This window comes from Suillus fuscotomentosus (genome assembly GCF_016647785.1).
Source record: "Suillus fuscotomentosus strain FC203 chromosome Unknown F5891scaffold_39, whole genome shotgun sequence".
NCBI classification, from domain to species: Eukaryota; Fungi; Basidiomycota; class Agaricomycetes; order Boletales; family Suillaceae; genus Suillus; species Suillus fuscotomentosus.
In genome coordinates this window covers 57,622-128,148 of record NW_024539551.1, presented here as the reverse complement: position 1 = coordinate 128,148, position 70,527 = coordinate 57,622, and the positions used below count along the sequence as shown (strand labels likewise).

The 70,527-nt window shown below is 45.4% G+C and overlaps 11 protein-coding genes across 11 annotated transcripts; 6 read left to right on the top strand and 5 right to left on the bottom strand.

Annotated features, from left to right (window-relative positions):
- Positions 1-17,369: 17,369 nt before the first annotated feature.
- On the bottom strand, positions 17,370-17,836 carry F5891DRAFT_906295 (uncharacterized protein; the record flags this gene model as incomplete). The annotated part of the gene is made up of 3 exons (XM_041373551.1): positions 17,370-17,553; positions 17,614-17,673; positions 17,712-17,836. Coding segments are annotated over 3 exons (369 nt in total), but the record flags the coding sequence as incomplete, so codon positions are not given.
- A 4,353-nt stretch (positions 17,837-22,189) lies between these two features.
- F5891DRAFT_1190792 (uncharacterized protein) lies at positions 22,190-22,728 on the bottom strand (the record flags this gene model as incomplete). The annotated part of the gene is made up of 2 exons (XM_041367361.1): positions 22,190-22,356; positions 22,407-22,728. The coding sequence occupies 2 exons, from the start codon at positions 22,726-22,728 to the stop codon at positions 22,190-22,192; spliced, it is 489 nt and encodes a 162-aa protein (XP_041223987.1).
- A 686-nt stretch (positions 22,729-23,414) lies between these two features.
- F5891DRAFT_1190791 (uncharacterized protein) lies at positions 23,415-24,677 on the top strand (the record flags this gene model as incomplete). Its single annotated transcript, XM_041367360.1, has 7 exons — positions 23,415-23,426; positions 23,498-23,679; positions 23,737-23,768; positions 23,820-23,848; positions 23,894-23,951; positions 24,007-24,056; positions 24,093-24,677. The coding sequence occupies 7 exons, from the start codon at positions 23,415-23,417 to the stop codon at positions 24,675-24,677; spliced, it is 948 nt and encodes a 315-aa protein (XP_041223986.1).
- Positions 24,678-25,317: 640 nt separating this feature from the next.
- F5891DRAFT_1129448 (uncharacterized protein) lies at positions 25,318-28,688 on the top strand (the record flags this gene model as incomplete). Its single annotated transcript, XM_041364398.1, is given in 12 exon segments — positions 25,318-25,502; positions 25,662-25,861; positions 25,911-26,015; positions 26,035-26,119; positions 26,290-26,397; positions 26,449-26,744; positions 26,769-27,001; positions 27,037-27,147; positions 27,198-27,411; positions 27,461-27,832; positions 27,892-28,290; positions 28,339-28,688. 12 exon segments carry the CDS (start codon positions 25,318-25,320, stop codon positions 28,686-28,688), a joined length of 2,658 nt encoding a protein of 885 aa, XP_041223985.1.
- Positions 28,689-37,516: 8,828 nt separating this feature from the next.
- Positions 37,517-39,170, top strand: F5891DRAFT_1190786 (uncharacterized protein; the record flags this gene model as incomplete). The annotated part of the gene is made up of 4 exons (XM_041367359.1): positions 37,517-37,961; positions 38,014-38,408; positions 38,464-38,839; positions 38,896-39,170. The coding sequence occupies 4 exons, from the start codon at positions 37,517-37,519 to the stop codon at positions 39,168-39,170; spliced, it is 1,491 nt and encodes a 496-aa protein (XP_041223984.1).
- Positions 39,171-39,342: 172 nt separating this feature from the next.
- Positions 39,343-40,157, top strand: F5891DRAFT_1190785 (uncharacterized protein; the record flags this gene model as incomplete). The annotated part of the gene is made up of 3 exons (XM_041367358.1): positions 39,343-39,558; positions 39,613-39,909; positions 39,957-40,157. The coding sequence occupies 3 exons, from the start codon at positions 39,343-39,345 to the stop codon at positions 40,155-40,157; spliced, it is 714 nt and encodes a 237-aa protein (XP_041223983.1).
- Positions 40,158-49,794: 9,637 nt separating this feature from the next.
- On the top strand, positions 49,795-50,790 carry F5891DRAFT_955576 (uncharacterized protein; the record flags this gene model as incomplete). The annotated part of the gene is made up of 2 exons (XM_041375339.1): positions 49,795-50,058; positions 50,353-50,790. 2 exons carry the CDS (start codon positions 49,795-49,797, stop codon positions 50,788-50,790), a joined length of 702 nt encoding a protein of 233 aa, XP_041223982.1.
- A 3,357-nt stretch (positions 50,791-54,147) lies between these two features.
- Positions 54,148-54,833, bottom strand: F5891DRAFT_955549 (uncharacterized protein; the record flags this gene model as incomplete). Its single annotated transcript, XM_041375337.1, has 2 exons — positions 54,148-54,474; positions 54,525-54,833. The coding sequence occupies 2 exons, from the start codon at positions 54,831-54,833 to the stop codon at positions 54,148-54,150; spliced, it is 636 nt and encodes a 211-aa protein (XP_041223981.1).
- A 3,490-nt stretch (positions 54,834-58,323) lies between these two features.
- On the top strand, positions 58,324-60,818 carry F5891DRAFT_1043328 (HCP-like protein). The gene is made up of 4 exons (XM_041362134.1): positions 58,324-58,569; positions 58,627-59,310; positions 59,360-59,920; positions 59,968-60,818. Exons 1-4 carry the CDS (start codon positions 58,417-58,419, stop codon positions 60,652-60,654), a joined length of 2,085 nt encoding a protein of 694 aa, XP_041223980.1. The 5' UTR covers positions 58,324-58,416; the 3' UTR covers positions 60,655-60,818.
- A 182-nt stretch (positions 60,819-61,000) lies between these two features.
- On the bottom strand, positions 61,001-64,907 carry F5891DRAFT_459220 (uncharacterized protein). Its single transcript, XM_041371900.1, has 4 exons — positions 64,622-64,907; positions 63,233-64,572; positions 62,985-63,183; positions 61,001-62,926 (listed from the first exon to the last, which is right to left on the bottom strand). The coding sequence occupies exons 1-4, from the start codon at positions 64,809-64,811 to the stop codon at positions 61,347-61,349; spliced, it is 3,309 nt and encodes a 1,102-aa protein (XP_041223979.1). The 5' UTR covers positions 64,812-64,907; the 3' UTR covers positions 61,001-61,346.
- An 86-nt stretch (positions 64,908-64,993) lies between these two features.
- On the bottom strand, positions 64,994-67,323 carry F5891DRAFT_1129444 (pre-mRNA processing factor 3-domain-containing protein; the record flags this gene model as incomplete). The annotated part of the gene is made up of 8 exons (XM_041364397.1): positions 64,994-65,492; positions 65,566-65,779; positions 65,863-65,932; positions 65,986-66,189; positions 66,238-66,534; positions 66,584-66,748; positions 66,799-67,035; positions 67,261-67,323. 8 exons carry the CDS (start codon positions 67,321-67,323, stop codon positions 64,994-64,996), a joined length of 1,749 nt encoding a protein of 582 aa, XP_041223978.1.
- Positions 67,324-70,527: the final 3,204 nt, after the last annotated feature.

Here is a 70,527-nt window from a genome sequence, read left to right as displayed (position 1 = left end):
TGTCACATCCGGCGGTTACCTGACAGGATCCATCCCAAGTTTATTGAGTCCATTGGCTGTGGGCAAAGGCACTATGGGATTGATGGAGGGAAGAAATAATATTGGTCAAATTGGAGATGGATTGGACATGTAACTTCTTTTTGTGGAAAGCAACCCAATGAGGCAACCAGATGCAGGAATCATTGGAGAAACACCTTCTGGGTCACGGATGCTACTCCAGAAGGCAATTCCAAATGTATTCATTGCTTGCACAGGATGCGCAGGCAGCTTTTCAAGACCTACAGAACATGTTGATAGAGGCTGGAGATGAATGAACACTGTTTTCTCATAAAGTCTCTTTTGCCACATACATAATTGAGTCCTGGGAATTGTCCGGGTCAGCCCATGTCGGAGTTTAAATTTTGTATCCATCTATCAGTGATTCTTATCTTCACATCTTCACCATCTTTCACTTGCATTGCCGGTGTCATAGTCCTATATTGGCCATGCCTGCAACTTCTGCATCCACTTCTGGCATTCTGAATCCCGGAAGCCATTACCAACCCCTGAAGCTGAGCCTTGCAACTATTTCCTGCACATTCCTGCACATTGGCAATGGCTGGATCACGTGTCCGCACATGCATCTCTCAATATCGGATGGAAGCTGCCAAGAATGTTCTATCTTCTGACTGGATCAAGTATTTTAAAGCTAGGCTGCAATGGGAGATGAATGTATGTTACCACTGCCCTGATGACTGTATTGGTCAATGCTAAGAATTTGAGCAGACTTTTGTCACACCACTCCTGCAGTACTCCACTTCACACAATATTGTGTTGGTTCTTCTGGTCCCGGTCGCTTATATCCTTAAGTTGTATCCCCGAGTCCCAAGTCCTGAATGTCAGGGTTCAGGGTTCGGCAACCCGGAGCTTGGCAATCATGTCAGGTGTCAGGGTATCTGGAACATTGGAGATCACATGTGTCAGTGTTTTGTGTTTCATGGTTTGTGTTTCATGATTCAGGAATCAGGCATCAGGGACTCGGTATTCAGAACAGTGTCAAGTCCCGAACCCCGAACCCTGAGCTCCAAGTCCTGAGTCCCAAATGTCGGGTTTCGGGACTCATGACTCAGGGTTTGGGGTTCAGGACTCGTGACTTGGGACTCGACACTGTTCTGAATACCAAGTCCCTGACGCCTGATATAGAAACAACAATACAGCGAGGTGTGAACAAGGCTCCAGACTGTATCTATAATTGTTGTAGGTCATGCATTGCCTAGTCTGCTATACTTGAGACAACAAGTGCGTTTGACCCTAAAGGGGAAGCGAGTGCAGCAAGGATCTAGAGGTATGCACTGAAAGCACTACTGGTTGGCCAATGCAAAGCGCAGGTGCGTGCAAGGCATGAAGGTGCAGTGAAGGTACAACAATTCAGATGGTGAGTCTGAACAATGTTGGGTCTTGCAGAACCTAGCTGCTATTCGACCCTAAAGGGTTTCTGGACCAGGCTCAAGGCTCAGAGGAGAGGAAATATCATGAAAACTTGCTGATCTCTCAGACTCATACTAGTAACTGGTGAAAAGATAACTTCATTATGTAAGCTACAAAAGTGCCAACATAAGGTAAGGTAAAAACAGTCTCTACCAGCCCAGCCAGAAATGAATCCCTACAGCGGGAATACACGTGCGTGTATGTGGAAACGAGAGAGTGTAAGAGTGAGTTTGCTTAAGTGATTATTAGATAGGAAGACAAGAGATGCGAGATGCGATGTGCCAAAGAATAGATTTCTACTGCAACTTTCTAGGTCATAAGTAGATGGAAAGTTAGGTCAACCAAAAGGTAAGGTAATAGTATGTACTGCTGGCACTTATATATGGTACCTAAGCGCTGTCATGTGGAGCCAAAGCACTACCGAGTAAGGTATGTAAAGACATATGTAAGTAAGGGTCCATGATAAAAATAAAGGTGGAACAATATGCAAATAAGGGAAATGGAAATATATGCACTAGAGAGCTTGGTGGACAGTGGATGGATGCTTCCAGATGGCTGGCGCTATAGGGTGCTCAAGCGCGGGAAAGCGCGTGCGCATATACAACATGAAGTGCGGGAAGTGTGCGAGCATGGTGCACATTGTGTAGGAAAGCTGTGCCTCATATAGGGATAGCTGCAGATAGCACACAGAGCGACACTACAAGTTTGTGCCATGTACTCCCTAGGGAAAAGTGCCATATCAGACCATGAGAGGCATGAGTCTCTACATCTCCCAGGGACTTAAATTCTGAGTGTCCCCACTCAGTGCATGTGTGGTGAGGATCTCGCGTGATAGTATGCAAGTGCGATGCATGTATGATGCCCAGTAAGAACTGGTTGTGCTCGAAACAGCCGGGATATGCTGAGGACTGAATTTCCAGTTTCGTCCTGTGGCCATTTGTGCTGGTTTGTGCTCCTTTGTAATTTCATATCACTTTGCATCAATGTACATTGTGTTGTATACACCATCATCGCATACATTGCATTGCACAATTGCATATGTTGTGTCGCACATACAGCACAAACTCCATATCACAAAGTACAAGCTGCGGCATTACTGCGCATTGCAAACACAAACTTTGCATCACTACTCAGTGTAACCTTTTCCTCATGTGCATGAAGCCCATGATATCATTAATATTGCAAACTATGATGCCCCAAATTTAAAGCTAGATACACTGTTGGGGCGAGATTTCTGTTGCCCCACAAATTTATTCCTTTCGTCCTCCCACCATCTTCCCACCACCGCCGAGTCTGCGTCAAAAGTCTTGCCACTCTTCTCCATTGACCACGCGAGTTTAGAACAGTGGAATGATTATCATGGGGATCTATTGTATTGGGACAGTGTGATGCTGCGGTGTGTCATAATATCATTTTCACGCGCATATGTTCATGTCTGTTGATGCTGTTTTAACCATCGGCTCGTGACAGGTTGCCAGCAATTCTTGGATGTCCAAGACCTTGGGGGCAAAGCAGTTTGCGATGGCCAATTCTACTAGGGGATCTCACCGCAGACCAGCGCAAGGTAAGTCATTGTGTCATTATTCTATACATGCTATATTCATGGTCAATGTCAGGAATATGATAACAAGGCAGCAGAACTAGTGAGTAGTCTATGTTGCTACAGTTATGATTCTGAGAGGGCTACTACAGGTTGTCGACAGCGCTTCAATTAAGGGTGTTTGTGAAGGGCTGCTGCGCTAGTTCTCTCAAGCATCTCCCATCCTACCCATCGCCTTGCGGACACCCTTGACACTGTTTTGATTCCCACCCAGTGCACTTTCCAATGCTGCGTTCAACACATTTTCCCAGATTTTCGTCACTTTCTGTAGTGTTTTAGAGCTGTGTTAGTGCTACAGGCATGTTTTATATCCCAGCACAATCAATCAATATCCAAGCATAATCATATCACAGCCTATATGAGCACATTCACCCAGGGAATCAGAAGCGCGCACCAATATGTGCCAGTATGATTTTCGTGTGCTCGTGCGAAGAAAAACATAAGGCAGCATTAGAGGCTTTGCCCCGTCTTATTGTAAATGTGCTAAATCAACCATTTTATATCCAAGATGTGCTAATCTATACATTTTTCCTCAGCCACTATGATAAGCATATTCTGGCACACCCCGGCTGTTTCGAGCACAGCCAGTTCTTACTGGGTATGATGCTTGGGTTGTTGGGCGATGAATGTGCAAGTGCTGGAATTATCGTGCAATGGTATGCATGAAGCACAGGAAGTTGTGCAGGCGTGTGCGAGGTGCGAGGGTGCGGGAAAGTGCACGCGCACATGGTGCGAGCACACTTTGAGAGACAGAGAGAACGAAACAGAGAAACAGAGATGTTAGTTTCATAGTCACGAATCTCAGACACGTTTCCAGAGAGACAGAGAGAGAGAAACAATCACAGAGACAATCTCAGAGAAAGACACAGACACAGACACAGAGAGAGAAAGAAACAGAGAATAACAGAAAAACAATCAGAAGAAATGAAAGAAAAATAAAACTAGTCTTGCTAGTCGTCAGACACAGTGAGCTCAGATATGTTGTGCTGGTTGTTGAGCACAGTGAGCTCCCACCTTGAACTGCACTTGCTGAATGCTGATTCACACTTCACTCACAATTTTATTCTGAGAGGGTAAAAGTGGCACTTGGGCATGCATTTATTGGGCAAGAAACAGCTCCTTATATAGACAAATTGGTGGCTATACTACTAGTTTCTCGTACTTAAAGTTGTAACTTTACTGTGATAGTACCAAGTCACATGATATCTTTGAGTCAAAAAGTAAATATTCATAACTCTCATTGGTATAATGATGAGTCAGCAAGAGCTGTGTATAGCCCATGAGTCAGGTGACCTTCAATGACTCAGCTAGTCAAGAGTGAGAAATGATTACATAGTATGTGCATATGTTTGTGCAATCTGTGGCTGATGAATTGATTGGTAGTGTTAAGACCATGCACAAAGGGTAGGACTGATTCTGAGGGGCTTGGCTTCAGCTCATGCACTGCGCCCCTTACCCGAGTATGTGCCCTTAATTTCAGATTGGTGTCCGAAGAAAGTCCGAAGACGTCCGAAGGCGCGGGAAACTTCGGAAGGACTTTCCGGACGGGTACAAGTAACTTCCGGATGAGTGCAGGAAAGTTCTGGAGGAACTTCCACAAATTACAATGGGGTTTCGTCCTAATACAGATACATGTAATGGCTACTCAGGACTTGTCCTGAGTAGAAGCAAACAGAGGAAAGGCTGCAAGGACAAAGTCCAAAGCAGAATAGGTCCAGAGGACCACGGGAAAGTTCCGGACGAACTTCCAGAACTTCGGATGAGTGGAGGAGTGGAGGAGCGGAGCTCTGGCCTAGGGAGAAACTCCCTAGGCCTGAGATGGATATCAACTAAGCTGGAAGACTAGAACTGATATGAGGACTTAGAGTGAAGACTAGTGCGAGGACTAATATGATATTCAGACTGAGGTACTACAAGACATATACACGAGTTTATATACTAAGAGAAATAACGGAAGGATCAATAAGCAGAGTCTGAGGCTATGTATGAAGCATATGCAAAGGTTAACAAATGCGAGTCGGAAATGAACATAGGTTAATGGATCAGTAAGCATACCGGTAATAGATATAACCGAAACAGCAGAATAGAGGAAATACCGAATAGGCTGTGTATAACGTTATAAGAACAGGAAATGAATTAGGAAGCTTATCTATATCGGATCAGAAGCAGATCTATCCATCGGATCAGACCGGATCGGATATGGTCCAGATGGGATGCATGGATATATAGGATGTGGCATTAGGGCGATGGGACAAGGATGAATGATGCAGGCTAGCTGCGAAGGATAAGGGATCTGGACGTGGACATGCGGATGTGGATGTGCAGAGGTGCAGGGATCCGGATGGGTACTGGAGACATGGATAGCACATCCGAAGGTCCAGATGAGGCATGGGAATATTATCGGATGTAGGTCCGGAATACGGGATATGACAGGTAGCATAATGACATAAGATGTGTATTTAAGGATTTGTAAGCTTTCCCACAGGGTAACCTTATGCAAACATATTTTTCATAGTCACCTGATATGTGTGAGAATCTTTCTGAGTCATCCTCATGGCTGAATAAGCAAAACTCATCGCAGAATTAAATGTTCAAAAATATTCAGTCCACTTGCGTACAAACTTGAAAAATGAAGAAAAAGATGAAAAATATTTCCTACCCCCAGTATGACTTCGGTTCAAAGGGAAAAATGGTTTCATAGTAAATTCTGGGGTATAGGACTCATAGAAGAGTATTAGTCATCCATGCACCAAACCAGTTTGGTGCAGGTCAGCGACACAAGGTGCTGTTGCACAATGATCTTGGAGTCCAATATGCGTGCATGGGCATGATGCAAGGTGGTGCGGTCCAAGAGCGATCCAATCCATGTCCAAACCAAGTCCTGCTAGGCACGCTAAATATTAGATGCTAAAGGTTTGAACAGCATGAGTAAAACTATATGTGAAAATATGAAAGGAAAATGGTAAACTTTGCGGATGTCCTATCTGACTTGTCTTCTTTGTGCGGCTGTCAACATCTACACCTTCTTATGAGCAAGGCGTGGGAAGTAGACATGTGAGGTGCATGGGCATGGGAAGATTGCGCGCATATGTGCATGTTCTAAGGTAAAAGGAGCATGGTGCTGCGTCATGTGTGCAAAGAACAGATGTTTCTCTGCAAATGAGTTAGTGAGAGATGTATATAGTGTGGAATTAGGCACAAATTTTGCGCAAATGGGCTGTAAGGGTGGTATATCAAGGTGCAATAGGCGCATAGGCGAAAGAGAATAGTGCACGTCAGGGTGTGCAGGAACGAAATTGATGTGGTAAGCAAAAGTGCGAAGAATGCGAATAAATGTAGGAAGTGTGAAGTTCAAGGAGATGATAGGGGAGTTAGGCGCATATGTATGTGTCAAGCACATGCCTAAGTTGAGCCTGGATGGCTGATTGGAATATACTTTGTGATGAATGACAGAAATGAGATTTAAAAGGGGAGAAGCGATAGAAATGCGATAGTGTGGAAACTCTGCTAAAATGATGGATGTGCAAGGCGCAGGAATTATCACATGATGCGCACGATCATGGCACGTGAATAAGGTAGTGCGAAGATGAAAACAAAGTGTTTGGAAGCATCATATAGCTCCTTAAGAGCTTTAAACATGAAAAAGACAAAAAACACGAAATGAGACGAGGGTAAATATACAATGCCTCTAGGTGCACGCATTGCACGTCCTCAGGTGCACGCATTGCACATCCTCAGGTGCACGCATTGCACGTCCTCAGGTGCAATATGGTGTGCCTGAGTCACCCTAGTGTCGCCTGAGACATGCTCTGCTTGGTGATTGGGCAGTGTGATGCATGGATGCTTAACTGGCATGTGATAGTCACTAGATGAAAAAAGCGCAATGTGTGTGTGATCGTTAGTGACAGATGGAGTTTCCAGAGACAAACTCTGGTCAGTGCGAGGTGTGGCTTGAACCTCTGATGCAGTAGGAGGCTCCTCTATAGGCACGCTAAGGCGCAATAGATGTTTAGGGTCATCTCTGACCTCTAATGATGCAAGTGGTGATAGCGGTGATGGTGATGGTGTGATTGGCAAGATTTCTTCCTTAAGTGATGCGATAGGTGGGCACATTTCAAGCGATGGCATAATAACTTCCACAATGGGCGCGTTATTGTGCAATAGATTTTCAGGGTCATCCCTGACCTCTGGCGATGCAATAGCGATGGGTGAGTGTGTTTTGAGTGGTGTGTTAGTGTGCAATGGATGTTTAGAATCATCCCTGACTAACAATGTGATTGGTGATGATGATGCGGATGATGATGGAGATGGTGCTGATAATGAAAGTGAAGAGGCACCTGCAGTGCGCTTCTGGTTGCGCTTTGGGAGTGCGTGCTCAAGTTTGTGATCTAAAATGATGCTGTCTGGTATAGCTTTGCATGCTGGCATAGTTGATGCTTCAGGTGCGCATGAATCGTGCGAAGGCATGGGAAAAGTGCATGCATGAGGTGCAAGAATTGGAACTGGTGGCCTTTTGTCAAGTACAAATTCTGAGGGTGCACAATAGAAGAGTCCAGCTGTCACACTAGTGCTAGTGGTTGTATCCTGCATTGCGCAGCTTGTGTGATAGCAATATTTGCACTTAGCCACTATAGCTTGCACCGGTGCTTGCGCTGGCGTGGTCGCTGTGACTAAGTGTGCAATTGGCACTACCACAGGTGCGCTTGGTGCGGGAAAAGTGCACCCAGGTAATAGGAACTGCGCAGCTGCGAAGACATCCATAAATGGGTATGTGTTGTATGGATGGTGGTCAGGGAACTTGATCATAAGGCGCAAGCAAATTTGCACCTGAGTATCTCTAGGGATTCCTTCCATGAATAAGCAGTCACGTTCAGCCTTTCCAATATGGTCTTCATCCATGAGTGGCTGCATAATCTTGCTGAATGTGTGCAAGTAATTGCTTAGTTCTATGCAAGAGGGCATCGGCTTGTTAGCGTATTTGTGTGCGATGGCTTGTAGGTCTGCGAGCACATAGCACCTTTTACCATCCCATCCAGGATACATTACCTTAACTTCTGCCATGAATGCATCATAATCATTTACTGCCGCTTCTGGCATGCCTCCCCATAGTTCTCGATCGTTGTGTTCAAGGTAGCGAACAATACCTTTGATGTGGTCGAGTCCTTGGAGTCCTGCTTCATCAGCGAGCTGCTCATATGCGTCAATAAATTTGGCAAGGTTGTCTGTAGTGCCATCGAACTTGGGTGTATTTGCTGTGCCACAGATGGGCATTCTGTAAGGCATTGAAGCATGGGAAAGGCGTGTGCGTGAGGTGCAGAGGCATGGGAATTATTGCATGCATGCAAGGCACGAGAATGCATAACTAGAAATGGTTAGCTTTTGAAATGCAAAGAGATTGACTTATATGCGTTAAATGGTGTGAAGTGCGAAGACGCGCAGAACTAGATCTTGCTGACTGTTCCCCTCGCGGTGGGCTCCAGTTGTAAAAACAACAATACAGTGAAGCACAAATGAGGCTCCAGACTGTATCTATAAGTGTTGTAAGGTCATGTGTTCAACCCTAAAGGGGAAGCGAGTGCAGCAAGGATCTAGAAGTATGCGCTGAAGCGGAGCATGAGAAAGCACAGGTGTGCACAAGGCACAAAGGTGCGGGAATGTGCACGCATGCTGCACGAAGCACGGGAAAGTGTGCATAGGTATGTGGAAATGAGAGAGACTAAGCTTAAGAGATGAGAGCGCAAGATGTAAAGGAATAGATTTCTACTGCGACTTTCTAGGTAGTAAGTGGGTAGGTAAAGTTGGGTAAAGTTAGAAGTTGAAAAGTTCTAGTATGTACTACTGGCACTTATATGTGGTGCCTAAGCGCTGTCATGCGGAGCTGAAGCGCTACTGAGTAAGGTATGTAAAGATATATGTAAGTAAGGGTCCAAGATAAAAATAAAGGTGGAATGATATGCGAATAAGGGAAATGGTAATACATACACTAGAGAGCTTGGTGGACAGTGGATGGATGTGTCTGGATGGCTGGCACTATAGGGTGCTCAAGTGCAGGAAAGCACGCGCGCATATACAATGTGAAGCGCGGGAAGTGTGCAAGCATGGCGCGCATTGCATGGGAAAGCTACACCTCATATAGGGATAGCTGCAGATAGCATACAGAGTGACACTACAAGTTTGTGCCATGTACTCCCTAGGGAAAAGTGCCATATCAGACCATGAGAAGCATTAGTCTCTACACCGAGCATTAGAATAGCTCCCCACGGTGGTAAGAATGTCGAAGCATTCAGCAATGGACAAATGGTCTCGATGATTGGGGATTTCCTGATTGGAAATGATAGAGAGGGTGTTAAACACAGATGCCCAGTACTGCAGGGCCTCCGGCATCTGTGGCAGATCCTTGCTTACTGCTTTATGTCCAAGGTTTGACAAGGTTTGCAACCCTGCCCAGTACTACTTAGGATGCATGACCCTGAGTGCTGCAGACACAATGCTGGCCTTGAGGATATTCTCAGAGGAAGGTCCCTTCAATGATGCAGATACCTCCAGATCGGACAGATTCTTTGGGATAGGTGAGTATGACTGCCAGAATCACCATCTTATCAGATCCTACCTCATGTCCCTGTTGAAACCATGCTGGAGATAAATTGATGCATCCAAAAGTTGAGCCAACATTGTCCGAGCCCCGTTTGAACCACTTTTGATTAGTTCACCAATTGGCATCAGCCCTTACATTTTTTTTGAGGCTTGGAGAGAGCAAATCGGTGGCCTCCCTGATGTCCCTCTGTAGGTTCCATTTGATATTCAATATCCATTGAGTAACAATGTATATTACACACCTGGATGGTGTTGGTCAGGGCGTCTGGGAGGTACCATATAATGATGGCACCAGATGCATCAAGAATTGTGGCAGGTTTATTGACCAACTTTTTGCCTTTATGGCTAGGAGGACACCTCTCAAGCAACTTTGCCTCTCTCTGTTCATTATGCCAAGTGTTCTTCAGGGAGATCAATTTGCTATATCTTGCAATATCCATCTGCATCTGAACTGTCATGCAGGAATTTGAATGATAAAATGAATTTTCCAAATCTGCAGGAAGACCCACTGGGATTTTTATATGCCTTTATGAGTAATCAGCCAAGCGATAGCACACCATCACCAGATCAGTGTCTAGGTTAGGAGAAGGTATGACTGGGTCACCTCCAGTCTTCTCTGCCTTGAATTTCTGTTCAGTATATTCCCCTGCTTCATAAGTGACAGTCAGGGCCCAAGTGCACCAGATGTTTATGCTATCAGAAGTGGAAGGGGAAGAAACATTCATGCTGGATGTTGATATTGGGAAATCAGATGCTGAATGCTGGATGTCCAGACTTTGGTGTTAAAAGAGGTGGAGATAGTGAGGATCAGATAAGGAAGCCTTGGATAATGTTGGCTGTCAAAGATGTATTATTATCATCCATTGCTTAATTAAATACTATCTGACTGGAAATGTACTGGATATCAGATATTCATTTGTCGACTCTTGGGTCTCAGAACTTGGAACTCAGTATGATTGACTCAAATTTTGATGGTTGGAATTTGGCTTCTCATAGGGCAACACAAGCCTCACACCCAGGATTCCACATTCTGCAAGACAACCTATGCACCATCAAAGGCCATGTCCAGAGATCACCTGCTACTCTGGGAACTCAGTAACTTTGATTTATTACCTCCTCTGATTTGGTTGATGTACAACTACCTCAGCTCCATCATGTCTACAATTATGATACACATGGGCCCACCCATCTATATTTTATACTACCCTTGGCCTACCCGTCTAATGAAATATTTTATAGAACACTCTCAGCCCACCCATCTAATTAATGTGTCTGGGCCCACCTGTCTAATACAATATTTTATAATACTCTCGGCCCACCTGTCTAATTTAATATGGGTCTGGGCCCACCTGTGAATGTGATAACAAGTACCTACCCATCTATCTCATACACATCTACCTTAATACACCCATCTGCATAATATCCAACTACCTTGGCCCTCTACTGAATATTCATGTACAGTGGCTCAAAAAAGTGTCCCAATGTTTGTAGGTTTTCATGTAATTGTGTTATTGCGAGCCAGGGTGTGGGAATCTGACTAAGTCAAAGGGAGGTCCCAAAAAGCTCCGCTTCTCGGCTACAATTATGTCCCCTATAGCGTGAGAATCCATTGACGCCGTGCGAAGATATGGCTATTTTAATTAGGTAACTCATTGGGACACTTTTTTGAGTTTGAATCAATTATACATAATCTCTATAAGTCTAGTACTTAGTGTTTCCTCCCTTAGCTTTAATGACTGCTGCTACCCTCCTAGGCATACTTTCTATCAATTTCTGACACTTCTCCTTAGCAATCTTTCCCCACTCTACTACAACTCTCTCCCATAACTGAAATAGTCCATTAGGTGGGTCTTAATAGGCAGCAAGCATTCTTTTGAGTAATTCCCAAAGATGTTCAATGAGATTGAGGTCTGGAGACTGTGCTGGCCATGATAGGACAGTAATATCATGGTCCTCAAACCATTTGGTAGCCAACTTTGAGGTATGCTTAGGGTCATGATCTTGTTGGAAGATAATGTCTTCTTCATCAATACCTGATTCTTGCATGCTTTTGAGCAGACACTCCTCCAGAATGGAGACATACTGCTCTGTATTCATCCTCCCCTCCACCTCACATAGAATTCCCACCCCATGCCACCTCATGCAGCCCCACACCATCATATTTCCTCCTCCAAACTTAAGAGTACCTTTCACTTCTTTTTCTCCAAGTGGATCTCCTGCCTTTTTCCAAACATACTCTTGACCATCTGACCCCATCCTATTGATTTTAGTTTCATCTGACCAAATAACTCTCTTCCAGTCCTCTATAGTCCAGTGCTGGTGCTTTAAAGCAAATGCTAGTCTCCTTTTCCTATGGGCTAGTGACAGTAGGGGTTTCTTCTTCTTGACTACAGCTTTAAGATTGGCTTCCTTGAGGGTGTTCCTGACTGTTTGAGTGGAGACAGTGGTAGTGATGATGGAATTGATGTATTTTGTGGCTTGAACAGCAGTAGAGGCCTTTCCAGATATAATATGATGAACAAGAGCTCTTTTGTCATGCAGAGTAAGTTTAGAAGGACGACCCATTTTGACATTTTCTTTGTTGGGAATATTCTGGTTGATAACCCTGGCAATAGTTGACTTCCCTAGACCAGTTTTGGAGGCAATCTGCCTGATAGATAGACCAGAGGTGGAGAGAAAAAGAATATTATCTCTTTGAGAAGAGGAAATAGACTTCATGCTGATTATGAGGGACATGATGTTATTGGAAGGGTTTATATATGTACAGGATATTAAAATGAGACCATATTGTCAATATGGGACCATTTATATATATATTTGTAAATGGTGTCATGTCTAAATGATCTGATTTTCATATTTTAATAGAAACTCAAAAAAGTGTCCCAATGAGTCACCTAATTAAAATAGCCATATCTTCACACGGCGTTAATAGATTCTCACGCTATAGGGGACATAATTGTAGCCGAGAAGCAGAGCTTTTTGGGACCTCCCTTTGGCTTAGTCAGATTCTCACACCCTGATTTTCCAGTTTGTAGTTATCAAATGGAGGCTGAAGGTGCTCAGGAAGATTGCACAATCACATTTGTTGCTCCAGCCTTTTGCTGAAGCATTTATGAATGCAAGGACAGCAGTATGAATGACCACATGCAAGCCTGGTAATTCATTAGAAAAGTAAGGGAAAAACATGGGAAAAAACAGATGCATAAGATTTTGACATCAGAAGGTAGCAAATCGAGCATTGGAGGTATGAATTGCAAGCCTTGGTGACCTGTGCAGATGATGTGTAGGAACAACATCAGTCATGTGTATGTACTTACCTTCTGGATGACAGTGTTGCATTCATCAATTGCTTCTCTCAGAGTGATGGCCTCAGCTTGAAGTTCAGTGAGTTTGGCCTTGGTTTTGGTACTGCTAGAGATCTGTGAAAAAGCAAGCCGTTCAGACAAAGATATAATAGCAAAAATAGACCATGATATACCTCAGGCACATGGTTAGATGGTTTAGATGAGTCAGAGGAGCCAGCCAGCAAGTCAGAAAGGCTAGAAAAGCTGGATATAATTGACAGGGTGGAAAAAAAAATAGCTGTGACTCAGTTGGGGATGGAGTTGCAGAGTTCATTGGTGAAATAGATTCCCGCAACTCCAAGGCCTTGACCATTGAACAGATAAGACAATGTGTTGAAGGAAGGGGTGATATGGTAATCCTGGACATATGGGCCCAGGCCACTGACTCTTTACGATAAGAAGTGTGACATGTACATATACAGTGGTTTGGGTTGTCTTTGGGCATGGTGCAGTATAATATTGAATTGACAGACAGGCCACAATTCACCTTGCTATATTCACGTGCTATTTAAGTGGAAATCAATTGATTGTGACTTTCTCAAAACAATCTTCACTCCAAAAAGGACAGTGTACTATTATCATGACGCAATACAGTGACAAAGGAACTGAATGATTGTCAATGAAAGAGTAACGAAGATGCAGGCATTACTGCATTGAGTCAAAAACATGAGGAGAAACACATGTTGTAGTGTTGCTGTGAGACAAATTGAATCAAGGTGGTTAAATCAACACATTTTGACGCTGAATGTTGAAGCAAAGCTGTTAATGACAACAAAGCATGGATGTCTGAATGCACACTGGGTGATAATTCTTGAGTGAAGACTTACCATCCGCATGCAACCAACACCTCACTAATATCACATCTGTGCTGTCAACGAGGTTCCAAGGAAGTGGTTTACAGATTTTCTCTGCCAAAATGGCCGAGGCCAAGCTGTCAAACATTTACAGATCAGTACTTGTTTCTGTTAATTCTTACACAAAAGTCACCCATTGACAATGAAAGGGTGATTGAAGACAGCTTCCACTGACTGGGATACACTAAGAATTGATTTTGCAGACCAATTATTATAATTGATAAAGAGGGCTCTGGCTAATGATTTGACATACCACCAAACATTCAAAACCATTGATTGAGAAGATAGAAATTTCCCCTCATTTTTCCTGTCAAAACATTTAAAAAAAGTAATTCATGTTTCAATGATGTTCTGTGTGTAGGACATGATGCAAAAATTAGTCATGTTCCTTCAAGGATAATACTGTATTTTCCATCTATTGTCTTTGAAATAACAGCTTCAAATAATGTTAACTTTCTTCTTTATGTTCTTCAAATATAATATACTATATTTTTCAAATGTTCTGTGTATATTTGAAAAATACAGGGAAGAAAATTAACATTATTTTAAGCTATTATTTCAAGGACAATGGATGGAAAATACAGCATTATTCTTGAGGAAACATGACCAATTTCTGCATCATGTCCCACACACAGAGCATCATTGAAACATGAATTACTTTTTTTCAATATTTTGACAAGAAAAATGAGGGGAAATTTCTATCTTCTCAATCAATGTTTTTTGAATGTTTGGTGGAGGAACATGGGAAAATGCCTGCAGTGCATTGACTTTGAACATTTCAGCCAATTACTGATGAATGAAACAGGCTGCAACAAAGGAACCACAGATCTCAACACCCATAACTGTACTATTTTACATGATTGTCAGGACTATGTCAGATCTGAGATCCACCAGAATCAAGGCAGGAATGAACCTCATATTACCTGTGTTTTCAAGTGCGTTAAGCTTGTCCATTGTTCCTTTCTCATCTATTGTCAGGTATGTGTTCCAGCAACCCAGTAGCTGAGAAAATTAAATATGTGTATGGACAGCTTATCACCATCTCATCCTTGAGGGCCTCGTCATGCTCAATATCACCCAGGAAGTAGCAAGGATGAAGGTACGTTGGAAGTTCAGGAATTTTGGCAATGATGATGATGATGATGATGATGATGATAGCCATTTCATTTGGGCTCAACATCGTTATCCACAGTTGAACATAAACATGCTTGTATTGATATTTTTTGGAATATTGGAATATCACCAAAAAATACCAATACTAGCTTTTGTTTGATCACCATTATACTATCTATCCATTTATTGCAAACATATCGCAATCAGAGACGCATGACTTCCCAAAGACAGTATCATGACCCTACACTAATGTAATTCTGCAGGAGACTTTTCAATGACATCCATTGCACCTTTTGCCCAACTATGATCTCAATGGGCACTATTATTTACCCTAACTCACTCCTTCCTTCAAGCCTGAGCAGATGAATTCTTGAGGTATATGCAGGCAAAATCTTCAGCTGGCCAGTACAAAGCATATCAGTCAAGCTCAGGGTACCTTTCTCAAGCCTTAATACATTACAACCATTAGATTCATTTCAGACTTGTTACAGATCACATACTGCAAGATAGTACTGCATGATTGTATCGGGAGCCTATTCATGGTATGCAACCTTCACATTGAAGTACTTCAGACATAATTCATGCGAGACTTTCTAGTGACAGAGACTGAATGAAGGATGAGGAATGAGTCCCTTTTACATCTGGAATCTTACCTGAAACTGTCTATAGCTAGCATTATGTGCTTCCTTTAAACAATATCCTCCATCACCGGGCTTGGACAATGTTCTGTGTGGACATACAATAACAGAAAGACCTTGAGAATGATTAGTTCGCCTGAAATCTGACTCTCACTACCAAAGTAGTACCTTGGGACAGGGTATTAGCTGACAGATCAGAAGTGATACCACTGACCGCTTGCCTAGCTGGCAAGGGAATTTATCACATTTCACCCTTTACTTAGTAAGCACTGCAGTCAACTCACTAGTGGGAAAAGATGTTTGTCTAGGATTTGAAGGATAGATGACTGTGAACTTGGGATGCTTCAAAGTAGTATTACTATGAGCTTAAATTATAGGTCATATTCAGAATGCCTCAAAAGCATTCATACCACCTACTCATATTGGTATCAGGGTCATCTGGGTCATCTGCATTCGGAGTTTTTGTGAGTGCCAGATTCTGAACAACATGCTTGTCCAAATCAGGCTAGAATATGTTGTGGTTTGTTATATGTGCATGATCAACAGGAGGATTGGGTGTACGCTCATGTCTGAAAACATGGCAGTTTGTTAAAGGAGGGAAGTAGCGAGAATAGTACATGTGGAGATTCTGAATCCTGGCCTAGGACTACTAGTGCTATATGTACCTATCCAGAAGTTGTATGTGTGGCTTTGTTTCCTTTATAAAAATGTGCTAATTATTCATTTTGATGCGAAATCAAGTGTGATCGAGAATCAGCATGATTGTTTACCTTACTTTACACATCTTAGAGGATATTTCATTGGGAAGGCTGCTTGTATGCATAATTCCAACTGGGAATCAGCAAGTTGGTGGATAGCCTGAGCATATATATCAAACTAGGTGTGACCATCATGGTGTCATTCAATGTGTTGCTGAGATTGCGAGGTAAGTTCAATTATCATTTGATGCACTTCATCTTGATAACTTTTCCCAGACAATTCTCACTTTGCACTTTCTTTCCCCTGGTGTCTTATCATTCAACATCTCACCTTCACACATTGACCTTATCAGCCTTTATCAGAATCTCTGTGACAGACACAAGGCTTAGGGTTGATGAATGGGGATTTCTACTAGCCCAAGTTTTGTTCGCATTTCCGGGTCAATGATCCCTTTGTCAATTACCTGATACCTCATCACACACTATACTGAGTCATGGGAATTCATCCAATTGGAAACTAGCAGAGTCTAGCCATGTTGGTCGATCCAACCTCTAACTTGGCCAATCTCGATGCCCTTTGTCAAGTTTCAACCTTTCAACCTTTCTACATCACATATTACAGTGACCTACCTATCTGGCCGACAGTGATGTTTGGAGTGGGATATTTCCTAAGAACATGGACCTTCTTTGACCTCTCAGTATGGATTGTATCCTACAGATTTGTAGGGATTATTTAGTTCTTGAAATGCATCTAGTTATACATAAGATGTTTGTACTCTAAAAAGCTAAACATGTGCTTCATAATACTTGATTAAGTGAAACAAGGTACCGCAGATGCCAGCGAACACAGCCAATGAAAAACATGTACCTAGGAGAGCAAATAAGCAGCAGCAGTGGAGATGTAACAATGACAAACTGACTGTCTGAATGCACACTGATTCTGTTCAAACGACTCAACTGAGGCAACACTAATGAGTATCAAGTGAACTTACCATCCGCATGATGCAACAAAGTAACTTGGACACCCTTCTGGACATCCTAAATATGCACCTCACCAGTATACTGCCACACAGGGCATATTTTCCATGGCATACAAATTCAACCTGCTTGATGTTATTCCTCTGAATCTTGATAGAAAACTGTTGAACAAAGACCGGGTGGTCAGCCAAGTGGTATACATCTATGCTGTCAATGAGGTTCCAAACAAAAAGCAGCCTGGTTTCCAAAGACCAAGCTGTGTTCCTGCTGTAGATCCAGTCAGCTGGCTATGCACCCAGAATAATAGTACAAACTCAAATCACTAACATTCTCATTGTGAGTTTATCCTGCCACTGCTCCTTCCATGGTGATATGCTCCATGACATGCTGATAATAGTCAAAGATGTGGCAAAGAGTATGCATACATTTCTTTAGAGTCCAAGAATACCACCATTACTGAGTGACCACTGTCATGGAAATGAACCCTGCATACAAGGGCTTGCTTCAGAGGGTGTGTCAATGGGGGTTCAGTGAGAATGTGTTCACATGGGACTGTACAATACTAAATCTGATGAGGTTACCTATAATGCCACAAATGAGCCAATGCTTACCTCTACAATCTATGACAAGGCATAGCATAGTCACTCTGCTCCCAGCTGCGACAGCAACTGTCATAGAATTATCATCCAAAATGAGATCTTTTTATCACAGATTCACACACTGTATACTGGCTGGTTAAGCAAAAGACATCCTTGCAGGGGAAATGTTTCAGTTCCAGCAAGATATTCAACACCTTTCACAAACTCTGTCATGTGGTCTTTTCTATAATTGAATAGTACATCTGCCCCCCTAGAAATGATACATTGTGAGTCTAAATCCTGGTTGTTGCAGAACCACTGTAGAACCGAGACAGGTCCTTGTTTAGAACTAATGTTCTGTAACAAGTCCCCATTTTTTAACAATCAGACAAGTACCAGACCATCATCAGCTGAATATGATGAGATGCAAACATAAAATATCAGCGCCAAAATGCACTAAGCATCAAAATCCATGTTACCTCCACTTGCCACCAATTTTCCGTTGTCTGACAACAACACACAGTTGATTGGTTGGGAATGACCTTGAAGAGTCCAGGGTAAATGAAAGTCATTCATTGCATGAAATTTGATGAAAATGATGGGAGTGTACCAGTAAGAGTTATTTTGCGCAACTGAATGGACTGAGTCACTGACTTTGGTGGCTTGTATGTGCTAAAAGCTCAGCCATAGTAGTAGTACCTTACCTGTTCATGTTTGATGTTCAATCCTCTCGCTCATACTACTTTTGCACTTTGGTCACCCCATTTCAAGTACCTCTTAGGTTATATTATACCTATAAGGGTTTTCACCTAAGGGGTGCTTTTTAGATGGTCTGGCCGATGTTTGTTGGTCTTTCCCCAAGTGCATAGGGTCCAAAATAAAATATGTTGGGGATGGTCCAACAATCAAAATACCACCCAATTTTCTGCGCCAAAAATGAAAATTTTGGGCGCATTCTTGGCACCTAATGTGCAAGCTAATGGGTCACATAATGACTGTAATTACTATTAGATATGTCTATGAAATAGGATTAGAAAACACAAAATGATCATTCATTCACTGCCCCCCCCCTCAGCCCAGGATCTCTCCCTTCTAAAAATGATAATTTATTCATGCCCCCCCCCCCTCAGCCCGGGATCTCTCCCCTCTGAAAATGATCACACATCTACCTCACACCAATATGTCTATAAAATCGCCTACACCTACAGAGTCATCACTTGGGGATCGCACTATTCAGATATTGATCCACCAATGCTAGTCTCAGCTACTCGCCTATGCCTACAGAGTCATCACTCGTGGATTGCACTATTCAGATATCCACCATTAAGCCACCTGGTCTGAGGGATGGGACATCCCCACAATCCAGGGAATGACCACGGTGGATGGGAAAGACCCATAATCAATTATGGGAAGGACCATGAGGGATGAGATAGGCCCACAATCAATTACAGGAAGGAACACAGGGGATGGGATATCTTTGTAATTAATTATTGTCACCCTTGTCCTTAGGTAGATCTACGAGGTGACTCATGATGACATATGTGTCACTGCCAACTTCTGTGGTGTGCTGATTGGAGTACAAGGCAGGATGTTATATGCAGCATGATTTTAAGTGTATTGCATGGTGGAATTGTGGAGAACTTGTCTGATTCAGCATGTAATTACAGTGACATTGTCATAACACAATCTCAATGGTATGGGGTAGAATATGGTGTATACAAGTGTGAATTAGCATGACTCGATGAAATATTGATATCAAAGATATAGTGATAGGGGGGGAGGGGTGAAATTTCCATAGCAGAAGCTTACTGGGCCATTACAAGAGTGGGCTGTGTGATATCCGCTTAGACGTGAGGAGAAGTATATAGATCTGCCACCTACGCAATGACCATGTTGTCGTGCTAAAAATTAAAATATTGGTCAATCAATGGAAGTGAAGTATAGTATGACGTGCTCACCATGACAATGTCTGCATCAACATCCATATACCACTCCAATTCATCAGCCACCTGCGAAATAACCATGCTTTCATGCTAAGAATTAAGATATTCATCAATCAAATGAAGTAGAATATAGTAAGACGTGCTCACCACGACAATGTCTGCATCAACATCCATACACCACTCCAATTTGCCAGCTGCCTGCGCAATATCCATGCTTTCATGCTAAGAATTAAAATATTCGTCAATCAAACGAACTGGAATATAGTAAGATGTGCTCACTGCGACAAAGTCTGCATCAACATCCATATGCGCCTCCAATTCGTCATATGGCTGATGGATTTCCTGTAGCAATATTAAGTGAGATTGCAAGAGTAAAGGTGGGACATACCATTATGACATCTCCATCAACATCAAATGAGAAATTGGTTATGACATTCATACTCCTGACTGATTTCTCTTCAGGCTTCTGCGTTCCCTGCAGCTAAAGATGTCAAACGTAAATTCACAATAACATTGTACAAACCACATATGTAAGATAATTGTTGAAGGTAGCGAAATGGGATGTATTCTTGAAGTTGATATCAAAGTCTAAAGCATAAGTTGGTAAGCAAACAAAGCTAGATTTGGATCATGGTGTAGAAAACACAATACTGAGAGGAACAAATGATGCTCCTGACTGTATCTGTAAATAGTTGTAAGGTCGTGTGTTGCCTAGTCTGCGTTACTTGAGGAGACAAGTGTGTTTGACCCTAAAGGGGAAGCGAGTGCAGCGAAGATCTAGAGGTACGTGCTGAAGCGAGGCGTGAGAAAGCGCAGGTGCGCGCAAGGCACGGGAACCCGCGCGCGTATTGCGCGAAGCATGGGAAAGTGCGCGTGTGTATGCGGAAATGAGAGACTAAGCTTAAGTGATGAGATAAAGCAAGATAAGAGATGTGAGATGTGATGTGCTAATGAATAGATTTCTACTGTGACTTTCTAGGTATTAAGTATGTAAGTAAAGTTGGGTGAAAAGGTAAGTAAAAGGTAGGAAAAGTAAGTTGGAAAGTAAGTACAGTAATAGTATGTACTGCTGGCGCTTATATAGGCGCCTAAGCGCTGTCATGCGGAGCCGAAGCGCTACTGAGTAGGTATGTAGAGATATATATAAGTAAGGGTCCATGATAAAAATAAAGTGGAACAATATACAAGTGAGAAAAACAGAAATATACGCACTAGAGAACTTGGAGGACAGTGGATGGATGCATCTGGATGGCTGGCGCTATAGGGCGCTCAAGCGCAGGAAAGCGTGCGCGCATATTCATCGCGAAGCGCATGAATGGTGTGCGCATGGTGCACGTTGCGCGGGAAAGCTGCGCCTCGTATAGGGATAGCTGCAGGTAGCGCACGGAGTGATGCTACAAGTTCGTGCTATGTACTCCTTGGTGGAAACTGCCATATCACGCCATGAGACGCACAAGTCTCTACAATGGTAAGATTGCACAAGGACCGAGCAATTTTGAGCATTTATCAAAATTATTGGGTCTCGCACAACATCAATTGTTAAAATACACATTTCAAACATAAGATGAGGCCTACGTGTATCATAACTAACTCGAAGCATATGTGATGAGACAAACATGAGAATGCATAAGAAAAACATATGAAAAAACATACAAAAGGAATAAGCATAATGTGTAGACATTACCAGAAGACGTTGCCAGAAGTGGACAGTAACAAGGGCTGCAAAGTTAGTAATATTCATCTTCCTTGAACGTGATGGCAAATGAGAACGGGAGGTGCTGACAATTTGCGACTGGGCCTGCCCTGAATGTATACAGGAACTGATACAATAATATGACAGTTAGCAAACATATGTAGAAGTCAGGGTATAGCAACACACTTGTCATGCACCCTGACACGGCGCCTCTCCTCTACCGTTTCACACTCCAAGTGTTCAGTCTCCAGAGCAGATTCATAATGGAGCCGAGTCCATTTTCGAATATCTGAATTGTACATTGGCATAACATTGTTATATGCATGTTGATGTCGCAGTGCTCCTTTGTGAGACAGCTTGTATCGAGAGTGGGACCGGATGTGCGAGTAATCTGAGGTTGGCACAGGAGTTGACGAGCATGAAATAGGAGGGGGAGATGAGAATTGCGAAGATGGTGTTGACGGTGACGAAGGCAGGAGGTCGTCAAAGACTCGGTTAGTAGGGCGACGTGAGCATGGGGCTTCCCAGGAGATCCTCATGGATAACTTGGTTAGTATATTGACGAGAGCATGAAGCTTCATGGTTGGAGCTCGGAGCTGCATTGTTGAAGCGCGAAGCTCCAATAGTTGAGCGCAAAGCTTCCATAGTTGAGCACGAAGCTGCTGAATTAGAGATTGCGGGTTTTTGGATTACCTCGTTGGTGCGGTGTCTAGGAGTGTCGTCTTGTGGAAGTGTGGAAGGTCCTTGATGAACTTCTCCGAGTCTTGGAGGGTGTGAACGACCCTGCCATCAGTGTCGATGACGAGCGGGATGAGACACACGTTTGAGGCCTGCATCTCAAGAGCAAGAATATCACCTGTGGTTGTGATATCAGCTTGTGTATGATTTGCAGTATCCAATATGTACTTTCAGGCCATCTGCTGATATGCAATACTACACTTGGCTCCTTTGCAATCGGCCCCTTCTTCCTTCCCTTGTCGCCTGACTTCTTGGACTTGCCTTTGCGCTTCTTCGCCTTCACTGCCTCTGCCTTGCTGTCATCGTCGTCGTTGTCAAGGCCTAACTCGGCCTCGTACATGGCTCCGAGATGAATCCTGAGATATGGAGCAACCAACGCACGTAGTTGACTTGCAGATAGAGCCTTGAGATCAAAATCGGGGCCAGGCGGGGGAACACCGGTGGGCCAATCATGTACGCAAAGCTTCTCGGCGTACAGGATGTCCAACATGGTCAGCCACCTACTGTTCGAGGATTTGAGCGGGTGCCGGCCTCAGCTATACAACATATAGTCAGTACAGTAGAAATACACTGCAATTAAATGAACATACCAAATTTCTCACTGATCATCATGGGCGCCACCTTTCTGTTCCTATCACTGGCTGTGTGGGTGGGCCTTGTAATGAGCTTGTTGCTTCACCTTCCAAGCCTTAAGGTCTTCAACCCCACTGGCGCAGCAAAGTATGAGCGACTGGGGCGACCCTCCAGACGCGAAGTCTAGGAGTGGGAGATCAGCGACACGAAGTCAACTGATCAAATGAGTGAACGGCACAAAGCCAATTCATAGTGCCAGGAACCGTCGTTGTTGGACATATTGAGGGTGGGGAAGGTGGGATGATCGGATCAAGGGCGGGGAAGGCGGGATCGAGGGGCAGTGAAGACAGTATAAAGGACGGAGTGTTGTCAATGTCAATGAAAGAGTGAAACTTGTGAATTGTGGGACTTTCCCAGAAGTCTACAAACGTCTGCAAACTTCGACTTTTCGACTCAATTGGGAAGTTCCCACCTTGTTACTCAATTGTCTCATTTCCTTCTCTGCATTCTCCTTCCCCAGTTCCAAGTTCCTTCTTTGCCCTCAGACCACAACATCCACACGTCAAGCCCATCAAGTTCATCATCGCGATTGATCCAACAACCATGGTTCCTGGTGTTTTGAATTGGCTTCGTGCCATTCACTCATTTGATCAGTTGACTTTGTGTCACTGATCTCCCACTCCTAGACTTCGCGTCTGGAGGGTCACCCCGGTCGCTCATACTTTGCTGCGCCAGTGGGGTTGAAGACCCTCTTGGGCGTGCTTTGCCTTCGCACTTGGCTCATTTCTGGTGCACCACACACTGCTGCAGACTTCCTCTCATATTTCAGGTGTGCCAATTGTTCACCTTTCACTTGTCAGGCTCATCAGTGAGTTTTTGATATCTTTGATCTACAATCTCTCCTGATGCATATCTTACATTATAGCACCCGTCACTTTAGCTACATCTTCCTTTTTGGTAAGTATCCTTTTCATCATCTCATTAATCTGTATACTGACCAGCGCTTAGACTCTCACCATACCATATCAAACTCTGAGGTGTGTTTGCCTTATACCTGTCAGCACATATTCTAACTTTCACAGTTTTCCATCATGCCCAACACTCTGACAATGTTCAAGGGTGACCCGACACTTCGTGCATGTATGTGATTTTGTCTTTTAGCATCCTTACTTACTTATGTGCATGCATCCTGCAGCTTGGTTACAATCTTACGATGCCCTTGCCATCGCCATCCAGGACAATCTAGTCATCACTACGCCCAACATGTAATTCGTTCCCAAGTTCCACCATTTCGAAGAAGAAAATGTACAAGCCTGCGCCGATGGTCATTTTGGTGTTGTCGACTGCTTTCAATGGCCTCAAGCCTATGACAACATCTTTTGCAATTCCGTCTGCATTCCTCGTAAGGAGGTTTACCTGTTCCCGCATCCACTTCACTGGGCGTGGTACACTCCCAAGCAAAAGGACTTCAAGACCATCCCAGGCAATTCGTTCCCTGTAGGCACGCTTGCCTCTGACAAGGTCGAAGGACTGGAGTCACTCCTCAAATTAGTGGAAAAACGTGTACAGGACTGGAGGGCCAATCGACAAGTCAAAAAGGATGTCATCATCAATTGTGTCATCTCTCTTCGACACGGTATCTTGCGGCTCAAAAAACATCCCCTGACATTTCGCGATCTCCTCATCTTCGTCATGGATGCCCAATGCCTCTTCCTTGAAATCCACTCTTTTATGGATTGGGTTCTCATTGCCCAACCTCGCATCTCCTCTGGCATCGGGACTGTCATCGTCAATTCGGAATGGATGGGCGCTTTCATGCATGACAGTGACATGTGCAACAAGCTCCACATGGCTGAGTATAAATGACGAATTGTACTATGTTCCATTACCTGTTAATCTCCGTAACGCACTGTCAGATAAGGTTATGCTTTGTATTAGTAGGCTCAGCATACGTTGCAGTGTCCCCTAGTCCCAATTTAGTAACAAGGTGAGTGCCTCACACTGTTAACTCTGATCTGATATGTTTTTGTAGACATCCTACTCCCAAGTCATAGCTAGCGACCCATGTCGTTCTGCTATTGTATTTTCTATTAACTTTGCCATAGCTATTATCTATTCGCTCACACGAAACATATGTTTCTCTGCTTACGTTTCCACTAATTCCTACAGTACAATACTTATGGCAGGAGACGAGAAAGTATCCGCTATGCAGATACGTTATTGAGTATTTTTTTTATTAATTTGACGTTATTGTTACCCTGATTCACTCCTGTAGTCTGCCAGTGAATCACATCCCCAGTACTAATCTCCCTCAGATTTTTTCTCCTTTGCACTCCAAGTATTGGTCATTGGCTCTCCCAGTCAAGTATTGGTCGTCTCTGGACCCGATATTGGTCGTTGACTCTTGATCGAACTCGTCCCAGACTGCGCACCTGTGGATAGTTCCTCCAACTGACTCTGCGTTGTTGGTGGCCTTCTGTGTGACTTCGAGTCAACGGCATTCATTATGGCTGTTCGTCGTCCAAAGCCACACCATCGTGAACCCTCCAAGGTGATCTCCCGCACGCAGGAAGAATGCCCTTCAATTCCGCCGCCCATCACTATTGTCTGTGAGCCTTGGATGAACACGGCATTGCGACGTCCTCGTCAGACAAGAAAACTCAATCTATATCTCCCTGCCCCGCCTCCTGTGTTGGTCTTGCCCAGACGCCAACGCCTCACACAGCAAAACTTCTGCCGTCCATTGCCTGCGTCCAGGACATTGGTAACACAAGAAGATATCACTGATGAGGTTCTCTTCAGCGACTCCCTACATTTCTCCAATGATCCTATTGGCCATTGTCTGACCAGCTCACAGAAAAGGGCCAACCAGTGGCGCAGATGGTCACAAGATGTCATTCCGTCCCTACTTGTACTGTATTTATCCTATATCCAACAAACTTCAGTGTTACATTATACCAACGCACCGGGAGAAGCTCAGAAAGATCTTGCAGTTTGTCAAGCTGGGTGTAGGACTCGGTGGATTACAGTTGCATGTGTGCATTTCGATGGTATGTTATTTTTCACTCTTCTCCACAATATATCTCACATATCTTCCAGCATTGAAAGAAATTAACATCATCACATGCCCGTGTTTCCCTGTATCCCTCCAACTCCTTCGTCGCGGTCTGTTTCCATGCGCTCCTCTCGCTCCCCTCACTCACGGTCGACTTGCGCGTTTTAGAGTTCGTCCGTCTTCTCTTCGTACGCCAGGCTCCCAACCAAACTGCATGGTGCGATGTGGTGGAAACCTTTCGAGATGGAATGGGGTAGAAGTTGTCATGCAAGGTTAGCCTTTCCAATCCTCTCGCATACAATGATGCTCAGTCTTTCATCAGAATAACTTGTGTCGTCGTTTCAGCAATACTTTCCACTGGTACTGAGTGCTGAGCATCTTGGCTCGCAATCACATTTCTACTGTCATCGCCGATGTTCAGAGGGGTCAGGCACGTATCCCACTCATCGATCAGCCATCTGAATACCTTCGTTCTCATTGCCTGCTTTGTTTCGGAGGAAATGCTTGCCATGGAGCAGATGCTCGTTCTATGTAAGTTTGTGTCTCAGCTTGTATTGTACCACTTTTAATTGACAATACCAGCCCAGACGTTGTTGTTTGCATAGATGCCTGCTTTACTCAAAAGCGATCGACTAATCCTCGCAATACTAGCAGTATCGACCCTCCTAATCTGACTCCAACATTCTTTCTGTCAAACAACGATGTCAAAGCAATGGAGGATTTTGTAAAAAGTTGTTGTGGAGAAAGACGTCAAATGCGAGCCTCGAGAGCGGAAGAGGAGGAGGATCGCTATGAAGAAGGGATGCGTGTGCCAGTGTCTGTGTTGAATGGATGTGGAGAATCCTTCATTGCTGCAGATGAAAAGCATGAAAAGGCAAGTACTTGTTTTTTTACTGACACAGGCCTGATGGCCCTTCTATGCAGACATGACCGTGTCCTCTGGCTTGTCAACCTCACATCAGCAGGGGAAAAGCAACACTACGCACTCGCTCTCCTGGACCAGTTGTTCAAGCACATACCCCCTCAGATGACTGTAGGACTTCTCTATGACATCGGATGTCAACTCGAACGAAGCTGCCGAAAATGGAATCTTCTTGATGACAATACCCTATCGCGCATATCCTTCGCTGTTGCGGTATTCCATGCCTATGCCATCAATGGCCCTGTCAGATCATCTACCATCCGAGGAAGCGCGAGGGTTTTGGATTGTCTGATGGTGAGGGATGCGAACGATTATGGAGTTCTCTCAAGCAACTCATCCCATTGTTACGCATTTCTGGGGTAAGTAAGTCTATATTCACGTGTATATCTTATTTCTAATTCTACTGTAGTTCCATCAATGTCTCTTCGTCCTCAATGTTCAAATTCGCCACCTGGACACACAATCCATCCAAGGCTACGGACATTGGCTCCATCGGCGATGGCTACATTGCCAGATTAAGAAGAACGCAGCTCTGGACGGTTTACTGGACTTAGATGTCAACGAGGATATCCTTCGTGCTGAATGGAAGGCACAAATTGCTCACCAGACCCGACCCATCCCATGTAAGAGTTTTACTAGTGTTCTCGCTGTCTTACTGATTAAATTTTATAGGGCAATCCAAGAACAAGGCAGTGGAGGTCATTACCACTATTCTTGCGCTGGAGAAGACCCTGGACGCCCACAAGACTTCTGTCCATGAGCTAGAGATGCAGCTTTATGTAGGCACGATTGCTAATGTCATGGAGTTCAATCTGCAGCTCGCCGACGCTTGGTCACGACGTGCCAAAATTGCAGATACCCTTCGACGTTGTAAGGCTACCCGTGGACCGCAAGGACAGGCCAATCTTATGACGATGAAGAATGACATCTACCTTACCATCTGCTTGAATGCTCGCACAGTAAAAACTCATATTAGGGACCGTCTCCGTCAACGCAAATTTGAACTGGAGAGGCTAGAGAGGTCGTATCGAGCAACAGTAAATGGTACATTACTACTCTTTTGTGCCTTACTTTTTCAGCATGTCTCATGTGTTGTTCAACAGAACACAAGCTTTGCTCAAACACCCAGTATTCAATCAAACGGCAAGAACCTGCAATTCTCAAACTAGTTTCAACTTACAATGGCCTATGTACTCAGCTACAGTCCCTCATACATCAACGGCGAGCTCCCCCATATGCTATTCCCCCTCATCCTATTGCTCGTGAAGGCATCTTCCTACTTGATGTGGACGATGAAATCTGGCAAGATATTGGCCTCGATGACGACGGCATGCACCCACCGGCATGGTTATCGGATGAGGCCACCAGGTCTGGTATTTGTTTACAGCTTGAATTAGATTGTTGCATTGAGGAGGAGACTCGTTTGATGCGAGAGCGGTCTGTGATGCAGGAATGGATGTTAGCAGAGTGGGAGGCCGTCCAGACTGCATTGAGAGATCCTGGTGCATGTAGTCAGAATATACCATGACCAACATTTAATTTTTCGGCAGCCAATGATCTCGTGATGCCATTCCACCTCAGGGCCTGTGCAGAGGAGCTTCTGTCCATCTGTGTTGTCTGGAAGAACAAGGTTCGAGAGATCCCTTGCGCTTGGCCAGTCGAGCATTGGGGTCCTATAAATGAGGATTTGCTTCGAGCCACTCGAGACCAGGTGCAGTCATTATTTTTCCAGGATGACGATGATAACGAGAGAGTTGGAGTGGTGAACGAGAGTGACGAGGATGGTGATCCAGCATATTCTGAGGTTGGAGATGATGAACTTATGGATGTGATTGAGGAGGTTGCATTAGCTGATGAGTACAGGTATCAGGATGAGGACTTTATTGAGCCCCTTCAGTGATAAATTCCGTATTATACGGGCCACCCGACCTCCATAATATCCCGTATGAGACGGGCCAGCTGATCATTGGCCCATGTTGTGTATATTCTCGATGATGACGGATGGGCCGGGACACATATTATTTCCGATGGAGATGGGTGGGCCCATGTATGCCAATGATATATATATATCCTTGATGTTGACGGATGGGCCAGGGGAATATGATCATTCATGGAGATGGGTGGGCCCATCTGGGTAATATGTGGAGTAGGATATTATAGACAGCTGGGCTGAAGAGAGATGTAAGGCAAATATTGTTATATAGACGGGTGGGCCGATGTGGGTGTATTACATATATGGGTGGGCCGAGGTAGGGGAATATTACATAGACGGGTGGGCTGATGTAGGGTGTATTACATATAGAGGTGGGCCGACGTGGAATGTATTACATATACAGGTGGGCCGACGAAAGGGATATCAAATAGACCAGTGGGCCGAGGGTGCGATAAAATATTTATTACATAGACAGGTGGGCCAAGGTGGGGTATAATTATATAGACAGGTGGGCTGACGTGGGGGATAATACATAGATGGGTGGGCCGACGGGGATGTATTACATATATGGGTGAGCCTAGATATGTTCCATCAAGACATACAGCTGATGTAGCCACCAGCGAATCAAACACGTAGGATACATGTACACTATGAGTGCATATACCTACCATCAACCACCAAATCTAAACCCCTAAGCACAAAAACATGAATCGACCATGTGTGGCATTGACCAATAATCCAGGACTGAAGTGGAAAAACCCCACACCTGAACCCTGGTGTGCAACAAATCCTATTTCTAAGCATGGACACCAGAAGCACAACACTCACAAAAATATATATGTCAAATTTTCAGTGCCAAACCCCAAACCGAGATGTACCAACCCCTGAATCCCAAAACCCACATTGACTTACCCATGTGCAATATATTTTTATTTAGACATACTGAGTTCCGAATTCCGGACACCCGAACCCCGAAACCTGAGACTGCCAGGTCTCAGGTATCGGGTGTCCGGAACTCGGAACTTGAGAAAATTTGGGGAGATCAATACAATTTGATTTACAATCAAGTTGATTGACAAACACATTGACTTACCTATGTTTGCAATATATTTTTGTTTAGACATACCGAGTTCTGAGTTCCGGACCCCTGATACCCGAGACCCGGCAGTCTCGGGTTTCGGGGTTCGGGTGTCTGGAATTTGGAACTCGGTATGTCTAAACAAAAATATATTGCAAACATGGGTAAGTCAATGTGTTTGTCAATCAACTTGATTGTAAATCAAATTGTATTGATCTCCCCAAATTTTCTCAAGTTCCGAGTTCCAGACACCCGAGACCCGAGACCCAGCAGTCTTGGGTTTCAGGGTTTGGGGGTTGGTACATCTTGGTTTGGGGTTTGGGGGTTAGTAAAATGTTTACAGATATACATAGGTTGATTTAAACATGTCTGGAAGATGTCATTCGTCTAAAATGTCAAATCCTGAGTTCCGGGTGTTGGGACTCGGTACCCGGCACCCGGCACTCGGGGTTCGGCACTGATAATTTGACATTCGGGTGTTCAGGTTTCAGGTGATATCTATCTCAATCTGCAGTTTCGAGTCTTGGATATCGGGAGTGATCATTGAATGATTCAATTGTGGCATAGGTAACATGCATGGAAAAACATTTATGTACATCTATCACTGAGCAATTATGTAGCCATGTCAACCTCCTCACCAGGAAGATCAACCTTTCCCTCAACATCCATCTCATAATCAGAAGAATCATATTCTGGCAGGAGGTTACCTGGTTCATTAGGGACCACAATATCGCCGGGGAATTCTGGCAGGAGGTTGCCTGGTTCATCAGGGAGAACAATTTCGCCAGAGGATTGTGGACCCTCAGGCTGAACTTGGGTGGGCTCAACCATGGGACCTACCATAACAGATCCATGCTCAGGCGTCAAGGGTGTAGGTTCCATGACGGAAAAGTCCAAATCAATGAGGTTGGAAAGTGCGGAGGGGAGGGGTGACATGGACGGGGGGGACCTCCTTGATCAAGCAACATTAATCCATCGGCCAGTGTGTCCGGAAGTGAAAATGAAGGGTGCCGGTCGACCACTGTGCGCCAGAGGCTCTCATGGAGGCATTGCAGGGTATCAATATTAGCGTCCTGCTCCTGCACCTGAGCCTCAAGAATAGCGATGCGAGCTGCACCATCCTGAATTGCAATTGCCATGGAATGGAGATCCGGCATGGGAACATGGAGTGCTGCACGAGGCACTGCAATGCTGGAAGACCTGACTGCTAAGTAAAAAATTAGGTCAGCCGGTCATCAAAAGTATGGGTGACTTACCAGCTGGCGCAGGTGCAGGGACAGGTGCAGGGACAGGTGTCTTCTTGGTAGTGATGGTCTTGCTGCGACCACATGACTGCACCTGGGGTGTAGTTGCAGCAGGGATGGCCAGAGTTCGGGAAGGGCCACAAGATTGACTACAAGTTCGGGCCCTTGACCGGGAGGGAGACGGAGCATTGGATGGAGCAGGGGCAGGTGTCTTGGAACGCATCCGGCCGGTGGTAGACTTCCCTCGGGTCCGTTTGGGCAGGGATCCCAGAGATGCAGGGTTGCATTTGATCTTCTTGGTGGAGCAGCGGATGCAAGACAAGCAGGGGAGGCTGGACCTCATGTCCAATCGAGTCGCACAGGGCCAATTTTCCTTGACACAATAATGGCAGGGGTTGTTCTGTGGTATCAGTTAGTAGATGGACGAAGGGGAATTTATTTCAGTACTCACTGGGCCGGGAATGGTGATATCAAATGTGGTATTGGCCGGCGGGTCACCATCCAAAGCACTGGAAGTATCATCAGAGGACTCCTCCTCAACTTCTGGACGACTGCCAGAGGTTGCCTGACTGATTGTTAATACACATATGAGTTTCTGGACAACTTCTAAGACTTACCTGAGCCTCCGGACGACTGATGGGAGATTTCTAATGTAATGGGAATGAGTGGGAACTATACATGGGAGGTCCAGACAAGTCCAAACGACTCACCGTAACCTCCGGACGACTGCCGGCAGTCAGCTGTGGACACATGAGCATATATTTAAGGTCCAAACGAAAAATGCAAACTTACTGAAGCAGGCCCAAATGATTGCTTCTTGGGGGAACCGGGTGACCGAGGTGACTGGGGCTTCCTTACCTTTTCCTTTGTCCCGGACCTCGGGGGTCGTATTGCTGGAAGGTCTGGCGATGACCAGAGGTGAGGGAATGACGGGGGTGGGGGAAGGGACAGGTGCAGGTGAAGGGACAGGTGGAGACGGAAGGTTGACAGTCAGTGGGCCAGTGGAAATGTTAGGGACAACAGGGAGATCACAGGAATTGTCACCCAATGCCTCCCAGGCATGGACTTGCTTGCGCCAGGCGTGTCTAGCCACCTGGGGGTCATCATGGCCAATGCTGTGCCAGTTGGGCAATGCCCGGGGAGTCATGGAACGCACCCTCATCAGCTCCTTAGAGCAGGACGCCACAATTCCAGGGATGTATTCCCCTTTCTCATGGGCCTGGATGATGTCAGCCTACCTGGACATTACAAACATTAATGTTACACTAATTTAATAAGTTCAACATACCAAAAGAGTGGTGACCTGCTTTGTTAGAACAAGGTGGACGTCCACTGAGCCGGCCGGGATGTGCCAGGCGCCGGCAATGATGCCCACAAGTTGAACAGTGGACGCCTTGAGGTTGGCCAATGAAGATTGAACTTGAGTAGACATTTGGATGGAGTTGACAGATGTGAGAATGTTGAAAGCAGGGTGAAATCTGTTTTTCTGATTTCAGTCAATTGATCTGACATGGTTCAGATCCATTAGATGATATATACCTTGGGCCGGATGATGAGTTAGACTCTGATTCTGGGTCGTCGTCCAGTGGTTTGGATGTGTTGAATGTGATTCCCGGTATGTTTTCCAATTCAAATGTACATATTTTACATGTGCAAATTCATCACATACTTCCAGATCCATCATCTCCGGCTCTGGCGGATGGACTGGCCCTGTACAATGACCCGGACTTGTATCTTGGTCCGGAGGATACCTTGATTTCGTCTGATGATGCTCCGGTTGTACCCGATTTTCCTATGGCTGGTGAGATTACTCTGTCCATCCCATGGTCACCTTTCATGGCATTTCCCCAGTGAATGAATCAACTCTGGAGCCTCATCCGGCCACTCCGGGTGTACCAGGGGCACCCATACCTTGTACGTATATTCATATCATTTCATGTGTTTTACTGATGCTATCTCCTAAGCTATGTCAGAAACTCCCGAATGTCAATCGCCCAAGCCAGAACTCAACAATGAAGCACTGCATGCCATGGTTCAGGAGTTCATGCCAATCGGATCTTATGATCAAGCTGAAAGTAAGTATGCAACAGTTGATTATTTATCTCTGCTAATATCCTGCAAGTTCAATCAATTGTAGATCGCCTGGGAGATTATCAACAGCGTCATGGAAATCTTCCTGCCCCTACAGTAGCCCAAATTCTTGAGGCTGACAGACCATTCAGGATGGCATGGGCTGAAACATGTGACAAGCTGCAGAAAGCAGATGCTGACCTCCAGAGGATGCAAAGGGTAAGGGAGTCAACCTCTAAAATGCTGAAGGTATTAGATACCCTCATTGAGGCCTTTGAGGACTCAAGTAACATGTAAATATTGATCAATGTCTGATAGTAGACACATTGCAGTACTACTCGGTAGGTAGTCCTTGGTACTTGTATACTCTACCTACCCAGTACTCGCTGCCAGGTTTTCTGTGCTCGGTAGTTCGGGGCTCGGTAGTTGGGGCTCAGGGGCTGGTAGTCGGGGCTTGGTACTCGGTGCTTGGTACTTGGTGCTTGGTACTCGGGGCTCGGTACTCGGTGTTCGGTACTCGGTGCCTTGGTACTTGGTGTTTGGTACTTGGTGTTCGTACTCAGGCCTTGGTACTCGGTGCCCGGTGTTCGGGCTTCGGTACTCGGGGTTCGGTACTCGGGCCTTGGTACTCGAGATTTGGCATTTGGCATTTACAATTTGGTTGTTAGTACTTTGACATATACATAATAGCACATATGACATTACACATGAGGGCAGGAAGATATATGTACATTAAGTGCGTCCCCGTGCTCTGGTTACTCTAGGTGTACTGTCTACTGGCATTTGCAACTTACTCCGGGTCGTCCTCGTGGATGGTTCAACAGTGACTCTAGTGCCCCGCCTCCTTTTCTGTGCCAGGCGGCGTGATACTCTCTTCCATTTCAACATCATCTCTAACCTCGCCCATCACGTCGTCAGTTAACCCAGCAAGGAGGTCTCCCATTCGTGATGTCAGTAATGCACCTTTTGTGGCCGGCTTGGCCGGGCGAGGCTTTGGAATTGGACATGGGACTGCCAGCCCTCTGAGTGTAGGACCTCCTGTCCTGGGCTTCTTCAGCGGAGGTCTCCCGTCAGCCAGGTCATCATCCACATCATGCTCCGTATAATGAGTGGCACTCTCCTTATCACTCTCGGCTTCTGTCGATGACTCCCGAGGCCTTCGGATGGTAACCCTCTGTTGCCTTCTCACTATACGAGTCTGAGGAGAGGGCGAGTTGCCAGATATGACAGATGGTACCATGTCCCCATCTTTGTTCTTCCATGCTTTGAACAGAAATGCTGACCCTTCGCCTGTTTCCTGCCGAGCGAGCCAGAACTGGAGCAAGGTAGTGGTGTCCCAAATTTGCAGCTTCGAAGGTTCCTTCAAGTCAACATCCACTGGAAGATATGTCCGGGCCACGAAGTCATCCTGACTTTGTACAATGGCACTCCATGGCACAACCGCCTTGTTCTTCCCAGAGCATATCCCTTTGTCCATGCATTGAACAATTTGTCAGGTGATGCGACGACAAACTCACGATAGTGCGATGTAAGAAAGGCCCTCACTATGGCCTTCTTCTCCTCAAGTTTGGTGTCAGTGATGTCCAGAAGGAGTGGCATACCCTCCCCGTCCATTTCGAGTTCGAAGGCTGGTTTTTGAATTCGTTTTCGACCTCCCTTGACCTGACGTCCTCCATCCCATGCCCCGGCGCCTATCATTGTGATGCTCAACATGTTCAATCTGGTATACATGGTTCACACACTCACCAAACTGTTCCTGCACGTACTCCTGCCACACTGGCTCAATGTCCTCCCAGTCCTTCGTCTTCATGAAGCTGGTCCCATCTCCTAAGGCCTCAGTATCATCATGCCTGCATGAATATTTTGAGATGAAAAATCTCCGTCAATGGATAAATGTACTCACATCCCGAACAGCACCTTTTCATTCTTCCAAGCCGACATCACAAACACTCTCATCCCACATTGCCTCCACATCTTGTTCGAAAAGTGCTCCATATATGCCGAACCGTTCTTACGAGCGACTTGTGCTTGTATCTCCGGAGGTGGACAGTTGTTGGACCACTCTTCGGCTGTTTCTTTAGCCTTCTCCAACTCATCATCATCCAATTCAGCCATGACTCTCTTCACCGCCGCCTGATAATGTTTGAACATACCAGGATCTCCTGGCTTTACCCTGGACTCGTCCTCAATCCTCTTCAGCACCTCTTGGCGTTTCTGCTGGTAGACCACCATCCTGGGCGTCCATTTCCTCCCATACTTGATCATGTCCTTCCTTTCCTTCTTTTTCTTGTTGTTGAACAACCAAGTCTTGTACACCTAAGAGTTGATGAAAGAATGTGACATTAAAAATTTAGTTTTTCAACACAACAAAGAAGCCTCACCTGCTTCCTCTTTTTCCATTGTTTTTGGTCCAACTTAGGAGCAAACAACCTGGCCGCCCTTGCTATGGCAGTGAAAATCGCTCGCTTCTCACTCCTTTTGGCAGCAGTCCACTCAGGAAGGTAGTTCTTCAACTCCAAAATCTCCTTGTCCGTGAGCTTCTGAGACTGTGGTTGATGCATCCTGTGTCTTCTGGAAGTCGTGTTGGTGGAATGACCTGTTCTTGCCATAGTGAATCAGAATGCAGAAATGGCTAAGGATTTTCAAGGTGGAAGTATTAATGAATTGTGCGAAGTTGAACTTTGAGCAAAGCCTAATGATAGGTTAATCGGCCCATATTGGACCCTGAGCTATTAATGGAAATGAATTTGTAATGAGCCAACAGGACTGCACCGCATCATATTGCAATAACAATTCATTACACCTGAGCTGATGCCTTGCTTGCAACATTAATAAACAAGATGAAGATAGGTAGATGCACCCCAGTGCAAAAATCTCACAGGGTGGAAGCAAGGGGCAGCAAAGGTAGGAAGACTTGGGTCAAGGTCCCACTTGCAAGCACGAGGCGACATGCCTACAGGTCCATGCCTAACTCTCCCCCAGAATCACCAACAATTCAGCCTGTTGAGGCACCGCCTCCTTGGGAAGACTTTCCTGACAATACTTACGAGCAGGACCAAGGCTCATTTGAGCCTTTGCAACTCCCAAAAACCATGGCAAGTTCATGTACAATGTTGGAGTGTCATTCAAACTATGGCTAAGCATTCAAAAATACAGAGTCAAAATGACTACCTCAGGCAATGGCTGCCAAGGCAGGAATCATATCTACATCACCTCCTCGATCGAGAAGCTCCACCAGAAGACAGGAGATGCATCATCTGCCAACAGGATGGGGTGTACAAATGTCAAGATTGTCTTGGCGAGCCACTCTATTGCACGGGCTGTTGCAGGAGTCAACATCGTAGCAATCCTTTCCACTGGATCAGTCAATGGAATGGGCGATTCTTCGAGCGGAGTTGTCTAGCTCATGTGGGACTCATTATATACTCGGACATTCAAATGTTTCGACACAGATTTTTCCCTGCATCTTTTAACAGGCCAAAGACTGTGTTCACCTTCAGAGTGCTCAATGATTTCCTACTGGACAGCCTTGAATGTGGCACCTCAGCGATGAACTATTACAGCAAGCTCTGGCGAATGACCTCCAGCATGTTTCCACACCTTGTTCCGGTAATGCCTTACCCTCATGATCTACTGGACATCATATTAACAAAGCACATTGCAAGGACCGATACAGAGAGCTCATGAGGGTCGCTCGACAGTGGAGGCAGTTGAAGACAATGAAATGGCATGGCTTTGGCCATTGTTCTGATAACCCGAGCACAGGAGAACTTGCATTATTTTGCCCAGCATGTCCTCAGCCTGGGATTAATGTGCTGTTGTCAGAGGATGAATCTCTTGATGAGTGAGTCCTATTCTCAACCTATGTGGCCTCCATAATAATACTAGGGATCCAAGCTGGAAATACACCTGGTCATTTGTGATGGACAGAAATTTCAAAGCCGAACATCTGCATCTCATTAAGCCATTCGATGAAGTTTGGCTGTCCGATGGGCTTGGATTCATGGTAGGAAAGGACAGGTATAAAATGCATCTGGCAGAGGCTGCTGACACAGTGGAAAAATCAAGCTGCAACAATCACCGGGCAGTAAATCAAGCTAATGCTGCTCGGCACAAGCTGGAGTCCACCGGTATCAGGGGAGTTGCCTGTGCCAGACACGGTTGCTTTGTCCCTCACTCCATGGTGGATTTTCAGAAAGGCAAAGGCAAGCCACATCCACCATTTCCCATTCACGAGTTAACCATGGTGGGTCACTTGCAGACAAATGAACATGGACTATGCCCTTTGCGAGGCTTCCCGGCACAACATGGAAGGCATCACCAGGGCTGTCACCTTCTATGATATTAATTGTCAATACAACAAACACTTTTGGGTTCGGGTGGATTGAAGTTGATTTCTAGAAATGGCACCACAACTAACCATCATTCCCGGAATTGGGTTATGGCATGTTCATGGCCATCAGGACAGCTGCTATGTCCGATATGCTTCTAACTTTATTGAAGGCATTGGTCAGATCGATGGAGAGATCATGGAGACGCTATGGGCATGGCTCAATCTGATCTCCCCTGCTGCTCGGGGAATGTCATCTCCTCACCAAAAGGAATGCCTTGATTATCAGATGAATGACTCCAATTTCTGCAAGATGATTTGCATGAAAAGGACTCTATGCCAGAAATACAAACTGGCTAGGAATGGTATCTTAAAAAGTGGAAAGGCATTCGACAGACTCGATGAAGCAGCACCCTCACATTTGAAGACAGAATGTTTAGCCAGGGAGAGGATAGCTCAGTCAAGCAGATTGAATGATCCTTCAGCCATGGATGAATATGAGATCAATATCGAAAAGGGTACATTGAGTTCCATTGTCTCCATCGAGGTCTGAATTAATATTGCACTCAGCACCTAGCAAAAAGGAGATCGAGCTTAGATTGTTAGAGGGTAACGCCCGCAATGCAGCACCCTCTCGCAGATCTGTGGCGACATGGATATCAACAGGGTTATCAATTGAAGAGGCTCAGATTGCATTGCTCATTGAGGTCCGAAGGATTGGAAGAAGATCCACCGAGACACAGAGATTAGACATCGCCCGTCAACGAGATCAGCTCCAAGGCCAGATAGATGGATTTGCTTGGTCTGCTCTAACACATATCTGGGAGGGATTTGATGCAGATGATGAACCTGAGGACTTGGACATAGACATTCTAGATTATATGACCGGCGATTTCACAGAGACATCTCATACATGGACAAACTCTCCCGAGCTCACTGTAATCCCATTGCCATCAAACCTGGGGGTTGATAGATGCAGACGATGCATGGCAGAGGATCTGATTTCCCTGGAGATGTCAGCTTCGTGAAGGGCAGGCCAATGATGCCCTTCACAATCTCCGCATTTACCTTTGCAACAAGGCCATCCTGTTCCGAACAACCGTTAGGCAGGCCAAATCCCAGGCCCTGAAAACTCGAGCTTGGTCCCAGGTGACGTCGGTGCAGCAGGCAGTCTCCCTCCATGCCAGCATATATACAAAGACAAGGAAGCAAATGATGAAACTTGAGCCGGGGCAAGACCAGCTTCAGAAATACAAACCCCTGCTTCGCGAGCAACTCAAAATCAGCACTGCAGTGGGAGACCCAAATGCCCGAGGTCAACGAAATGAATCTTTGGCTTGGTTTTGGTCTGTTGAAGTCGACCTCGGGGGTCCTGATCAATCGTGGAATGAGGAATGTGAGTTCCTGCTTGCATGTCATATCCCGCGGTTACCTGACTGGACCCATGCCAAGTTTACCGAGTCCATTGGCTGAGGGCAAAGGCACTATGGGATCGATGGAGGGAGGAAATGCTATTGGTCAAATTGGAGATGGACTGGACATGTAAGTTCTTTTTGTGGAAAACAACCCAATGGGGTGAGCACATGCAGGAATCATTGGAGAAACAACTTCCAGGTCACGGATGCTATGCTGGAAGGCAATCCCAAATGTATTCATTGCTGGCACAGGATGCGCAGGCAGCTTTTCAAGACCTACAAAATGTGTTGATAGAGGCTGGAGATGAATGAACATTGTTTTCTCATGAAGTCCCTTTTTCCACATACATAATTGAGGCCTGGGAATTGTCCAAGGTCAGCCCATGTCGGAGTTTGAATTTCATATCCATCCATCAGTGATTCTTATCTTCACATCTTCACCATCTTTCACTTGTATTGCCAGCACCATAGTCCTGTATTAGCCATGTCTGCATCTCATGCATCCACTTCTGGCACTCTGAATGCTGGAAGCCATTACCGACCCCTGAAGCTGAGCCTTGCAACTATTTCCTGCACATTGGCAATGGCTGGATCTTGCGTCCATGCATGCATCTCTCAATATCGGACGGAAGCTGCCAACAATGGTCTATCTTCTGACTGGATCAAGTATTTTAAAGCTGGGCTGCAATGGGAGATGAATGTATGTCACCACTGCCCTGATGACTTTGTTGGTCAATGCTAAGAATGTGAGCAGACTTTTGTCACACCACTCCTGCAGTACTCCGCTTCACAGAATATTGTGTCGGTGGTTCCGGTCCCTGTCGCTTATATCCTTAAGTTGTATCCCATGCTAACCTGGAACACGGTTCCGGATGACGTCTTTTCATTCCACCTCCTTTCATTTCATGATGAGCCAATTGCAGGACATCCGTCCCGGATTGTGTTTGCATATACATGTCCATGGTGGATGGGAAACACCACAATCCATGATCAACCATGGCAGTGGGATGAAATAATGGCTTCCTGCGTCTCTCACTACCAGTATTGGGCGGTAAGATGTTAGCTGAATTACCTTGATTGATGACTTATCTGTTTCAGCTTAATGTTGAGGATGATGCTTTGGTACTTCCAGAGAAGTTGAAAAACACTTCGACTCCACCACTCATGGGACTGAGATTCATCAAAGAACGCATGGAAGCATTGCTGGAGGAGCAAGATCAGGGCATCGAAGCTAAGATGGGAGAGGTGAAGATGTACACTGACATGTTAGAGAAATTGAGGAAAGGCAAAGGAGTGTAGTCCCATTCAGTCTTCATTGTATACAAGATGTAACATATTCTATGCATGCAAAAATCTCACATCCGAGTCCCAGAAGCCCAGGTCCCGAGTCCCGAATTTCGGAGGTCGGGGTTCGGAGACCCGGAGGTCGGCAACTGTGTTGGGTGTCAGGGTATCCAGACCATTGGAGATAGCATGTGTCAGTATTTTGCGTTTCATGGTTCATGTTGGGTGAATATGGAATCAGGGACCAGGGACTTGGTATTCAGAACAGTGTCAAGTCCCAGGTCATGAGCTCTGAGTCCCGGGTCCCGGGTCCTGAGTCCTGAAGTTCGGAGGTTGGGGTTCGGCAACCCGGAGCTAGGCAACTGTGTTGGGTGTCAGGGCATCCAGGGCATTGGAGATAGCATTTGTCAGTATTTTGCGTTTCATGGTTCATGTTTCTTGGTTAAGGAATCGGGCATCAGGGACTCAGTATTGAGAACAGTGTTGAGTCCCATGTCACGAGCTCCTCCTCCTGAGTCCCGGAAGCCCAGGTCCTGAGTTCCGAATTTCGGAGGTTGGGGTTTGGCGACCTGGAGCTCGGCAACTGTGTTGGGTGTCAGGGTACTCGGAGTATTGGAGATAGCATTTGTCAGTATTTTGCATTTCATGGTTCATGTTTCTTGGTTAAGGAATTGGGCATCAGGGACTCGGTATTGAGAACAGTGTTGAGTCCCATGTCATGAGCTCTAAGTCCCGAGTCCCGAAACCCACACCCAGCAGTTGCCAAGCTCTGGGTCGCCGAACCCCGACCTCCAAAATTCAGAACTCGGGACCTGGGCTTCCGGGACTCAGGACTCGGAGCTCGTGACATGGGACTCAACACTGTTCTCAATACCGAGTTCCTGACGCCCGATTCCTTAACCAAGAAACATGAACCATGAAACGCAAAATACTGACAAATGCTATCTCCAATGCCCCGGATGCCCTGACACCCAACACAGTTGCCGAGCTCCGGGTCGCCGAACCCCGACCTCCGAACTTCGGGACTCGGGACCTGGGTGTCCGGGACTCTGTATTCAGAACAGTGTCGAGTCCGGAGTCCACAATGTCGGGGTTCAGGGTTTTGTCAAATGTGTATGGCAATAACAAATGTTAATTTGAGCGTATTTATACATCTTCCCCCAGTCTCAAATATCACGTGCTGAGGTCCGGGTGTCAGGACTCAGTACCCCAGCACTCGGGACTCCCATATGTCAAGTCCTGAGTTCCAATTATCGAATACCGAGGCTTGCATCCAAATTATTCAGTCCCACATATCACTTTGGAAATGCTCAAAATTGAGTATTGAGGTCCGGATCACAATTGGTACATGGTATTCATTTGTTGGAATGTATATAGGTCACAATGCTTGCTCTTTGTTTGATCTTTCACACGCTGTATGCACCATCCACACTAGCCCATCCACATGATGGAACACCAGCATAAATGTGAACAGCATCCCTCATATACCATGCCCAAGCAATCTGATCCCCTTCCACATCATAAACTCCATGTCTCACAATCCTTCCGGAAAACACAATCATACAGCCAGAATTGTACTTGAACTCCAGCTGAAGGTTTGGCATTGTCATCCGAGCATTAGAATAGTTCCCCACGGTGGTGAGAATGTCGAAGCATTCAGCAATGGACATGTGGTCTCGATGATGGGGGGTTTCCCGATTGGAAATGATGGAGAGGGTGTTAAACATGGATGCCCAGTACTGCAGGGCCTCCGGCATCTGTGGCAGATCCTTGCTTACTGCTATATTTCCAAGGTTTGACAAGGTTCTCAACCCTGCCCAGTACTGCTCAGGATGCATGACTCTGAGTGCCGCGGATGCGATGGCTGCTGGCCTTGCAATGGCTTTGAGGATATTCTCGCAGGAAGGTCCCTTCAATGATGCAGATACCTCCGGATCTGACACATTCTTTGGGATTGGTGAGTATGACTGCCAGAATCACCATCTCATCAGATCCTACCTTGTGTCCCTGTTGAAACCATGCCGGAGATAGATTGATGCATCCGGGAGTTGGTCCAACATCTTCCAAGTCCCGGTTGAACAACTTTTGATTAGTTCACCAATTGCCATCAGCCCTTACACTTTTTTCGAGGCTTGGAGCGAGCAAATTGGTGGCCTCCCTGATTTCCTTCTGTAGGTTCCATTAATATTCAATATCCATTGAGTAACAATGTATATTACACACCTGGGTGGCGTCGGTCAGGGCGTCTGGGAGGTACCATGCAATGATGGCACTGGATGCATCGAGAATTGTGGCAGGTTCGTCGACCAACCTTTTGCCTTCATGGCCAGGAGGACACCTCTCAAGCAACCTCGCCTCTCTATGTTCATTATGCCTGGTGTCCTTCGGGGAGATCAATTTTCTATATCTTGCAATATCCATCTGCATCTGAACTGTCATGCAGGAATTTGAATGATAAAACAAATTTTCTGAATCTGCAGGAAGACCCACTGGGATTTTTAGATGCCTTTATGAGTACATCAGCCAAGCGATCGCACACCATCACCAGATCAGTGTCTAGGTTTGGGGAAGGTATAACTGGGCCTCCTCCAGTCTTCTCTGCCTTGAATTTCTGTTCAGTATATTCCCCTGCTTCATAAGTCACAGTCAGGGCCCAAGTGCGCCAGATGTTTATGCTATCAGGAGGGGAAGGGGAAGAACCGTTCATGCTGAATGTTAATCTTGGGAAATCAGACGCTGAATGCTGGATGTCTGGACTTTGGTGTTATAGGGGGTGGAGATAGAGAGGATCAGATAAGGGAGCCTTGGATAATTTTGGCTGTCAAAGATGTATTATTATCCATTGCTCAATGAAATACTACCTGATTGGAAGTGTGCTGGTCATCAGATATTCATTTGTCAACTCCCAGGTCCCGGAACTTGGAAGTCGGTACGGTTGACCCATATTTGGGTGGTCGGAATTTGGCGTCTCGTAGGGCAACACAAGCTTTGCACAGCCATGTCAGGAGATCACCTGCTGCTCCGGGAATTCGGTAACTTTGATCTATTACCTCCTCTGAGTACGGTTGACTCACATGTTGGTGGTTGGAACTTGGCTTCTTGTAGGGCAACACAAGCTTCGCACCCCGGATTCCACATTCTGCAAGACAACCTAAGCACCATCAGAGGCCATGTCAAGAGAGCACCTGCTGCTTTCTTCAGAAACATCTCAATTTTGGTTGGCCATTTAACATGGAAAGTATTAACTAAATTATGTGTTGAGTTCCGGGTCCCGCAACTCGGAACTCGGTACAGTTGACTCCAATTCTGGTGGTCGGAACTTGGCTTCTCATAGGGCAACACAAGCTTTGCACCCCGGATTCCACATTCTGCAAGACAACCTGTGCACCATCAAAAAGTATTAACTAAATTATGTGTTGAGTTCTGGGTCCCGGAACTTGGAACTCGGTACAGTTGACTCAAATTCTGGTGGTCAGAACTTGGCGTCTCATAGGGCAACACAAGCTTCGCACTGCCATGTCACGAGATCACCTGATGCTCCGGGAACTTGGTAACTTTGATTTATTACCTCCTCTAATTTGGTTGATGTACAACTACCTCAGCTCCATCATGTCTACAATTATGATACACATGGGCCCACCCATCTATATTTTATACCACCCTCGGCCCACCCGTCTAATACAACATCCCATACAACACCCTCGGCCCACCAGTCCAATTAATATGTGTCTGGGCCCACCCGTATAATACAATATTTTATAACACCCTCAGCCCACCCGTCTAATTTAATATGTGTCTGGGCCCACCCATGAATGTGATAACAAGTACCTACCCATCTATCTCATACACATCTACCTTAATACACCCATCTGCATAATATCCAACTACCTCGGCCCACCCGTCTACATAATATTCATGTACATCGGCCCACTCATCTACTCTATATATTCCCTGCATGAGCCCACCCGCCTCCATCGGGAATAATTTGCCTCCCAGCCCATCTGTCATAGTCGAGGATATTTTTATCATGGGCCCATGGTCCACTGGCCCATATCATATGGGATATTATGCACATCCGTTCCCTCATATTATACGGAGATAGGTCACTGTAATATGTGCTTTATTGGTGACATTGACATTGAGGATAGTTTTATGCCTTCATCACCTACCAAATCGACACCTAAAAAACAGCGCCGCATATAATATCCCCTATTCACATTTACATTTAACACTTGTCACTACAAATGTCACAATTAATCATTTATTTTGATCATTTATTTAAACAATTAATACTGTGAGTCAAAGGATAAGGAAAATTAGGGTTAAGCATGAATATTGGAACAAGAAAGCATAGTATTGACTGGTAGATATACCTAAGGACAAGGGTGACAATGATTAGTGGCATAGTTGCATATGGAGACCATGTGCATCCTTCCCTTAATTAATTATGGGCCTTTCCCATCACCCATGGTCCTTCCCTTAATTAATTACGGGTGTATCCCATCCCCCATGGTCCTTCCCATAATTGATTGTGGGGCTATCCCATCCTCCATGGTCCTTCCCTTAATTGAGTCCATCCTCTGTGGTCTGTCCCATAATTAATTGTGGGGCTATCTCATCCACCATGGTTCTTCCCATAATTGATTATGGGCCTATCCCATCCACCATGGTCCTTCCCTTAATTGAGTCCATCCTCCGTGGTCTGTCCCATAATTAATTGTGGGGCTATTCCATCCACCATGGTTCTTCCCATAATTGATTATGGGCCTATCCCATCCACCATGGTCCTTCCCTTAATTGATTCCATCCCCCGTGGTCCTTCCCACCATTGATTACAGGGTTATCCCATCCTCCGTGGTCCGTCCCATAATTGATTATGGGCCTCTCACATCCACTGTGGTCCATCCATAATTGATTGCGGGGCTGTCCCATCCTCTGTGGTCCTTCCCTTAATTGAGTACGGCCTTTCCCTTCCACCATGGTCCATCCCATATTTCATTACGGGCCTTTCCCTTCCTCCATGGTCCGTCCCATAATTGATTACAGATCTTTCCCATCTACTGTGGTCCTTCCCTCTCCCCGAGTGATGACTCTGTAGGCATAGGCGAGTAGCTGAGACCAGGCATTGGTAGGTCAATATCTGAATAGTGCGATCCCTGAGTGATGATTCTGTGGGCATGGCAAGTAGCTGAGACCAGGCATTGGTGGATCAATATCTGAATAGTGTGATCCCTGAGTGATGACTCTGTAGGCATAGGCGAGTAGCTGAGACCAGGCATTGGTGGGTCAATATCTGAATAGTGCAATCCCCAAGTGATGATTCTGTAGGTGTAGGTGATTTTATAGACATATTGGTGTGAGGTAGATGTGTGATCATTTTCAGAGGGGAGAGATCCTGGGCTGAGGGGGGGGCATGAATAAATTATCATTTTTAGAAGGGAGAGATCCTGGGCTGAGGGGGGGGGCAGTGAATGAATGATCATTTTGTGTTTTCTAATCCTATTTCATAGACATATCTAATAGTAATTACAGTCATTATGTGACCCATTAGCTTGCACATTAGGTGCCAAGAATGCGCCCAAAATTTTCATTTTTTGGCACAGAAAATTGGGTGGTAAGAGGACCCCTAACACCCCTCCACCATGGGAAAATCCCATGTATGTATGGTCCAATGTTGGCTGGTGGTCTTTCCCACACAAAAATTATTTTGATTGTTGGACCATCCCCAACATATTTTATTTTGGACCCTATGCACTTGGGGAAAGACCAACAAACATCGGCCAGACCATCTAAAAAGCACCCCTTAGGTGAAAACCCTTATAGGTATAATATAACCTAAGAGGTACTTGAAATGGGGTGACCAAAGTGACTTTTGATTGTATTTTTTGGTTGTGTCATATTGTTATTTTGACACTTCAATTGTAGTGAAGTTCCAGATAACCATATATATTGGCAGATGCCATGCATTGGCGTGTAAAAGTTATTAAGTCAGGTTACTTCTAGATCTGACCAATCATGGGAATAGTGGTAGTTAGAGTGGACAATTTTGATGTGATTCAGCGTGCGATTCAGGAAACAATTTTGGACACTGAGAATCAAATTTCACGTCGAATTGTGCTGAATCATTGAAGCGCCTCTGGAGGTGCTTCTGTGATTCTGAATCGGATTTCAGACTTGTAAACAGCTGTATTTCTTCTATTTAAAAATACAAATATCTAATTAAATATACTTGTCCTGTGTGCAAGCAGCTGTGAGCACCCTCTCTGCACTAGAGCAGTATGGCACCCAAAGGAAAAGGTATCCAATCTTCACCGAAAGCTTGTAAGAAAGCACCTGTCAAAAAAGTCAAAAAGTGCTGCAAGTGAGTACCAAAGTCAAAGTTGGAAATACCACAGAGGCTGTCGAGAAGGCTGAGAATAAAAAAAATAGTGACAAGGAAGTAGTGTTGCCGCCGGTGTGAGTTGGAATCGAGTTAACATCGACTCGACTCGGAAATTTACGCAACTCGTGGCAACTGCCCCATGCGGTGTAAACATCGAGTTGCACTGCGAGTTGGTGATTGACATATCGAGAAGACTTTCCCATAAGCTTCCCTGGTATCTTATCAATGTTACTGTAAGTCTCTATAATCTTGCCGACTGTAGCTCGAGTATTTCATGCAATCTTGAGCACTTCTCCAGTGCTTTACACCTCGCCGTTATACCTTGTCAATATGTCTGCCCTACTTACTTCGTCGGTCCATAAAAAATCAAAAAATTTCTACTTTTTTACACATGAGTTTTGTACTACCATGTACATGCCCATAAGTCTCGCACTCATTGTTTTCACACATGGCGCTAATCGTGATTAGGATGCGGAACGAGTATATCCACTCTCATACAAAGTCGCCCTCGACATCTTACCCATACAGGCTTCCTCCGTGCCATGCGAGCGAGCCTTCTCATCAAGCAGTTCACAATATTGTAGCCATGATGAGTCATGACTGTAGAAATATATAATTCTGTTTCTGCCAAATATAACTATTTATGCGCCAATAAATTTGACTTGCTAAACCAGAAAGAGATAGATCTGAGCCCGTTGATTGGTGGACTTAATTCCCGAACAACATCCGAACTCGCTAGTTGCACTGGTGTGTAACTCGATACAACTCGAATCGTTTACTTGTTCGAGTTCGCTAGCACCGCATCACACCGCGTCGACTTGCGGCAACACTACAAGGAAGTCTCTGACATTGAGTGCGTGAAATATATCAGAAAACAGATGAAACATAACTCATCTTGAGCTGTCGGTTGGACAGATACTTTGACCTGGTCCCTTGTCAGTGCCGTGACATCTGATGACACCATCTGAAAGGGCTTGTACCCTGAACCAGGTGCAAATGCATCAACTAAAAGTGGAGGAGGTGCAAAGAAAAAAGAACACCACTGGGCACTCTGTAAGGTTCTGTTTGATGGCCATGAGGAGTATGGCAGTGCATTTGAAATCGTACTTGGCAACCCAAAAGAAAAAGCCTTGTGACAAGCATGGGTGCGAAAGATCAAAAACCCAATGCAGACATATGTCATCGTTTGGTTCTGCAATGTTTTAATATTGACCCTTTTGGCAGTTTAGAACGAAAAACACTCACATATGTCAAGGAGATGGGGACAACAGGAGCACTACAATATGGGGTAAGTGCCACTAACTCGGTCATCATTTTCTGTGCTGAGACAACTTTGCCAGCACAAATTAAAGAAGAATTTCTGTGGTTCTTCGAGATGCGAGCTCTTGTGGCTAATTGTCCTAGTTGGATTCCTACAGGTGTTGGTAATGTGAATTCAGCTGCCGACCTTTCAATTCTGTTACCAAATGATGGTCAAGAGTTCTATGAGTCACAGAGCGAGCCTGCAGGATTGTCTGATGTACAGTATAGGACCGGCATTTGAGCCAGCACTGTCATTTGAGCGAAACAGCTACCACACACTCAACATTCATCTACCCATCGAATAGTGCAGACATATCTGGAATACTTGAATCTTGTATACTGTCAAGTAGAAATGAAAAAAAAAATGCATGCATGCTACAGGTCAGAAACATGCCCTCTTTCAGCACCAATCGATGCAGCGAGAAGGAATGATTCAACTATCAATGTCAGAAATACTGCCAAATGAAAGATTTATATCTATAGTACAGTTTCAGTACAACGAAATATATCCAATACACAACAATGTGCTGCCACTGGGATTCCAGACAATGGTCTCAAAATCTGTTATCAAAGTGTTTATCAAGACAAACTAACTCAATTTGGATTTTCATTTCTGGACTCACAAACACTGTCCTGCAGTCACTCTTGGGCCTGCATCTCACACATCTTGGTCATAGTCAGACATCCAAAGTCAGTCACAAGAAAAAAACAACTTACTAAGCAAGAGCAAGAGATTGCCATCACTCAAGCCATCAATGAGTACCATGCCAAGCAGAGAAAAGATGAACCCACAAAAAGCCTCCGTGCCATCTGTTGAGAAGTCCAGGAGAAGTATTGAGCAGAAACTAGGAAGCCAGTGGTTGTTGACCACATGACTGTCTTACATTGACTTGCAGGGAACAGAAGCAGTGCCAAATATATGGCAGAGGAAAGAGCATGGCTAAAACTGGAGGAGGCAGAAAAGGTGGTTGAGTATTGTCTTGAACTCGGATGTCATGGATTTCCAATTGGTCATCGTTGACTCAAGGAACATGTTGGTGCCATTCTACGAGCACGACTTAAGGAAAAGTTCCCAGCTGGAGGGGTGGGCAAGAATTGGACTGACCAGTTTGTTGAGAAACACATGGACAAGCTTGGCAGGTTCTGGACCCGATCTCTTGACACACTGCTCATGGTTGTGCTGTCAATCCTACAACTCATGATCAGTGGTTCACACTACTGGAGGATGCTATGATGAAACTGGGTATAGAAGAAGATTGCATTTGGGCAGCAGATGAGACTGGATTCCAGCCAGGTGGTGGAAACAAGGAGCATGTTTTTGGTCCTTCTGAGGCTAAGATTCAGTACCAACAACAAGACGGAAATCGAGAGAACATCACTGTTATAGTCACAATCTGTGCAGATGGCACCTGAGATACCACCCACTGTCATATACAAGGGTAAAGTGTTTGGAACCCAGTGGCATCACAATAACAATCTGGGAGCATTGTGAGTACTTGCAATCATGCATGTTGTAAAGTTACTCAAATAACGAAGGGTTGCTCACTTGACAAAAGGCTGGATGGATGGAGTCATTGGTCAGCATTGGATGAAGGATTTTGATAAGAAGACCTGTGAAAAGGCCAATGGTCGTCTCCGGCTGCTTCTTGTAGATGGTCACAACTCTCATTATACAGAGGCCTTCCTGTCCTATGCACATCAACAGAACATCCATGTGTTATGTTATCCTGCACACATGACACACATTTACCAGGGGCTTGATGTGGCTGTGTTCGGTACACTCAAACACTGTTGGTCAGAAGAGCGGGACAATTTTGAGTGCACTACTGGACAAAAAACACCAAAAAGCACTTTATCCAGGTGTATCAAAAAGCCCACATCTGAGCTGTAACCCCTACAACTATTAAAGCAACTTTCGAGAGGACTGATGCATGGCCACTGAATCATAAGGTCATTACACATGACATGATGGCCCTGAGCCTCATTACTTCAAACCAAGGGCATCTACCATTGCTGCAGTCCAGTCCAGTACAAGTTCTCGTAGATGCTATTCATCAGTATCAAAATTCACACTCGGTCGAAAATAATGAGACAGATGCCACTGAAGATCCCTTCTGTTCCTCGTCAACTCAAACACCAAATAGCTTCTTCAAGTCACTCACCCACATATCCCCAAATGACGTTGTCGCTGGCCCATCCACCCCTTCCCCACTTGACAACTTCTCTTGCACAGTCGTGAATTCCCTAGCATCAACATCAGCATCTTTCCATGTGTCGAGCAGTCCATTGTGCTCGTCATCACAATTTCCTCACTATGTTCCCATATATATCTCACCTTCCTGTAAACAAAAATCAGAACTTCTTGACTTCGAACCTGAAACACAGAGAGAACAAGTACTTCAGCAGGGACTAGCGGCAGCTCATGAACGAGAGGCTGCACAAAATGCAATCATGAGTAAGATGTAGTCCACAATAATTCTACAGGGGATGTACTGTGACTCGTTACATGGGCAACTTGCAGCACAGGAAGAGTCGAAGAACAACTTGAAAAAATGTGGAAAGTTGATGGGTAATGGCTTACCTTGTTACCTAAGCGGAAATGCTTTCTACATGCGAGTTGTCAACCATGAGAAAGCAGCAGATGAAGAAGCAGCCAAACAAGCTCGAAAAGAGGGGAGAGAACAGTGTGCTGCAGGTTTGGAGGAGTGGAAGAAGGTGGAAGAAGCAAGAAAGCAGTGTAACAGGGAATTAATGGGGACGTATCAAATGGAATTGGAGAGGTGGAAGGAGGAAAAAGAACACGTGAAGATGGAGAAGCATCGGCTTGTGTGGAAAAAGCCGACACAAGGTAAGTTGGAAGCGCCGTTACATAAACCAGTAGTTGTGGAGGGCACTGTAGGTGACGAGCTTGATGTCGGCAAGGATGAGCATGAGAATGCCAGTGATGAGGATGAAGAGGAGTAGGAGATCATTACAGTATGATAATCACTTGACAGTACTCTTACACACTATAATCCATATTAGGGCTGACTCAACTGGTGAAAAAGACAGATAACAAGACATTCTACTGATTCTCGCACCATGCACACATCACTCATTCGATTTCTCTGTAGCGTTGCATTAGCATGGTCATCGTATATCTAAACATAACTGCCAAATCAAAATTTTAATTTACATGTGAATGCGATGGCTGAGAAAATTTACTGGCTCAAATGCTGGTCCTATACTGTAGAGCATGATGGAGAAGACTCTAGTGGTGATGACACAAAACCTTAAAAATGTCAGCATCCAACAAAGGTCAAAGATCCTGCTGATGAAGATTGCAAGCCTGCAAAGAAGTTAAAGGTTGCAACGAGCACTAAACCATCCAAGACAAAATTGTTCCTAGACAGGTATGCTGAAGTGGCTGAGCAGGAAGAGCTGACTGCGCAGAAACAGGCTGATGCACTCATGGCCAAGGCATCACTTGCTGTTGTCAAAGCAAAAGCCAAGGCTCAGATCAAGCTGGAGAAGGAGAGATGTGAGATGGAGAAAGAGAGGAGGAAGACTGAGTATACTTTGAGGAAGCTGGAGCTTGAGCATCAATTTTGCATGGCTCAATTGCCTCGCATCGATCAGGCTGGCCCTTCAACACAAGTACACTATTGAACAAATGATGATGATCCATATGAACTTCCAATTCTCCCACAACCAGAGTACTCCAATGGTGGAAGTTCAACTAGCTATCATAATTACTAGACTTGTGACCGACATTGAGTTCTTTTTGTTTATATTTGAGTAATGCACCTTTCAGCTGCTCCCGAAACCTTTTGGCTGATTTTAAATGTTGCTGCCGTCCATTTTGTGCAACTTCAAAAGAGTTATTTTCTGAGTCCAAAGATGATGAGAGACCTTCCTCAATGAATGGATCATGTGTTGGTGCATTGAAATCACCATCCTCCAGCTCATCTGCCTCGCACATCATTGCAAAGGCATGCAAAGTAATGCAGGCCACAGTCCAGTATGTGGCAATCCGGTGTAGAAACAACAATACAGCGAGGCGTGAACGAGGCTCCTGACTGTATCTGTAAATGTTGTAAGGTGGTGCGTTGCCTAGTCTGCTATACTTGTGACAACAAGTGCGTTCAACCCTAAAGGGGAAGCAAGTGCAGCAAAGATCTAGAAGTATGCACTAAAGTGAAGCATGAGAAAGCACAGGTGCGCACAAGGCGTGGGAATGTGTGCATGTATTGCATGAAGCATGGAAAAGTGCATGCAGGTATGCAGAAATGAGAGAGACTAAGCTTAAGTGATGATATGATGCAAGATAAGAGATGTGAGAGTGTGAGATGTAAAGGAATAGATTTCTACTATGCTCTGCTAGGTAGATAGTGGTAGCCAAAAACTAGTTGGTAAGTTGGTGAGTGTAGAGTAAGTCAGTAATAGTATGTACTGCTGGTGCTTATATATGGCGCCTAAGCACTGTCATGCGGAGCCGAAGTGCTACCGAGTAGGGTATGTAAAGATATATATAAGTAAAGGTCCACAATAAAAATAAAGGTGGAACAATATGCAAATAAGGGAAATGGAAATATACATACACACTAGAGAACTTGGTGGACAGTGGATGGATGTGTCTGGATGGCTGGCACTATAGGGCGCTCAAGCGCGGGAAAGCGAGCACGCATATACATCATGAAGCACAGGAAGTGTGCGAGCATGGCGTGTGTTGTGTTGGAAAGCTGTGCCTCATATAGGGATAGCTGCGGACAGCACACAGAGTGGTGCTGCAAGTTCGTGCAATGAACTCCCTAGTGAAAAGTGCCATATCACACCATGAGAGGCATGAGTCTCTACACCAGTGAGTTGCTTTGTCACGTATTTTGACACAAATACCTTTGAGTGAGTGAAAACACCCCTTCAAGTAGCCAATGACATGTTCCAATCGGATATGAACCATGGAAACATGGTTGTTAAACACCCGATTATCAGGCTCCTCCCATTCTGGCATCTTATAAGATGCAACCACCCAAGTTTGTATCTGGAGCTTTAGAGTTAGTCTACTCAGGCTTCAGTGAATAAAAGCTCTTACTGGGTATGCAGAATCTGCCCAAATAAATTCCCCATCTTCAAGTATGTCATTGTAGTTCTGAGCAATGAATGTCTCTTGCCAAGTGCTCACATCATGAGTGCTCCCAGTATGCCCATAGCTAAAATCAATAATTCGGAGATTTGGGAGTGAGACAATCTATTAAAATCATCAGCTCAAATATACTGAGTCACAGATAAAATATAAATATAAATACAATGAACAATTTGACTTTCGGTCAAAGTAGCTTTCTCCATACCAATGAGGTCAGTCATAAAGAGGAATGAGTGTGCCATCAACTAGGCACCACCTGTTCCTCCATGCATGACAGGAGTGAGCTTCAACCCAGGACTTTGCAAGTTCTTTTTTGTCTGCAGTGGGAAATCAATGTGGGTACAACAATTCAGATGGTGTATCTGAAAAATGTGTTGGGTCTTGCAGAACCTAGCTGCTATTCGACCCTAAAGGGTTTCTGGTCCAGGCTCAAGGCTCAGAGAAGAGGAAATATGATAGAAACTTGCTGATCTCTCAGACTCATAGTAAAAATGCTGAAAAGATGACTTTATTATGTAAGCTAAGGTGCAAACATAACTATAGGTAAAACAGTCTCTGCAAGCCCAGCCAGGAATCAGTCCCTACATCGAACAGTAGACTCATGGAAAGGTGGGCGAAGGACAGCTGTCATGACTCTGCAGGTGATGAGGTGGACAGTTCCCTTGCCAAGCCCAGCCCAATCTGTGACTGCCTGCATGCTGGCTCCATTACATCAGCAAATCCCCAGGTTCCTTTTCATCCCTTAATGTTTCCTTATATGCCTTAATTTGTGTAATAAGACAATTTCAAGAAACTTGTTCACACTTAAAATAAGGAAAATAAGGAGGTCCATCTCTTTAAAAATCTCCTTAAACCTCCTTAGAATAAGGAGGTCATGATTCTCAAGGCAGTTGGATCAAAAAAGGCACTATTATTTGAGACATGGAGCGAGATACAAAAAGTAGGCTAAGGGGAAATAAGGAGATCAACAAGTCAAAGGACAAAAAGGAGCAGATGATATTAAGGCAGCAGGTCCAAAAAACGTCGAAAAATGCATAATAGTGCAAATGGCAGCTGTGCAAATAGATGAGACTGAAGGTAGGGAGGTGGACATATGAGTTCTGTAGTAGGATATCGGTGTCAGATTGAGAAAAGTACAAAGAGATAGAAAAACATTACAGATGCGGATATGTGAGCATGGATTCACAGGAGCTTGAGTGTCACCATCGGCACTGTCGTCCTGACCCCTGCAGCATGCGTGCTTTATGAATGGTTGGGATCACACAACAATCTCCATTCTCATATCCTTGGATAGCATTAAGGTGGGTGGCAAAAACATGCAAGATGAATTCAGACAGAAAGGCTCCAGGTGAGTCCTCATTGTCCAGGTCTTCATACACAAAGTGTGACTCCTCGAGCTGATATTCAGCATATTCCTTTCGTGCCTCAGGAGCCTGGAAGTCATCATTCGAAGTAAAAAACATCACCAGGACACTGATGGCAGTGGAGCCAAAGACTCCCCTCCACTCTGAAATCCTTTGACAAACCTGCTGAAATGTAGTTTACTGACTTGAATACGAAATAATATTTTACTCACCATGTGAAACCCACCACTCCAGCTGTCGGCCTCAAATTCTCCGGGTGCACCATTGTACACTACGCTGAAAATATCATAGCAGATGTCCGAAAGTTTGTCATTGGGGATGGTCCAAGGATAGTTAGAGTTTCTGACCCAGTACATTACTGCTGGGAGGAATTTAGAGCACCATTTTCTGTTCTGAGCATCACTGGGTAAGTGAGTGTTCTTGGGTTTTTCTTTCTTGAGGCTGATCTTCTTTCGTTGGTTGACTGCACTTTCGGTTTTGACAGGCTTCAAGTCATCTGACTCGACAATATCAACTGACATCTGTCAAAGGAATTTGTCAGCTCTCTCGCGCTATGTCAGTAAATTGAAAATTCTGCATACAGAGGTTGTGAGCCGAATTTTCACTGCTTTGTTGGCCTAGTAGATTTGTGGTAAGTGATTCACTAGTTGCGTTATCTGATCCTTATCTTGGTACCAACCTCAGGCAGTTGCTGATCTACCATCTCGACATCATTGTCCACGTCGTCTACTGGATCATCAACATTAGGGCCTTCATCAGCATCTGGATCATCTCAGACTTCGCATTCTTCTTCTTTCCCCTGGATGCATCTTTGGCAGTCTGAAACATATGCACAAGATCCTGCCTTCATTCTAGTATACTACTCATCAAGGTGCGATTTCACTCACTTTTCCAGCCCAATTTGTAACCATTTGCTCGTCAAATGTCTCAGGTTCATCAATATCTTCTGTCCACTCCAAGTTGTTGTTTGAGACTGCTGACAAGACTATTAGCCTCACTCAGAAACACAAGTTAATCCATACCCTGAGCGCTTCGTGTACTTGGTGGCACAGAGGGCTGCAGTTGGGACTTGGACACCACATTTTTTACCCACTTTGTTACTAGTCCAGAGGAGTAGTACAAGCTCAAATTATGGAATGTTAAACTGTACAATTTAAACTATAAACCTTAATCTATAGTACCTAAACAATCATTATCACCTCTCTGCCATTTTTAGTCAAATTGCACTGAATGTTTGGCAAGCATTAGCCAAAGCCTATAGAGAAGGCCAAGGAATAACTACAGGCCATTAAGAAGATATAAGTACAGTGATGAGCCTACCTCTGGCAAAGCCAAACCAAGTCTATGGCTACTCCAAGTGATAGTGAAGATAGTTTGGTACAACCAATATCAAAATCAGCTCCAACCACAAACAACAACAGATAGACCATCATTCATAGCAAGGAAGAGAAGAACATACTCTATAGTAATACCGACATCATTGAAATACCCATATCAAAATCCAAACCTGTAGGACAAGCCATAGCAGTGACAGCAAGTCTAGTGATGCAGACAGTGACATCAAGTCTCTTACTGAAGATGCTGAGGCTGAAATAAGTAAGTATCCCATAAGGCTATTGGTTGTTTTTGTAGAGCACTTGAGCAAAAAGTGAGTTTCACCTATTTATGCCTTTTTTGAGCCCTTTCCTGCCATTGGACATGAGGGTGAATGGAGATACTATGAGTTCTGATGTATTGCAAAAGAATATAGAAAATAAATTTAGCACTTCCTAGACAAAAAGGATGCTAAGTTAACTAGCAACATGCACAAACATGCATGTATCTGCTAGAAAGTTTAGCATCTTGAATTATGCCTCTCATAAACTCACCTGTTCATTAACACTGTTCTGCAAGGAATAACCTCCATCCAATAACTCTGTGACTTGTTGACTGATATGGTCTTCAAACTCATTGTCATTGTCAATGTCTGATGGTAGGATGCCGAACTTGCTGGCAGCAATGGGCCATGTAGCTTTTTTCATCTCGGATCACATTGTTGCACAGTCATCCCATAACTAAAACAATAATTGGTATCAACTATGAGAGACTCTGCCTATGTACAATAATTGCCATGTCACATTTATATATATCCCAGTATCTGTTATCAATGTCAATATCATCTGCTGCAAAATCATTGAGTGTTTCTGTGAGATATTCTATACCTGTCTTCTCAATGAACATATTGCAGCTTGAAGTGGTGCCATCCATGACCAGTCCTAGTTGAGACTTCTTTTTTGAAGCCTCTAGGATGTCTTTCCAAGAGTGGAGATAAAACCCAATGGTTTGAGATGCTGCTTTGTTAGCCAAATGTGACCTTTTGAGTGGGTCTATAACCTTGTCCTCTTCATTGGCTGATGATTCACCTGCTGCTTGTTGATGCAGATTCTTGAATCTATCCAAGTCAGGTGCATGAGGACAATGGTTCTTCATATGATGGTCTTCAAGGATATCATGTATGAAACCAGCATTATTAGGCCTGCCAGTATGATGGTTTTTTCTACCTGGATTGTTAGTTGCTTGGCGGCACTTTGAAGGAGATGAAAGGTCACTATCCATTGATGAAACAGGGCAAGGCCATGATTGAGGCATATTTTTTTCATGTGGGGAGGAAGCATGATAGCATGATCCTGTTTCTTCATGCAGGGAGGGGGTAGAGTAGCATCATCATCATCAGTAGGCTGAGATAAAGAGATTAAACCTGCACATTTCTTTGTAGACATAAAATATATTATAATCTGGATAATGAATGGACATTGGGCTTACTGGAACACTGAGTAGATCAACAAGCTGGAAGTCATATGCTGCCAATGGACATGTACTGACTGTTTTGGCCGTGGAATAGAAGCCACTCTTGATTTTCCTGAGATCAATATACCCGGGACTGATGGCAATGGCCATGTTTGTTGCCTAGAAGTAGAGAAGGATAGTGATTTATTATCAATGTGAATCATATACAGAACCTCAGATGTAGCACAAACTAATCTTCCCACCAATCAGTTCCGATGGGTTCAGAATTTTCCATCATCAGCTGAACCCCAAACCTAATAATGGGTTTGGTCCTTGCAAAATGTTGAACTTCAGACCAAATCTACGGTCCAGTTCAGAAGGGTTCAGGTCCAAACCGAAGTTCCAAACCAGACTCTGGCAGCACTAGTGGTGACAGGAAATAAATGACAAAAGATTGTGAAAAAATAAATAATAAGGAAACAGACAATGTAGAAAAACTGGAGAACAGGAGATGGGAGGACGGGAGATGGGAGACGGGAGACGGGAGACGGGAGACGGGAGACGGGAGACGGGAGACGGGAGACGGGAGACGGGAGACGGGAGACGGGAGACGGGAGACGGGAGACGGGAGACGGGAGACGGGAGACGGGAGACGGGAGACGGGAGACGGGAAAAACAGGACAATCAAATACATTCAATGATACTTTTACATATTTTGGAATTTTATGTCATGTAGTAGATTGTATTTTTACTTTTGTCAAAATCCTGCTCAAAGAACATAGAAATGACTGATCTTATGTACTATGTACTTTTATGTGGTGTGATAGATTGTACTTTTAATTTTTTTGAAATGCTGCTCATAAATGTATTTTCAAAATTATTCGAAATGCACAATTTATTAGGATGAAGCCTGAGGCCAGAAGGGTCAATGCTCATCAAGAGCCTCCAGAATTATTGGGATGAAGCTGAGGCCAGGAAGCTAAAAAAATGCTCTTTTTTTACTTCTTGTGCTGAAGGCAGAATGGGTGTGTGCAGGTGTGTGCTAGTATATTCTTAAATAATCTAACGGTTATGGAGACACACGTGCACTGGGAGTGTCGGTGAAGGATAAATATACAAACTCACACGGTGGGCATTCTGGGGTCCAACGTACATCCAAGCTCAAGGTTCATCAAATGGCGGTGCTTTGCAGTAAATGGTGACTCGGAAACTGATTGCATGTAATACCCCTTGCTGCGTGTTAACCATAAATAGGATGCTGTGGCTAACATTTGACGTGAGGTAACGATCATAAGGGCAAGGGTAAAGTTTCTACGTAAATATATCATCCCCGTCTTGATGTCAGCAACACCACCACCACCGCCCTTGCCACCCTTGCCATCGAACCTGCTACCGACCCCACCACCACCCGTGCCACCCCTTCCAATAGAATATCTAAGGGATCGATCCAAGTCACCTTTACCTGCACCTCGTCCACATCATCCATATAACGTGCGTGATTTATCTTTATTACTCATCCTCAAGTTCACCGTTTCTATTACATACTAGATGGTTAGATTGGACAATGCCGTGTCTACTTATGGTTCTCCTCAAAACTTCCATCAACCTCCATCTAACCCAGGCTTTGCTCCACTTAGAACTTCACCTCCCCGGAACATTGTAAACACAACTGGCTTTTCTCCACCACAACCTCCAATGCCACCTCCTTCACGTGCTCAAAGTCAGAGCGCCATTCCCAGTCTCACAGCCCCTATCCCAACCTCACAATCTCTCTCTATCGCACTCCCTACAATACAACAGCCTGCTCATGATCCTGCTCTCAAACTCGCTTGGGCCCGTGACGTCCTTCTCCTCGTAGATCGCACTCAGTATCCTAGCGTAACTGACATCCCACCGGGTCCAGTCACGATCACTGATCCACAACTACAACGTCTCCTCGCAACAGCAATCCCTCTTATACAACACCTTGCGAACGTAAATCATCAGCCACTTCCTCTGTTCGCAGCTGAAGCAATCTACCTTCGTGCTACCCTCGAATCAAGCGGCGCCTACCCAGATCGCATCCCACACAATCCCCGTCAGGCATTCCGCGATTTCGAAGCTGCTGCACGTGCAGGGTACGCCGCTGCATGGTTCCGTTTAGGACGCGATTACGAAAACTTTAACGATGCAGTCCATGCCAAGGACTGTTTCGAACGAGGCGCAAAGTTGAGCGTCGAGAGTTGTGTTTATGTACGTCTCTCGACTTCTTTTTTCTCTCATTCATCTTATAGGCAACTAGCGCATGGGAATGGCACATCTACTGGGTCAGCTAGGTCTCCCTCCAAACCCTGCTGCTGCCCTCCCGTTTTTGCAGCGTGCAGCTACACTCGCAAGTACAACCACTCCTCAACCTGCGTATGTCTACGCACTTCTTCTCCTCGGCGAATTCTCCGCTGCTTCGTTGCCTGCTTCTCTCCTACCCCAACCACCCATCGTTCAATCAGAGGCTCGCCGCCACCTCGAGCGCGCAGCCTACCTTGGTTTCGCACCAGCACAATACAAGCTTGGCCATGCTTACGAATTCGCCAGTCCCCCCTTCCCCTTTGACGCATTGCTCAGTGTCCAGTATTACTCCCTCGCTAGTCAGCAGGGCGAGGTCGAAGCAGACATGGCTCTCAGCAAGTGGTTCTTGTGCGGTGCAGAAGGCGCATTTGACAAGGACGAAAGTCTCGCCTTCACCTTTGCCGAAAAAGCTGCCAAGCGTGGCTTACCAAGTGCTGAATTCGCAATGGGGTATTATAAAGAGGTCGGTGTCGGCGGTGAAAAGGATATCCAGGAATCGATGAAGTGGTACTCCCTTGTATGTCTTCTTTTCAACTTCATTGATTGTTTCTCACCTGTTTCCAGGCTGCTGAACATGGAAACACAGATGCTGTAGAACGTATCACAGCCCTCAACCAAGTCATCCCACAAGCCCTTTCACGACAAGAACACGACACTATCACCGAAACCCAGCTCGTACGCAAGCGTACTCAGGCACGGGAGCGAACAAGTACACAGCCACGCATGAGCGCTGAAGATGGAAGACAAGTGATGGAAATGGCCAGAAAGAGCTCCATCGTACGACAGCAATCTCCTCCGCAGGCGCCTGCGCACATAACATCACTTGTTGAGAGCTCATCGCCTTCCGCTGTACCCCAGCAACTACCTCCACAACAGCAACAACAGCCACAGAGGCAGTTTGTGGGTCAACATCGGTACACGCTTGTTGACCCTGGATCTGGTGCGCCGCCGTCTCGTCAACAGTCACCGTCACGGCAACCGCAGCCGCAGCCGCAGCCACAACCACAACCACAGCCACAGCCTACGTATGCAAGAGCCGCTGGGAGACCGCCTGGTCAGAGGCAGGGGTCGGGGCCGCCACAGGGGCAGTCACCGCAGGGGCAGTCACCACAGGCTCAGGTCACACCGGGCGATAGAGCTCCTACTCCTCAAGGGGCTACACGTCCCCCAGGTCCAAAACCTCCCACAACATTTGCAGAGATGGGAATTCAAGGTGTAAAATTGGAGGAAAAGGAGTGTGTGATTATGTAGGTGCATCTATGAATGCATACCATTTTTGTCGTTTTTTTCGAACTCTTTCTTTCTTTCTGGCGATGTTTCATTTGTAAGTCTTACGTAGAATTGCACGGATGTAATGGCTAGATGTCATGTTTTCGTTTATACATGGTGTAATGCTATCATGGGCTTTACTATAATTATTGGCTATGTAGCCTGGCATCTGCGGCAATCAATGCTGCAGGATCCTCCATCAAGTCCGTACTTACGTCTCCGTCACGCATCCTAGATCTGATTAATGGCCGTCTAAATACGCGGATTGCTGGGGCATCATATGTATGACAGTTCAGACAGTCGAATAACCAAGCTAGGTCAACGCCAGTGTTAGCAAGAGAAAACTCCTCCTCATCGTAGCACGGAGTGGGAATGAGACCATCGCCAGGGAACTAAATCCTGTAAAAACCTTCGCATTCCCAGCACGGGTGTGCTCACGTATACCTATCTTCCATACTAATCAATAATCTGCCGACAGTAAAAAAAAGTTAGTGTATGGTTATCAGTAATGTATGCAAAGGAGGAAGGGAAGCGCGAGTGTCTGGTATACCAATGCAAGGATCGTGTGTAACGTGAAAGTGCAAAATCAAAACATGACGACTTGAAAGCAAATCACGGCGGTATCAAAAAAAAAAAACACAGAAGAGAAATTGTCCCATTTATCTTTTTGAAAATCAGAGATCAGCACCGACAGCGTCCACGACGTATAGGACCTGCTGTGGTCGGACAAATAGTCCCCTGGACTCGGATGTCGACAGGTCGGATGCTGCAGGCGACGAGCTTCGCATCCGCTTAGTACGGTCTATGCCTACGGTCAACTGGTCTCCTTCTCGTTTGAGTCCGCGATTATCCCTCCCTGATCCGTTCATCCAGTCCATCTTCCGCCGTCTGTGCGTCTGATAATCATCTGCACCAAACTCCCACTCTGACCCATTATTCCCAATATCGAAATAACGGATGCCGCCCCAGGACCCATCGTTCCATTGACGGCCGTCTGACGGGTCACCAACCCAGGCCTCCAGTGGTACTTCGATGCCGACCCAGGGTCCAAGCTCGCCCTCAACTTCACCAATATATCGTGCAAATGCCTTGAAACGTTTGCGCTTCGATGACACTATGCACGGAATGCCAACATCGAGCGTCGCACCACGGAGCTGAACTAAAACGTTCGCCTCTTCCGGGGAGGCAGATGATTGTTCGGGAGTCCGAACACTTGTAGTGATGGTGTCTGATGACCCGCGGCGGGTGAGTGCGGGAGGAGAGTCTGCTGCAGGAGATGCCCCATCCTGCGTCGGAGAGTTGGTACTATCGTCGAGCTTGATCGTCTCGCGGTCCTTGCCCTTGTCGAGGTCGCTAAGCGTGATGCAAGGTGATTTTTGAGAGTGGTTCTCGGTAACTCTGCTGAGCGGTTTCTTTTGTGAGGGTGTGGTGGTTTTGGCGGCTGTACGCTTGGTGGGAGTCAGCTTGGTAAATTCGGATGCTCCGCGACGGATGGATGTTCGTGTGGCGACGGCAGAGGTCATTGTTGTTGAAGTGGATGCAGTAGATGACAATCTTTCTCTCACAGGAGTGCCTCTGTTCGTCCCCACTGTCCTCGCGCTTACATTTGATATGGTGGATCCTCCAGACACCTTCCTTGAGCGAGGCGTGATCATTTCAGAGGGAGCAGTCCTGAAGGTAGCGTCGCTTATCGCACTCGACAAACTCGAATTCGGGCGAGGAGAAGATGGAATACGGAGCATGGACTCTCTCGTGGAGGAACGGACGGCGGAAACACGTGAACGCACCGAGGGTGCAATCGATTTTGGCTTTGGAGAAGGTGTATAAGAAGTGATAATTTTACTCAGCGCGGGCTTGGTCCCATTTGGCGTGGGACTGATATCGCCTGTACGAGGTGAGGGCGTCTTGCGCTGCATAACCTTCTCCGTCGTACTCGATCGTACGGATATGATGCTTTGCGACTCAGGTGTGAGTTTAGAGTCAGGGCGTATATCGCTAGGCTTGGGAATCGGAGCATTACGAGGAGACGAACGTCCAATGGTGCGCACACTCGCCGCATATGATGATGATGTAGGCTCACGGGCATGCTTGTGAGGGTTGTTGATATTACGGCTCAACACAGATGCGCGCAGCGAATGCACACTAAGTGTATCAGAGTCCGCATCTCCAGCTACGGATGACTTGCGGAAGGCAGTGCGCCGGAGGTGCGAGGGCTGAGCAGGTGATATGAGGTCTTCAACAGAGACTTCCAGTTCTGATAAAGATAAAGGTGTTTGAGGTATAAGAGAATAAGACGAGTACATAGAACGTACCCTGAGAGATCTCTTTAATGGCCCAGCCCTCAAGACCATCGAAACCACCCTGCTGGCGCGTGCCCATCCAACGCTTTCGGATGTACCGAATGAGATCTGCACGAGCGTCCTCAACTTGCACCCGGATGTGTGAGGTGGCAGAGAGCATGGCAGCATCTTCATCTGTTGGGTGCGGTCGTAGGAGGATATTCACAAGGCTCTGATCACATATTAGTATCATGCATGATTGACTTCACCTCAACCCTCACCTGATACATTGTTCCAGCGTGTTTCTCAACCATTCCGCGTTTGATCGCCTCCATCACCCAGGTAACCCTCTCGCCATCATCAAACCTCTCGCCATCTGCCTCCATGACCTGTAGCCAGTCATCCTGTTCGAAACACTCAGCACTCTGACTCACAAGGCATTCATCGATCGCCTTCCGCGCCTGTAGTATCATCTCCCGCGATGTATCTGCCCAGGCATCAATGACAGAATCAAGCTTCTTTATCGCGTGCTGTGCGGCGAATAACAGGGGAAATACATTCATCGGAGTCGTCCGCTTTGCCAGACCCTTGAGCAGGTTTTCCCGAATCTTCTGCGGAAGCGATGCGAATTCAGAGATGCACCAGCCTTCCCCGAACAAGCCTACGAGTGCCCGCCGCGCGCCCCGTTCCAAATAAGTGTTCTTGACATCATCTGCGAGCGCGAATTCGAGTACACGTGGTGCTCTCCGGGCGCACTGTCGACACCGACACCCGCCAGTACCCCACTTGGATCCCGTGATGCGCTCGTATTCGTTGAATTCGAGAGATGCATGAAACAGCCCATGAATCATCTCGTACACGATACGGGCCTGTATTTCAGCGACTAGCCCGTCCAAAGACAGGTACGTTGCCGACTTAAGGATCGCGAACGCGGTGTCCAGGTCGTAGGTACGGTGGGAGAACACGAGGGTGCCCGTGTAGATATACCCCAAAGTAAAATGGAGTGAGGCGGGGGTAAAAGGAGGTGAGGGGAGCGTGACTGTGATTGGTTCGCCAGGCTTTGCTGGCTGTGCCCAGTTCAAGAGCTGCGCATGGAAGTAGGGGGAGCGGGACACGAGAATGAAGCGGTGAGAAGAAAAAATAGCGATTGCTGGCTCGTGATTTGTCGAAGAAAATGTACCAGATAGGGCGATGCGCACGTCAGAATAGAGACGAGATCGCCACATAAACACAAGGTCTTTGCGCAGCTTGTCAACACGGTTCTCTTCCGCATCAACAAGCTCACGCGACTCTGAGGTATCAAAGAGAAATTCAAAAGCCTCGCCAAGTCCCTCACCCGTGTACAGATATTCCAACTCATTCGAAAACAGTGTTGTGCTGCTAATGGCTGGTATGCGCATGACGGCATTGAGGTTGGTGGAGGGTGAAGGGGATGATGAACGGTACGGAGATGGAGAACGAGACGTTTGGGCATAGTCCAGAGTAAGACTCAAGGACATGGCAGACTGTGCTGGCGCTGGGGAAGGACTAGTAGAGTAGGGTGTCGGGGAGGTGATAGGAGGGGGGCGGAATTGAAAGTAGCGTTGCTGAAAGGAAGGCGGGGCGCGTGCATAAACGATAGCTGAATTTTATTAGCAAAGACGCAATGGGCTAACTGTCATTATAACTACCTTTGTGGCCCCAAACTTCATCATGATCATCGTCATTATCGTCGGATTGGAGTTCCCAAACGACATCTGCAAATCGATCCTTTGCTTGGTGAAAGAGGTTGGTAAGATCATTACGCCAGGCTTGCGTGGACTGTCTTGTTGCTTCCTGGACAGTATATGATGGCATAGAACTAACACCAACCATCGCCATCGCCAGCAACGACGAATACGACGAGCAATCGAATGGAAGCGGTGTGGAGAATGCTCACAAAAGTTTGCAAAGCACCAGAAACACGTGTGGTTAGGTAAGGTACTTATCAATTTGATGTAAACAAATCAATATATTAACTCCAGCCTACGAAGGACATCACCACGCCCAAAACGAACTCCAAATCAAAACAAATCCTCCTCTTCGGGCTTCCAATTCTTCGCCTGATCCCAATACCCCGCCAACCTCTGCCCCAAAGCCTCCTTAGCCATCGCATCAGTGGGGCACCCCTTAGGCTTGAACGAATTAAACGCCCGATCTCTAAGTTGACCCTCCCACACGAGATAACACGCATTATTTTCGAGGGAGACTATTTCTTCAGGTTCTGCGGATTTCCGAGGACCTCCAGGACCAGCAGCATCATTAAAAGCGGCACCGTTGGTTTCGGTGCCTTCTTCGCTTGCGGTATCGAGGATTACATCCTCTCCACCGCGCGGACGCGCAGCCTCGGTCCAAGCGATACGATGAAGCATCAACCGCTTGTAGTTCTGAATGAACTTGGAAGCACCTTCCACATATATCATGCTAAAGACCGGATTGAAAATGCACACGCCCGTTAAGTTGAGTTGTTCGGCGTTTTTTCGAACTTTGAATCGGTGGGAGGGGTCTGTGAGCGTTTTGACCCTGTTGCACAAATTGAAGGTGGAAGTGAGAGCAAAGTCAGCTTAGATAGTACCGACGAGCGAGGGACACGCACTTGAAAACAGCCCCAACGATACCCTTCTTCTCCTGCTCAGATTTCTTATTCTCGGTCTTCTCTCTGCGTTGTTCATCGGTGAGCTTACGTTCTGCATTTGCCTTTTCGTGCGTGTGTTTTCTCATCGCAACTTCTCTGCGCACACGGGCTTCAACACGTGTGGGGTCTTGGACTGCATCTGATGTCAAAACTTTCATGAGGTTCGACAGGCGAACTGTGAGAAATGAATCGTGAGCAAAGGTCGGAAGGGTTAAAGAGGTTGAGACAGGCCTTTGGGTGGGTCGGGTGGGATGAGACCCATACGAATACGATCACGTTTATCTTGTCGTTCGGCTTGCCGGCGCTGCTTTCGCATCTTCTTTGTCTCCTGTAGTGCCATGTTAGATTCTACACACCCATACAATACATATATATATATGCCTTTTTGGTCAACATAAGCGGTTTCAAGCCAATCTTGTGTTCTTCCATTGGAGCTGGGATGGGAATAGGGTGCTGGACATACAACGTGACTGGCGAATCCTGAGTTCGGATATTGAGGTGAGAAAATCCGAGGGAAAGGTCATCGTAGGTTTTGTTGGGCAGTAGCGCTGCGTCCCACCATTCCACTGTGGGGGGAGGTTCACGCTGGGAGCCATGGTCGGGGATGAAATGAACAGTTGAGTAAACACCCACCTTGATATTCTTCTCCAGAGTCTCGAACTCTGAATCAAGTCCAGCTTTACGCGCGCTCTCGGCAATGCGTTGCTTGAGCGCCTCGAGCTGCGCCTCCTGACGCATTTGTTCGGCGAGCTGTTGATACTTGCCCTGGGGATTGAACCGGAAAGTGCGACCATGACGCTCCTTTGGGGCGCCTTCAAAACCACTGTCTTTGGCTGCGGTCGAACTGGAAGCGTAGGGATTGGCTTTGACTTCGACGATGGGTACAGGGGTTGGCGCTGGAGGAGGGGTTGGGGCATTTCGAATGTTTGCCTTGGAAAGGCGTCAGTTTCAACGATATGCATGAGGGAGTCTTGTGCACCTTGATTGAAGCAAACTTGGGCTGCATTGGTTTGTATCGATCCTTCTTCGACTGGGGTGCGGCAGGAGCGGTATCAAGGAGAAGGGGATGAGCAGTCATCTTCAAGCCAGCACCTTGCTGGGCTGGTTCGACGGGCTTGTTCCTCTTGCCCAATTGAGGCACCGACTAAACGCATGATGTGGAAGCAAGAATCATTAGAGTGTGAGAAGACTGACCATGTACGGGTTGTCCTTGACCGCAAGCTTCGTCTGTGCCTCTGCCACACGGCGCTTGGCCTCTGCAACCTTACGAGCGAGGTCTTCGGTATTCTGAAGTGGTGTCCCTGGACCTGGTGAGGGGCTGTCTATCTGGACTGGTAGAGCCTTTGCTAGACCTGTGATGCCGCCTTTCATGGCTGCGACCTTTGCCGCAATCTCTGCTCGTTTCTGGGCGATGAGAGCATCTCCGGATAGCTGTTGAGAAATAAATGAGTAATTGAATGAGCTTGAGAGAGAGATGCACTGACGGCTACTTGGGCGTTGCTCCCATTAGAGTGGGCCTGTAATGAGCAAAGGGTTATAGAGACATGTGAGAACGATGTAGCAGGTGAATTCACCTTAAAGAAAAGAAAGTTAGACTCACAAGATCACTAGAAACAATACATGAGCCAATTAAGCATGAGTGCTAGTAGGACTGACCAACCTTTTTTGTTTTTTTGTTAACGAAGACTCGCCATTGCCGTCAAATGCTCGCTTGCTCATCGTTCGTGGTGGCAAGCAGAAGCGACGCGCTCAGTTCAATATCACTTAACACAGATTAACCCCTTCTTGAAGGGGTCTCCAGAGAATTATGGGATTTGCAACTCACACCGAGTGGCCACGGAGTTTGAATTCCCATTGGGGAAGTCATAGTACATTTGATACATGGGAAAATAGGTCTCTGCCCCCAGTGCCTCCCATGAATTGTCAGCATGAAACAAGTGAAGGCAACACCTAGATAGGTCTAATAATCAAAAACATGGGGTAGGTTCAGTTTCCATTACAGTATCTTATCACTTAATTTATTTTGTAGATACTCCAGAGACATCAGAAAATAGCAGAACAAAATCACCACCATAACCCCAATACTTGGGACACAATCATGAATGTCATTGACCAATTAGATATCAATGGTATGAGTGGGGATGAAACCAATACCTTATGCAGGGTGATACCAAAGATTACAAGGCAAGTTGGCCTTCCATGGCGCAGTCCTGACATCACTCAGCTATTGCATGCTGTAGAAGTCCTTCACATCAGCTACTTACGAAGAAAATATGACTGTCCCTATTGGGAACTCATCCCTTTCATGCATTTTGGAGCAGAAATGCACAGCTCACAATTTCATTGTGATTCAGAAGCTTCCATGCAATTGATATGATGATGACTGATATAATGCCAATTTGAGTAGTGCCCATGCATTCCTGGGGGTTCACAAGCCCTTTAAATCCCTCATTTGGAGCCCTATCACTCTTACTCATAAATTTGTTCTTATATCTGATGTGGGCAGGTTAGAGGTCCACTTGTACATATTAACATATATTTGTAAACTTGTCACATTGTAAATTTAATATTTCACATATTATCCATCTGAGTTTTGCTGAATTTTTGAATATTTATAATGAGTACCCCACTAAGTGGGGTACTCATATGACACACATATATTTTTGGGCCATTGTCAAAGGCTAACTCTTGGACATATCCATGTACATATTTGTAATTTTTCTGCCCTCTGCACACCCAACATAGCTGCACTGTGTCCCATTGTCCAATTTAATGCATAGTTCAAATTTATCACATATTTGATCATGCAGCGTGTATACAATCTATATCTGATCTGTGTAGTCAACATATACTGTTGAGGTTGAACAAACCTAGAACACGTCAGCCATATTGGAGATTACATAACCCAGCAGTAATACAAAGTATATATAACCTGCACAGATATTTCTGAATGATTAAGCAATCTTAGCGCCCACTATTGTGTGCCTCTAAGCTATATTTTCATTCTTACTTGTGAATCAAATAATATTATATCTATCATAATCTCAAAAGGTTATGAGCCCTGTTGTATCGCATATTGACCCTCAGAAATCAGAAATAACCAAAACTGCTGCACAAATACTCCTATTTAAAATGACTGATCCTAACAATCCAAACCCAAGCATGGATGTTGATGCTCATGCCTCTTCATGTCCTGCCATTAACCTCGGACCTGTCACATCGTATAAAATCAAGGCCCTAAATGACATAAATTGGATCACGTGGAAAGAAAGGATTGAAACTATCCTCAACCTTCACGGAGTCCATGGGCACATTGATGGGACCTCTAAAAGGCCCACAATGGACAAGGATGAGATCGCATACTGGGATAAACAGGATTATGTGGCACGGACACTCATCTTGAACAATATCAAGGATGATAAAGTGGTCCATGTGTCATGTGTGAAGACCATAAAGGAGGCATGGGAGAATCTAAAAACAATCCATGAGATGAGGAGTCAGTCAAGTGCGTTAATGGTGAAATGCACCTTTTATGCTATGCAAGCCGAAGAAGGCTGCAATATTATGGAACATGTTACTGAGATGGTGAATAAGCATAACCAACTCAACACTATGGGGTGCGAGATACCAGATGCAGAGTTCAAAGCCATTCTCATAATGTCATTACCAAAATCATGGGGAACTTGGACTGCATCCTATTTAGGGGTGCATGCCGAGAAAATCAAGTCTGATAAAATAAAAGGATATACTTCCCAGGAGTTAATCTCCATCATTATCAACGAGTATAAATGTCGTAAAGGTGAGGATACCCAAGAAAAGGGATTCTATGCCAAGGCCGAGAAAAGTGGGAAGAAATGGAAGATCGAGAAGCACATGGAAATGCCTAAGAGCCGAGCAAAGTGTAATGTCTGCGGACATAATAATCACGCGACAGATGATTGCTGGTTCAAGGGCAAGCCAAAGTGTATGTCTTGTGGAAAGTTCAGACACAAGACTAAAGACTGCTGGGGGAAAGTGGGACCATCATCCCAAAAGCCCTGTCAGCAGAAAGAGTGTGCCAATATTGCGAGAGATTCACAGGAAGACGAGCCTATGGAAGAGGATAAGGCTTTTGTAACCAAGAATGTATCTATGAATGAAGACACTGAAAAGCGTTGTCTTCTTAGATAGATGATCTATAGATAAACACCTATAAAACAAATATCTCCACGGTCAGCGATTCAGACAAATACCAATGACTGATAACGTGGTCGTTCGTGGGTGGCTAGTTGTATACTACCCAAGGTATGTTCAGCTAAGGATACTTCTGCAAGATCAGTAATGCGATGGTCAATCCAATCTTTGGACTTGACAGGAAAACAAACAAACAATGGTCAGCCTGACAGTATGGCAATGACCAAAAGAATATACGGGTTTCTTCCTCAAGTTCCCTTTCAACAACAGTGCCTCGTGCCAACTATACTCCAAAAGAAATGGTGCAGAATTACAATGATAAACCCCCTCAGCACAAAACAGGTAGAATCAAAGGTCAAGACTAGTCAAATGCTTTATTGTAGAACTCTTAGCTCAATATTGAACCTGCTGTCAAGGAACTCTTCTTTGAGTATTCAAACAGACTCAGGAACGGACGTCCTTGGGTTTACTACCAAGTCCCCTCTTCAATGGCTAAAGCCTAGCAGGCACAGAATATCTTGGCTCAGTATCGCTACTCAGATGAGTGAGGTCAAGCTTCACTATCAATTCCTAAAGTCTCCCCACTATGCTACTTCTGAGTCTTAGGTGGACGTAGAGACAACACGAATATTTTGGAAATATATTTCTGGACAAAGACCACCAAAGGTTGGTGAAAGTAAAAGAAAAGAAAAAGAATAATAGAAATCAGAATAAAAGTGTGGCTGTACCTTGCTTGCTGGTTGTTGCACA

Excerpts from the sequence above, each read along its gene's own strand:
- F5891DRAFT_459220 (XM_041371900.1), bottom strand. The coding sequence starts at position 64,811 with ATGGCGATGGTTGGTGTTAGTTCTATGCCATCATATACTGTCCAGGAA. Across the intron at positions 64,573-64,621 it reads TGAAGTTTGGGGCCACAAAG|CTATCGTTTATGCACGCGCC; the intron begins GTAGTTATAATG and ends AATAAAATTCAG. Across the intron at positions 62,927-62,984 it reads CATTAAAGAGATCTCTCAGG|AACTGGAAGTCTCTGTTGAA; the intron begins GTACGTTCTATG and ends TATCTTTATCAG.
- F5891DRAFT_1043328 (XM_041362134.1), top strand. The coding sequence starts at position 58,417 with ATGTCAGCAACACCACCACCACCGCCCTTGCCACCCTTGCCATCGAAC. Across the intron at positions 59,311-59,359 it reads GCGTCGAGAGTTGTGTTTAT|CGCATGGGAATGGCACATCT; the intron begins GTACGTCTCTCG and ends ATAGGCAACTAG. Across the intron at positions 59,921-59,967 it reads CGATGAAGTGGTACTCCCTT|GCTGCTGAACATGGAAACAC; the intron begins GTATGTCTTCTT and ends ACCTGTTTCCAG.